Source organism: Leptosomus discolor, unplaced genomic scaffold (assembly GCF_034619465.1).
Source record: "Leptosomus discolor isolate bLepDis1 unplaced genomic scaffold, bLepDis1.hap2 HAP2_SCAFFOLD_198, whole genome shotgun sequence".
NCBI lineage: Eukaryota > Metazoa > Chordata > Aves > Leptosomiformes > Leptosomidae > Leptosomus > Leptosomus discolor.
The window spans coordinates 5,483-67,152 of record NW_028237859.1 but is presented as its reverse complement, the minus strand read 5'-3'; the positions used below and the strand labels follow the sequence as shown (position 1 = coordinate 67,152).

Sequence of the window (61,670 nt, the reverse complement as noted above, 5' to 3'; positions counted from 1 at the left end):
TTTTTCGTCCACGACAGAGACTTTGCGCTTCCCTCTGCCATCCAGTCGCTGCTGCTCGTGAGAAGACTTGCGCTCTTTGGTTCCACTCATGTTCCCTTTCTCACAGAGCTCACCCGGGTACCTCTCCCAGCCTGCAGCTCTCGTATCCCAGTCAAGCGTTAAGCGTTTGAAAGAAGAACTGAGGATGACAAACTGCCCTCCGTGGCTTCCACGCTTGCTCTGACAGGCTCCCTCCTCGTGCCTGGAATGTAGCGAGCCTCATCACAATGGCACCATGGACACCGAGAACCTCACCGCAGCGGCACCTCGGACACGGGCCTGCAGCACGTAGCCAATTCCATTGGAAGCTTGCGACTATTCAAGAGCTGAAGAGGGAACCCACATCTCGCCTGCAGACCCTCCACTCTTGTCAGTGCTGCCTACAGTCTCTCTCTCTCCTCTCAACTAGAGTCTGTGCTAAAAAGGCGACTGATCCCTTCCGCGACCACTGCCTCTCGACCCGCTCCTTTCCATTCCCCTCCCCATACCCAGTGAAAAAGGTTCTTTCTCTTCACGCACATGCTGCCAGGCGAGGCTCTGCCAGCTCGTGCAGCGGCTCCGCAGGCCAGGGAGGGAAGAGGCGCCCTCTCCGACTTGCAGCCCAGTGAGGGGCTGCAGGTGAAGGGAACGTACTTCTACCTCTGCCACCCAGGTGGTTTGGGACATCCCTTCACCGAGATGTCGACCAGCTTTTTAGTTACAGTGTTGTAGGGAGCCTCAGGCAGGAAGACGGTCGAGGACATCTTTGCCACCTAGACTGGCACGTCCTGGGCGTATGCAGAGAAACCAAGAGAAACCAAGGCAAGGAAACGGGAGAACGGGCAAACAGAGCGCTGAGACAACAGAAGCCCGTATAGGGAAGAAAGACTCCAGAGTTCACGGAAAGACACCTCTCCAGGGGCCACCAAAGACTAACACAGCCCCCCGGGCCAAAACTGCCCTCTGCTGCTCACTTCACAGTTAATAGCGACTGCCCCGTTGTGGCCGGCTCCCCGCTCTCTGCTGCGGCCTCAGCGAGGCCACCGGAAACCACAGGCCTCGTGCAGCACTCGGGCTCCCCAACCTGCCCAGAGGAGCTCTGCTCCAGGGCACCTCCTCACACTCCCACCAACCCCTGGGTCTGCAGGCTCACGTCGCACACCTGCTCCTTCCAGAGCTCCAGTTCCTCACACCCCAAGTACAACCGAGCGTTTTGAACGCCGGCTATGAAGTGTGCACGCACTAGAAACAAACCGCGTTCCGTTATTCGCTTCCCTCCAACCCCAGTCAAGCGGCTTCAGGTTCAAAGACTAAAATCCTTGCTTTTTTTTTTCCAAAGAGGGGGTCAGGGCAAAAGATACAGGGGAAACGGCTTCCAAACTGGAAAGAAATCCTTCCCAGTTCCACACAGAGAACACGACAAAATCATTCCTTCTTTCCACTACAAGAGACAAGCCGATGCCTCCATCGACATTTAAAAGCTGTCTGCAATTTGAGAGGCAAAGTCCCCTCTCTCTCTTCAAGGGGAAAGGAAAAAAAAAAAAAAGAAAAGTTAAAACCTGACTTGGTGCGCAGTAAAATTTCTCCCCAACCCCCTCCTAGTTTTATTCCCAGTAGCCAGCAGAAGACCACAGCAGCAGAGCACAAGTCCCCAAGGCCTCTTGGCACCCCTGCACAGCAACGTAAGCACCTGTGCAAGACGTATAGTAACAGCAGAGGAAAGGTCAAGAGCTAAGGTTTCATTAACATACATGGGTAGAGAGCAAAGCCTCGGGACTCGACGTGCTTGCCAAAGGACTGACGAGCAAATGGGCCGCCGGTCCTACCCGCCCCAGAGAGTCCGGGTGGGACTTGGAGCCCAGCAGGTACCAGATCATGGGGAGTGACTCCAGTGACACCCAGTGTCTCCCCTCAGACAGATGGGTTCCTGCCAGCTCGAGCCACAGAGAGGCCGGTCCTTGTACTGGACTGGGAGGAGGGAGACTACTGGGAGCGACGTAAATAATACAGGCGGGATAGAGGAGCAGTTTAATATCAATTAAAACAATTCTATCATTTATTAAGAGGTCAAATAGCAAATAGTCGCTCCATCTTCCAATGACAGCGCCCGAAACAGGATGTTAAGGGCGGGGGAAAAGAGGGGGGCTTGAACCTGAGAAAGGGACCAGAGTAAAGAGAAAACACTGTGCCGTCGTCTTGTGCAGATCGAATCCTCTCCCAGCAGCGGCAGCCTCCAAAGAGTTCAACGAGAAGGGCTGTTGAGGGGGGTGGGGTACTTTCTCCCTCTTCACTCCCAGTCGCCCATGAGAGAGAAAGTCCCAGATCTGCACTGCAAACTCATCTCCGAGAGAAGCTCTTCTGAAAATCTTTGTTCGTTTTTGCCGTCACGGGTGAAAGGTCTGCGACAGAGAAAGAGAAGGGAAAAAAAAACAAACCAACAAAACAAAGCAAACAAGAACCCCACGCGGTAAAGCAGCAGTCACAGACTAGGAGAGCAGAGAGCAATTCAAAGCCGCGGCCCTGGCAGAAGAGACGCAAGGCGGGCCTAAGCGTGTGCTCTCTGATCGTGGCTCGTCGTATTTTCAGGTCACAGACCAAGGAGAGCCCACTCTGCTTTCTGCACTGCAGGAACGCAGATCTCTGCTTAAACTCTCCCTGCTTCCCTCCCAGGGGAGCTGCACTACAATTTCCTTGTTCCAAACGGCTGGACAGGCACCAAAGGACAGCAGGAGGGAAAAGGCAGGGTTTCTGCCTCACTAGGACCGTTAGGACAGGCTGACACAGTCAGCGCCGAGCAGACAGGCGAATCGGCTGTTTCCCTATGCTTTTTCTTCTGCAAGAAGTTTGGGCAGTCTTTCTCACGCTCTCCTTAGGGAGAGGAGAGAAGAGAGGCCACCAACGTTAACCCTCCTGCATAGCCTGCATTTCTCTCACAGCAGAAGCAGCGGGTTCATGTGTTTGTAAAGGAGGAGCTCGAGGAGACCACAGGGACGTTCCGCAGTTGGTACTTACTCTTCCCTTGTCGTTTCCTGGCGCCACTAGAGGAGCGGGTTCTAGCTGAAGATGGGATAGAGACAGAATGGGCGCTGCTGGTGCTGGGCCCGTCGCACGAGTGCTCCTCGCTCACAGGAGCGCGGCTTTGGCTAGGTACGTACGGGACTGGTTTTGTACTGAAACAGAGGTGGGACAGACGCTGCAGTAAGGGAATCCCTGTGGTCTGGTGCGATTCTTCAGACACGAGCCACACCTGTTCGCAGCAGCACGGCTGATATCGCACGGAGCCAGCGGTGCCCAGGATCTCCATACGTCCCAGCAAGAAAGAGCCTATTACAGTTACAAGTTTCACCGCACAAACACCTCCCAGACGCACGGTATCCTTTCCTGCCAGATGCAGAGCTTCAGCGGGAAGCTGGCAGGGGCTCCCAGGAAAAGAGAGACGCTCACTTGGTCTTTGGAAGAGGAGGTCCTCCAGTTCCCAACCGCTCTCGTCTCCTGTGTACGTTCCAAGCGGGCTTCGCTGCACAGTCCATAAGTGCCACCTTGGTCACTCTGCCTGTAGTTGGCCAGAGGGAAACGTTGCTTGGACCCAACCTACTATATATAAAGGAGGCTCCTCAGTGCTTGCCTTATTACAGCAAGCTCCAGCCACCTCTCCCCAGTCCACCCATTCCCAGGCTCTGGTGATAGCCTCGTCCCTAAGCTCCGAACCTCTTGCAGTCACAACATGGGCCGTGAGAAACCAGACTGATCGGGTCGGTAGCTCTCATTAGGTTCACCAAAAGAGGAGGAATGCCCCCCCCCCCCGCCGCCTCCCTCCCCCCGGTTTTCTGCCCTGTCTAGTCCGCATCGACACCGCTATGGATGAAATCAAGAGCCTGCTAAGCCACTAAGCAAAGGCCGCCACAGAAAGAACAGAGAGCTAGGCATCTCCTAAATTGGACTAGATTTCAACCAGGCATTCAAAAGACCTTCCACCCCCCTCGCCCCAAAGATATCCCCTAGGCAGCATTCCCAGACCCCGCTCTGGTCATTCAGCCCTACTTTACCTCTGGGTTTGTTGGCATAAGCCGAGCTGATCTTCCCTACTAACACGAGCAGCCGCTGCTCGCGTGCATCGCGAAGCCGAAAGTACGCCTCCCGCCAGGACTCAGCCTCTTCTGGCTTCTCATTCTTGAAGTCTCGGAGACAGTGATTGCGCCACAGTTGGTCCGTATCCTCAGTGAGGAACTGAAGCAAAGGCACACGTAAGCTGGGATCCCTCCTGACACCTTCACTCCCCTCTCTCCCTCGGCACCAGCTAGTGCCAGTGCCACTGGAATAGCACAGAGGGCAAGACGGCTTAGGGGCCAACTTGCAGCAAGAGATCGGCCGATGGCAAATGCAGGAACTCGAGACTAGCAAAAGCCACCCCTTGCTATAAAGAGCGTTGGTCTTTACCATTCTGCTGTTGCAAGTGAGGACAGAACATCACTTCCACACCTCACCCTCCCTTCCCCAGGCCAAGGCACCCACATGATTACATTCCTCCATGCGACACAGCTGCTCTGGGGTGCATCTCTCCAATACTGGCCTCAGAGCTGAGAAAGGGACGCCACTCGCTTCGTGGATTGCTAGAGCAAAGCAAGATGCACACAGTATCGATCCTGCTTCTTGCTTGCCGAGGAAAGGGCTTGACGCCTTGAAACGCGGTGGAAAAACCTGCAGTGCTGCGTGACGCCACGCAATAGGAGGGCAAGGAGGAAGGAACCGTAGGTGCCGTAGCTCTAGGGAGCCGTCGGGCACCAGTACCTCCAAGTCAAGAGGTGCGTGCGCAAGACTCTGTCTCACACTATTTCCAGCGCTTTAGCACTCCCTGAAAGCATGCTGGGTGCTGAGTCCCGCAGCACCTGAGCTTTCAGTGGGATCTGTCCCCTACTAGCTAGCTTGCCTTGCAACAAGGGGCAACTCTTCACATGCTCCAAGCCAGATGCTGCGGAGAGGTATACAAACAAGCTACCAAGACGCCAGGCACGGCTCAGGACTTTAAGACAGATGAGGAAAGGTACTTGCAGTCCATGTTGTTACTGAGCACTCTGACGCATTGCTGATACAGAGACAGCATCTCGGGCAAGGAGGTAGCCTTGGAACCCGAATACACGGGCATCCTTGAATACACCCGGCAGCCTTTAAAACCTTCTTCACTCTCTTCAGCTGGTGACGACACTGCTGTAAAGTGAAAGACTTGGAGTAAGAAGAGAGCGGAGAAAAGAAGAGCCCACCCTGCTGAATGGCACAGCAGACACCAATTGGAGTCACCCAGAAGCGACCTAAAGGGCGAAGTCTTCTCTAAAAGACCTGCCACCTAGTTCAGAAAGGGCACGTCCAAAGCCCAAGCCTCAGGAAGGGTCAGCAAAGGATCTTCCTCATTTCTGCTAGAGCATGTGGGAGAGCAGCCCCCTTCCTCTGAAACCTAGGCTCTGGGCATCAGACGCAGGACACCAGACCCCAACAGAAGGGCTTGAACCCAGCCGGCATCTGCTCCCACTCTCTCCCACAAACAATGGCTGCAGCCCCGCTCAAACCTATTTTCCTGCCCAGCATACCTTTCCCTTTTGCCTGGGAGCGGGCAGTGGACTTGATGCAAGGAACAGGGCGGTAACGGGCCGGGAGCAGGGCCAGCGGGTTGTCTGGTAACGGTGGTGGCACATCTAAAAGTATCTGGAAGGAGAGGATGTCCGTGCACGTAAGCCAACAATACAGCAGAACGTTGCATCCTGCCAGCATACAAACAGCACTGAACTGCATTTTGTTTGCTATGTCGAATAAGCCCCTCAACGCTCCTCAGCTTGCGCCACAACGTAGCCTCACGGGGAGGCTGCCCTTCTGCCACGTTACTGTGGCTCTGTCCAGGCTGTGAATACAAAGAAGCCAAAATTTGGGATCGGAATCGCTCCGCTCCCTCCACTAAGAGCCATCCACAGTGGCAGAGGAGAGGGGAATCTCACGAGCTGAGGGAAACCTAAAACTTTGATAGGAGGCACTTGCTAGAACGAATGGCAAAGCAGGGTTTTAAAATGCTGCCGAGAGTGGAAAAACACTGTTTTGAAGAGCAAAGTGTTCCAGACTTGAGTAAAAAGATGAGGCACTAAAGGTTTTGCACATCAGTCCCTGTTTATATACAAAACCCTGGCACTCATGTGGCTATGAATTTGTACAGAAATAATGCTCATTTTTCAAGCTTTCACCCAAGAAGGTCTGTCCGACCCCTACCGTTCTGTCTTCTAGAATCAGCTGCACTGTTAACACCAGATCTCCCACTTGTCCCCCACTTCTGGAGGCCAACGGATTTCGTTAAGAAAATTGTAGTGCTGACAGAGATTTTTGAAAGGTCCATTTTAGAGACGCATCGATACTTGGGAGGAGGGACAGGGGAACCTCGCTGGCGGGTGGAGCTGCACTGCACATTAGGTTGGATTCGAAGCTGACCCACATCTCAAGGTATTCTGCATGCTTAAAAGTAGATCACGCCCAATATGCTCTCCTACGAGGACTGAGCTGAAGGTGTTCTCTTTTAAATACACACCACCCCCCCCCACCCCCCCCCCCCCATTTTTTAATAAAGAGGGGTTTGCCTATTGCATTTCTTTACTCCCCTCTCTCTCTTCACCCACTTTTCCAGCAGAGCTCCGCTCCAACAGCACAAAGCAATGCCTGCGGCATAGAGCATACGAAACACACGGTGGCTCCCGGCAGGAACCAAGAGTCACAGACCTAGTACCAATGAGACACCCCAAGCACACCCTGGTGCAGAACCAAGCCCAGCACTTCCAAGGGGAAAACTAACAAGCCCCAGGTGCCAGAGGCCCGAGAACAGCTGATGCCACCTCCTTTCTTCCTTTTCGGATCCTTCAAAACCTTACCCGCTTTGGTTCACGAGACTCTGGTAGTTCCTTCTCTGCCTCTGTCTCATTGGTTCGCTTGCGGCTTGGACTTTTCTGGCTTGGGCTTGAGCTGGTGGCACTGGCTCTGCAGCCGTCCGGTTTGCTGTGCCCTTGGTCTTTCTCCCCAGCTGACACAGAGGGCTTGAGCACTTTCCTTTTCTTTTTCTGGGGCTGGTCATAGTTGAGGTACCACTCAAAGGACATTGTGGGTTGTTCAAATTCATCCTTCTCTTCCCCCTCCCCAAAATTTGAAGAAAAGCCCTTTGATTTTTCGTCCACGACAGAGACTTTGCGCTTCCCTCTGCCATCCAGTCGCTGCTGCTCGTGAGAAGACTTGCGCTCTTTGGTTCCACTCATGTTCCCTTTCTCACAGAGCTCACCCGGGTACCTCTCCCAGCCTGCAGCTCTCGTATCCCAGTCAAGCGTTAAGCGTTTGAAAGAAGAACTGAGGATGACAAACTGCCCTCCGTGGCTTCCACGCTTGCTCTGACAGGCTCCCTCCTCGTGCCTGGAATGTAGCGAGCCTCATCACAATGGCACCATGGACACCGAGAACCTCACCGCAGCGGCACCTCGGACACGGGCCTGCAGCACGTAGCCAATTCCATTGGAAGCTTGCGACTATTCAAGAGCTGAAGAGGGAACCCACATCTCGCCTGCAGACCCTCCACTCTTGTCAGTGCTGCCTACAGTCTCTCTCTCTCCTCTCAACTAGAGTCTGTGCTAAAAAGGCGACTGATCCCTTCCGCGACCACTGCCTCTCGACCCGCTCCTTTCCATTCCCCTCCCCATACCCCAGTGAAAAAGGTTCTTTCTCTTCACGCACATGCTGCCAGGCGAGGCTCTGCCAGCTCGTGCAGCGGCTCCGCAGGCCAGGGAGGGAAGAGGCGCCCTCTCCGACTTGCAGCCCAGTGAGGGGGCTGCAGGTGAAGGGAACGTACTTCTACCTCTGCCACCCAGGTGGTTTGGGACATCCCTTCACCGAGATGTCGACCAGCTTTTTAGTTACAGTGTTGTAGGGAGCCTCAGGCAGGAAGACGGTCGAGGACATCTTTGCCACCTAGACTGGCACGTCCTGGGCGTATGCAGAGAAACCAAGAGAAACCAAGGCAAGGAAACGGGAGAACGGGCAAACAGAGCGCTGAGACAACAGAAGCCCGTATAGGGAAGAAAGACTCCAGAGTTCACGGAAAGACACCTCTCCAGGGGCCACCAAAGACTAACACAGCCCCCCGGGCCAAAACTGCCCTCTGCTGCTCACTTCACAGTTAATAGCGACTGCCCCGTTGTGGCCGGCTCCCCGCTCTCTGCTGCGGCCTCAGCGAGGCCACCGGAAACCACAGGCCTCGTGCAGCACTCGGGCTCCCCAACCTGCCCAGAGGAGCTCTGCTCCAGGGCACCTCCTCACACTCCCACCAACCCCTGGGTCTGCAGGCTCACGTCGCACACCTGCTCCTTCCAGAGCTCCAGTTCCTCACACCCCAAGTACAACCGAGCGTTTTGAACGCCGGCTATGAAGTGTGCACGCACTAGAAACAAACCGCGTTCCGTTATTCGCTTCCCTCCAACCCCAGTCAAGCGGCTTCAGGTTCAAAGACTAAAATCCTTGCTTTTTTTTTTCCAAAGAGGGGGTCAGGGCAAAAGATACAGGGGAAACGGCTTCCAAACTGGAAAGAAATCCTTCCCAGTTCCACACAGAGAACACGACAAAATCATTCCTTCTTTCCACTACAAGAGACAAGCCGATGCCTCCATCGACATTTAAAAGCTGTCTGCAATTTGAGAGGCAAAGTCCCCTCTCTCTCTTCAAGGGGAAAGGAAAAAAAAAAAAAAGAAAAGTTAAAACCTGACTTGGTGCGCAGTAAAATTTCTCCCCAACCCCCTCCTAGTTTTATTCCCAGTAGCCAGCAGAAGACCACAGCAGCAGAGCACAAGTCCCCAAGGCCTCTTGGCACCCCTGCACAGCAACGTAAGCACCTGTGCAAGACGTATAGTAACAGCAGAGGAAAGGTCAAGAGCTAAGGTTTCATTAACATACATGGGTAGAGAGCAAAGCCTCGGGACTCGACGTGCTTGCCAAAGGACTGACGAGCAAATGGGCCGCCGGTCCTACCCGCCCCAGAGAGTCCGGGTGGGACTTGGAGCCCAGCAGGTACCAGATCATGGGGAGTGACTCCAGTGACACCCAGTGTCTCCCCTCAGACAGATGGGTTCCTGCCAGCTCGAGCCACAGAGAGGCCGGTCCTTGTACTGGACTGGGAGGAGGGAGACTACTGGGAGCGACGTAAATAATACAGGCGGGATAGAGGAGCAGTTTAATATCAATTAAAACAATTCTATCATTTATTAAGAGGTCAAATAGCAAATAGTCGCTCCATCTTCCAATGACAGCGCCCGAAACAGGATGTTAAGGGCGGGGGAAAAGAGGGGGGCTTGAACCTGAGAAAGGGACCAGAGTAAAGAGAAAACACTGTGCCGTCGTCTTGTGCAGATCGAATCCTCTCCCAGCAGCGGCAGCCTCCAAAGAGTTCAACGAGAAGGGCTGTTGAGGGGGGTGGGGTACTTTCTCCCTCTTCACTCCCAGTCGCCCATGAGAGAGAAAGTCCCAGATCTGCACTGCAAACTCATCTCCGAGAGAAGCTCTTCTGAAAATCTTTGTTCGTTTTTGCCGTCACGGGTGAAAGGTCTGCGACAGAGAAAGAGAAGGGAAAAAAAAACAAACCAACAAAACAAAGCAAACAAGAACCCCACGCGGTAAAGCAGCAGTCACAGACTAGGAGAGCAGAGAGCAATTCAAAGCCGCGGCCCTGGCAGAAGAGACGCAAGGCGGGCCTAAGCGTGTGCTCTCTGATCGTGGCTCGTCGTATTTTCAGGTCACAGACCAAGGAGAGCCCACTCTGCTTTCTGCACTGCAGGAACGCAGATCTCTGCTTAAACTCTCCCTGCTTCCCTCCCAGGGGAGCTGCACTACAATTTCCTTGTTCCAAACGGCTGGACAGGCACCAAAGGACAGCAGGAGGGAAAAGGCAGGGTTTCTGCCTCACTAGGACCGTTAGGACAGGCTGACACAGTCAGCGCCGAGCAGACAGGCGAATCGGCTGTTTCCCTATGCTTTTTCTTCTGCAAGAAGTTTGGGCAGTCTTTCTCACGCTCTCCTTAGGGAGAGGAGAGAAGAGAGGCCACCAACGTTAACCCTCCTGCATAGCCTGCATTTCTCTCACAGCAGAAGCAGCGGGTTCATGTGTTTGTAAAGGAGGAGCTCGAGGAGACCACAGGGACGTTCCGCAGTTGGTACTTACTCTTCCCTTGTCGTTTCCTGGCGCCACTAGAGGAGCGGGTTCTAGCTGAAGATGGGATAGAGACAGAATGGGCGCTGCTGGTGCTGGGCCCGTCGCACGAGTGCTCCTCGCTCACAGGAGCGCGGCTTTGGCTAGGTACGTACGGGACTGGTTTTGTACTGAAACAGAGGTGGGACAGACGCTGCAGTAAGGGAATCCCTGTGGTCTGGTGCGATTCTTCAGACACGAGCCACACCTGTTCGCAGCAGCACGGCTGATATCGCACGGAGCCAGCGGTGCCCAGGATCTCCATACGTCCCAGCAAGAAAGAGCCTATTACAGTTACAAGTTTCACCGCACAAACACCTCCCAGACGCACGGTATCCTTTCCTGCCAGATGCAGAGCTTCAGCGGGAAGCTGGCAGGGGCTCCCAGGAAAAGAGAGACGCTCACTTGGTCTTTGGAAGAGGAGGTCCTCCAGTTCCCAACCGCTCTCGTCTCCTGTGTACGTTCCAAGCGGGCTTCGCTGCACAGTCCATAAGTGCCACCTTGGTCACTCTGCCTGTAGTTGGCCAGAGGGAAACGTTGCTTGGACCCAACCTACTATATATAAAGGAGGCTCCTCAGTGCTTGCCTTATTACAGCAAGCTCCAGCCACCTCTCCCCAGTCCACCCATTCCCAGGCTCTGGTGATAGCCTCGTCCCTAAGCTCCGAACCTCTTGCAGTCACAACATGGGCCGTGAGAAACCAGACTGATCGGGTCGGTAGCTCTCATTAGGTTCACCAAAAGAGGAGGAATGCCCCCCCCCCCCGCCGCCTCCCTCCCCCCGGTTTTCTGCCCTGTCTAGTCCGCATCGACACCGCTATGGATGAAATCAAGAGCCTGCTAAGCCACTAAGCAAAGGCCGCCACAGAAAGAACAGAGAGCTAGGCATCTCCTAAATTGGACTAGATTTCAACCAGGCATTCAAAAGACCTTCCACCCCCCTCGCCCCAAAGATATCCCCTAGGCAGCATTCCCAGACCCCGCTCTGGTCATTCAGCCCTACTTTACCTCTGGGTTTGTTGGCATAAGCCGAGCTGATCTTCCCTACTAACACGAGCAGCCGCTGCTCGCGTGCATCGCGAAGCCGAAAGTACGCCTCCCGCCAGGACTCAGCCTCTTCTGGCTTCTCATTCTTGAAGTCTCGGAGACAGTGATTGCGCCACAGTTGGTCCGTATCCTCAGTGAGGAACTGAAGCAAAGGCACACGTAAGCTGGGATCCCTCCTGACACCTTCACTCCCCTCTCTCCCTCGGCACCAGCTAGTGCCAGTGCCACTGGAATAGCACAGAGGGCAAGACGGCTTAGGGGCCAACTTGCAGCAAGAGATCGGCCGATGGCAAATGCAGGAACTCGAGACTAGCAAAAGCCACCCCTTGCTATAAAGAGCGTTGGTCTTTACCATTCTGCTGTTGCAAGTGAGGACAGAACATCACTTCCACACCTCACCCTCCCTTCCCCAGGCCAAGGCACCCACATGATTACATTCCTCCATGCGACACAGCTGCTCTGGGGTGCATCTCTCCAATACTGGCCTCAGAGCTGAGAAAGGGACGCCACTCGCTTCGTGGATTGCTAGAGCAAAGCAAGATGCACACAGTATCGATCCTGCTTCTTGCTTGCCGAGGAAAGGGCTTGACGCCTTGAAACGCGGTGGAAAAACCTGCAGTGCTGCGTGACGCCACGCAATAGGAGGGCAAGGAGGAAGGAACCGTAGGTGCCGTAGCTCTAGGGAGCCGTCGGGCACCAGTACCTCCAAGTCAAGAGGTGCGTGCGCAAGACTCTGTCTCACACTATTTCCAGCGCTTTAGCACTCCCTGAAAGCATGCTGGGTGCTGAGTCCCGCAGCACCTGAGCTTTCAGTGGGATCTGTCCCCTACTAGCTAGCTTGCCTTGCAACAAGGGGCAACTCTTCACATGCTCCAAGCCAGATGCTGCGGAGAGGTATACAAACAAGCTACCAAGACGCCAGGCACGGCTCAGGACTTTAAGACAGATGAGGAAAGGTACTTGCAGTCCATGTTGTTACTGAGCACTCTGACGCATTGCTGATACAGAGACAGCATCTCGGGCAAGGAGGTAGCCTTGGAACCCGAATACACGGGCATCCTTGAATACACCCGGCAGCCTTTAAAACCTTCTTCACTCTCTTCAGCTGGTGACGACACTGCTGTAAAGTGAAAGACTTGGAGTAAGAAGAGAGCGGAGAAAAGAAGAGCCCACCCTGCTGAATGGCACAGCAGACACCAATTGGAGTCACCCAGAAGCGACCTAAAGGGCGAAGTCTTCTCTAAAAGACCTGCCACCTAGTTCAGAAAGGGCACGTCCAAAGCCCAAGCCTCAGGAAGGGTCAGCAAAGGATCTTCCTCATTTCTGCTAGAGCATGTGGGAGAGCAGCCCCCTTCCTCTGAAACCTAGGCTCTGGGCATCAGACGCAGGACACCAGACCCCAACAGAAGGGCTTGAACCCAGCCGGCATCTGCTCCCACTCTCTCCCACAAACAATGGCTGCAGCCCCGCTCAAACCTATTTTCCTGCCCAGCATACCTTTCCCTTTTGCCTGGGAGCGGGCAGTGGACTTGATGCAAGGAACAGGGCGGTAACGGGCCGGGAGCAGGGCCAGCGGGTTGTCTGGTAACGGTGGTGGCACATCTAAAAGTATCTGGAAGGAGAGGATGTCCGTGCACGTAAGCCAACAATACAGCAGAACGTTGCATCCTGCCAGCATACAAACAGCACTGAACTGCATTTTGTTTGCTATGTCGAATAAGCCCCTCAACGCTCCTCAGCTTGCGCCACAACGTAGCCTCACGGGGAGGCTGCCCTTCTGCCACGTTACTGTGGCTCTGTCCAGGCTGTGAATACAAAGAAGCCAAAATTTGGGATCGGAATCGCTCCGCTCCCTCCACTAAGAGCCATCCACAGTGGCAGAGGAGAGGGGAATCTCACGAGCTGAGGGAAACCTAAAACTTTGATAGGAGGCACTTGCTAGAACGAATGGCAAAGCAGGGTTTTAAAATGCTGCCGAGAGTGGAAAAACACTGTTTTGAAGAGCAAAGTGTTCCAGACTTGAGTAAAAAGATGAGGCACTAAAGGTTTTGCACATCAGTCCCTGTTTATATACAAAACCCTGGCACTCATGTGGCTATGAATTTGTACAGAAATAATGCTCATTTTTCAAGCTTTCACCCAAGAAGGTCTGTCCGACCCCTACCGTTCTGTCTTCTAGAATCAGCTGCACTGTTAACACCAGATCTCCCACTTGTCCCCCACTTCTGGAGGCCAACGGATTTCGTTAAGAAAATTGTAGTGCTGACAGAGATTTTTGAAAGGTCCATTTTAGAGACGCATCGATACTTGGGAGGAGGGACAGGGGAACCTCGCTGGCGGGTGGAGCTGCACTGCACATTAGGCTGGATTCGAAGCTGACCCACATCTCAAGGTATTCTGCATGCTTAAAAGTAGATCACGCCCAATATGCTCTCCTACGAGGACTGAGCTGAAGGTGTTCTCTTTTAAATACACACCACCCCCCCACACCCCCCCCCCCATTTTTTAATAAAGAGGGGTTTGCCTATTGCATTTCTTTACTCCCCTCTCTCTCTTCACCCACTTTTCCAGCAGAGCTCCGCTCCAACAGCACAAAGCAATGCCTGCGGCATAGAGCATACGAAACACACGGTGGCTCCCGGCAGGAACCAAGAGTCACAGACCTAGTACCAATGAGACACCCCAAGCACACCCTGGTGCAGAACCAAGCCCAGCACTTCCAAGGGGAAAACTAACAAGCCCCAGGTGCCAGAGGCCCGAGAACAGCTGATGCCACCTCCTTTCTTCCTTTTCGGATCCTTCAAAACCTTACCCGCTTTGGTTCACGAGACTCTGGTAGTTCCTTCTCTGCCTCTGTCTCATTGGTTCGCTTGCGGCTTGGACTTTTCTGGCTTGGGCTTGAGCTGGTGGCACTGGCTCTGCAGCCGTCCGGTTTGCTGTGCCCTTGGTCTTTCTCCCCAGCTGACACAGAGGGCTTGAGCACTTTCCTTTTCTTTTTCTGGGGCTGGTCATAGTTGAGGTACCACTCAAAGGACATTGTGGGTTGTTCAAATTCATCCTTCTCTTCCCCCTCCCCAAAATTTGAAGAAAAGCCCTTTGATTTTTCGTCCACGACAGAGACTTTGCGCTTCCCTCTGCCATCCAGTCGCTGCTGCTCGTGAGAAGACTTGCGCTCTTTGGTTCCACTCATGTTCCCTTTCTCACAGAGCTCACCCGGGTACCTCTCCCAGCCTGCAGCTCTCGTATCCCAGTCAAGCGTTAAGCGTTTGAAAGAAGAACTGAGGATGACAAACTGCCCTCCGTGGCTTCCACGCTTGCTCTGACAGGCTCCCTCCTCGTGCCTGGAATGTAGCGAGCCTCATCACAATGGCACCATGGACACCGAGAACCTCACCGCAGCGGCACCTCGGACACGGGCCTGCAGCACGTAGCCAATTCCATTGGAAGCTTGCGACTATTCAAGAGCTGAAGAGGGAACCCACATCTCGCCTGCAGACCCTCCACTCTTGTCAGTGCTGCCTACAGTCTCTCTCTCTCCTCTCAACTAGAGTCTGTGCTAAAAAGGCGACTGATCCCTTCCGCGACCACTGCCTCTCGACCCGCTCCTTTCCATTCCCCTCCCCATACCCCAGTGAAAAAGGTTCTTTCTCTTCACGCACATGCTGCCAGGCGAGGCTCTGCCAGCTCGTGCAGCGGCTCCGCAGGCCAGGGAGGGAAGAGGCGCCCTCTCCGACTTGCAGCCCAGTGAGGGGGCTGCAGGTGAAGGGAACGTACTTCTACCTCTGCCACCCAGGTGGTTTGGGACATCCCTTCACCGAGATGTCGACCAGCTTTTTAGTTACAGTGTTGTAGGGAGCCTCAGGCAGGAAGACGGTCGAGGACATCTTTGCCACCTAGACTGGCACGTCCTGGGCGTATGCAGAGAAACCAAGAGAAACCAAGGCAAGGAAACGGGAGAACGGGCAAACAGAGCGCTGAGACAACAGAAGCCCGTATAGGGAAGAAAGACTCCAGAGTTCACGGAAAGACACCTCTCCAGGGGCCACCAAAGACTAACACAGCCCCCCGGGCCAAAACTGCCCTCTGCTGCTCACTTCACAGTTAATAGCGACTGCCCCGTTGTGGCCGGCTCCCCGCTCTCTGCTGCGGCCTCAGCGAGGCCACCGGAAACCACAGGCCTCGTGCAGCACTCGGGCTCCCCAACCTGCCCAGAGGAGCTCTGCTCCAGGGCACCTCCTCACACTCCCACCAACCCCTGGGTCTGCAGGCTCACGTCGCACACCTGCTCCTTCCAGAGCTCCAGTTCCTCACACCCCAAGTACAACCGAGCGTTTTGAACGCCGGCTATGAAGTGTGCACGCACTAGAAACAAACCGCGTTCCGTTATTCGCTTCCCTCCAACCCCAGTCAAGCGGCTTCAGGTTCAAAGACTAAAATCCTTGCTTTTTTTTTTCCAAAGAGGGGGTCAGGGCAAAAGATACAGGGGAAACGGCTTCCAAACTGGAAAGAAATCCTTCCCAGTTCCACACAGAGAACACGACAAAATCATTCCTTCTTTCCACTACAAGAGACAAGCCGATGCCTCCATCGACATTTAAAAGCTGTCTGCAATTTGAGAGGCAAAGTCCCCTCTCTCTCTTCAAGGGGAAAGGAAAAAAAAAAAAAAGAAAAGTTAAAACCTGACTTGGTGCGCAGTAAAATTTCTCCCCAACCCCCTCCTAGTTTTATTCCCAGTAGCCAGCAGAAGACCACAGCAGCAGAGCACAAGTCCCCAAGGCCTCTTGGCACCCCTGCACAGCAACGTAAGCACCTGTGCAAGACGTATAGTAACAGCAGAGGAAAGGTCAAGAGCTAAGGTTTCATTAACATACATGGGTAGAGAGCAAAGCCTCGGGACTCGACGTGCTTGCCAAAGGACTGACGAGCAAATGGGCCGCCGGTCCTACCCGCCCCAGAGAGTCCGGGTGGGACTTGGAGCCCAGCAGGTACCAGATCATGGGGAGTGACTCCAGTGACACCCAGTGTCTCCCCTCAGACAGATGGGTTCCTGCCAGCTCGAGCCACAGAGAGGCCGGTCCTTGTACTGGACTGGGAGGAGGGAGACTACTGGGAGCGACGTAAATAATACAGGCGGGATAGAGGAGCAGTTTAATATCAATTAAAACAATTCTATCATTTATTAAGAGGTCAAATAGCAAATAGTCGCTCCATCTTCCAATGACAGCGCCCGAAACAGGATGTTAAGGGCGGGGGAAAAGAGGGGGGCTTGAACCTGAGAAAGGGACCAGAGTAAAGAGAAAACACTGTGCCGTCGTCTTGTGCAGATCGAATCCTCTCCCAGCAGCGGCAGCCTCCAAAGAGTTCAACGAGAAGGGCTGTTGAGGGGGGTGGGGTACTTTCTCCCTCTTCACTCCCAGTCGCCCATGAGAGAGAAAGTCCCAGATCTGCACTGCAAACTCATCTCCGAGAGAAGCTCTTCTGAAAATCTTTGTTCGTTTTTGCCGTCACGGGTGAAAGGTCTGCGACAGAGAAAGAGAAGGGAAAAAAAAACAAACCAACAAAACAAAGCAAACAAGAACCCCACGCGGTAAAGCAGCAGTCACAGACTAGGAGAGCAGAGAGCAATTCAAAGCCGCGGCCCTGGCAGAAGAGACGCAAGGCGGGCCTAAGCGTGTGCTCTCTGATCGTGGCTCGTCGTATTTTCAGGTCACAGACCAAGGAGAGCCCACTCTGCTTTCTGCACTGCAGGAACGCAGATCTCTGCTTAAACTCTCCCTGCTTCCCTCCCAGGGGAGCTGCACTACAATTTCCTTGTTCCAAACGGCTGGACAGGCACCAAAGGACAGCAGGAGGGAAAAGGCAGGGTTTCTGCCTCACTAGGACCGTTAGGACAGGCTGACACAGTCAGCGCCGAGCAGACAGGCGAATCGGCTGTTTCCCTATGCTTTTTCTTCTGCAAGAAGTTTGGGCAGTCTTTCTCACGCTCTCCTTAGGGAGAGGAGAGAAGAGAGGCCACCAACGTTAACCCTCCTGCATAGCCTGCATTTCTCTCACAGCAGAAGCAGCGGGTTCATGTGTTTGTAAAGGAGGAGCTCGAGGAGACCACAGGGACGTTCCGCAGTTGGTACTTACTCTTCCCTTGTCGTTTCCTGGCGCCACTAGAGGAGCGGGTTCTAGCTGAAGATGGGATAGAGACAGAATGGGCGCTGCTGGTGCTGGGCCCGTCGCACGAGTGCTCCTCGCTCACAGGAGCGCGGCTTTGGCTAGGTACGTACGGGACTGGTTTTGTACTGAAACAGAGGTGGGACAGACGCTGCAGTAAGGGAATCCCTGTGGTCTGGTGCGATTCTTCAGACACGAGCCACACCTGTTCGCAGCAGCACGGCTGATATCGCACGGAGCCAGCGGTGCCCAGGATCTCCATACGTCCCAGCAAGAAAGAGCCTATTACAGTTACAAGTTTCACCGCACAAACACCTCCCAGACGCACGGTATCCTTTCCTGCCAGATGCAGAGCTTCAGCGGGAAGCTGGCAGGGGCTCCCAGGAAAAGAGAGACGCTCACTTGGTCTTTGGAAGAGGAGGTCCTCCAGTTCCCAACCGCTCTCGTCTCCTGTGTACGTTCCAAGCGGGCTTCGCTGCACAGTCCATAAGTGCCACCTTGGTCACTCTGCCTGTAGTTGGCCAGAGGGAAACGTTGCTTGGACCCAACCTACTATATATAAAGGAGGCTCCTCAGTGCTTGCCTTATTACAGCAAGCTCCAGCCACCTCTCCCCAGTCCACCCATTCCCAGGCTCTGGTGATAGCCTCGTCCCTAAGCTCCGAACCTCTTGCAGTCACAACATGGGCCGTGAGAAACCAGACTGATCGGGTCGGTAGCTCTCATTAGGTTCACCGAAAGAGGAGGAATGCTCCCCCCGCCCCCCCCTCCCCCCGGTTTTCTGCCCTGTCTAGTCCGCATCGACACCGCTATGGATGAAATCAAGAGCCTGCTAAGCCACTAAGCAAAGGCCGCCACAGAAAGAACAGAGAGCTAGGCATCTCCTAAATTGGACTAGATTTCAACCAGGCATTCAAAAGACCTTCCACCCCCCTCGCCCCAAAGATATCCCCTAGGCAGCATTCCCAGACCCCGCTCTGGTCATTCAGCCCTACTTTACCTCTGGGTTTGTTGGCATAAGCCGAGCTGATCTTCCCTACTAACACGAGCAGCCGCTGCTCGCGTGCATCGCGAAGCCGAAAGTACGCCTCCCGCCAGGACTCAGCCTCTTCTGGCTTCTCATTCTTGAAGTCTCGGAGACAGTGATTGCGCCACAGTTGGTCCGTATCCTCAGTGAGGAACTGAAGCAAAGGCACACGTAAGCTGGGATCCCTCCTGACACCTTCACTCCCCTCTCTCCCTCGGCACCAGCTAGTGCCAGTGCCACTGGAATAGCACAGAGGGCAAGACGGCTTAGGGGCCAACTTGCAGCAAGAGATCGGCCGATGGCAAATGCAGGAACTCGAGACTAGCAAAAGCCACCGCTTGCTATAAAGAGCGTTGGTCTTTACCATTCTGCTGTTGCAAGTGAGGACAGAACATCACTTCCACACCTCACCCTCCCTTCCCCAGGCCAAGGCACCCACATGATTACATTCCTCCATGCGACACAGCTGCTCTGGGGTGCATCTCTCCAATACTGGCCTCAGAGCTGAGAAAGGGACGCCACTCGCTTCGTGGATTGCTAGAGCAAAGCAAGATGCACACAGTATCGATCCTGCTTCTTGCTTGCCGAGGAAAGGGCTTGACGCCTTGAAACGCGGTGGAAAAACCTGCAGTGCTGCGTGACGCCACGCAATAGGAGGGCAAGGAGGAAGGAACCGTAGGTGCCGTAGCTCTAGGGAGCCGTCGGGCACCAGTACCTCCAAGTCAAGAGGTGCGTGCGCAAGACTCTGTCTCACACTATTTCCAGCGCTTTAGCACTCCCTGAAAGCATGCTGGGTGCTGAGTCCCGCAGCACCTGAGCTTTCAGTGGGATCTGTCCCCTACTAGCTAGCTTGCCTTGCAACAAGGGGCAACTCTTCACATGCTCCAAGCCAGATGCTGCGGAGAGGTATACAAACAAGCTACCAAGACGCCAGGCACGGCTCAGGACTTTAAGACAGATGAGGAAAGGTACTTGCAGTCCATGTTGTTACTGAGCACTCTGACGCATTGCTGATACAGAGACAGCATCTCGGGCAAGGAGGTAGCCTTGGAACCCGAATACACGGGCATCCTTGAATACACCCGGCAGCCTTTAAAACCTTCTTCACTCTCTTCAGCTGGTGACGACACTGCTGTAAAGTGAAAGACTTGGAGTAAGAAGAGAGCGGAGAAAAGAAGAGCCCACCCTGCTGAATGGCACAGCAGACACCAATTGGAGTCACCCAGAAGCGACCTAAAGGGCGAAGTCTTCTCTAAAAGACCTGCCACCTAGTTCAGAAAGGGCACGTCCAAAGCCCAAGCCTCAGGAAGGGTCAGCAAAGGATCTTCCTCATTTCTGCTAGAGCATGTGGGAGAGCAGCCCCCTTCCTCTGAAACCTAGGCTCTGGGCATCAGACGCAGGACACCAGACCCCAACAGAAGGGCTTGAACCCAGCCGGCATCTGCTCCCACTCTCTCCCACAAACAATGGCTGCAGCCCCGCTCAAACCTATTTTCCTGCCCAGCATACCTTTCCCTTTTGCCTGGGAGCGGGCAGTGGACTTGATGCAAGGAACAGGGCGGTAACGGGCCGGGAGCAGGGCCAGCGGGTTGTCTGGTAACGGTGGTGGCACATCTAAAAGTATCTGGAAGGAGAGGATGTCCGTGCACGTAAGCCGACAATACAGCAGAACGTTGCATCCTGCCAGCATACAAACAGCACTGAACTGCATTTTGTTTGCTATGTCGAATAAGCCCCTCAACGCTCCTCAGCTTGCGCCACAACGTAGCCTCACGGGGAGGCTGCCCTTCTGCCACGTTACTGTGGCTCTGTCCAGGCTGTGAATACAAAGAAGCCAAAATTTGGGATCGGAATCGCTCCGCTCCCTCCACTAAGAGCCATCCACAGTGGCAGAGGAGAGGGGAATCTCACGAGCTGAGGGAAACCTAAAACTTTGATAGGAGGCACTTGCTAGAACGAATGGCAAAGCAGGGTTTTAAAATGCTGCCGAGAGTGGAAAAACACTGTTTTGAAGAGCAAAGTGTTCCAGACTTGAGTAAAAAGATGAGGCACTAAAGGTTTTGCACATCAGTCCCTGTTTATATACAAAACCCTGGCACTCATGTGGCTATGAATTTGTACAGAAATAATGCTCATTTTTCAAGCTTTCACCCAAGAAGGTCTGTCCGACCCCTACCGTTCTGTCTTCTAGAATCAGCTGCACTGTTAACACCAGATCTCCCACTTGTCCCCCACTTCTGGAGGCCAACGGATTTCGTTAAGAAAATTGTAGTGCTGACAGAGATTTTTGAAAGGTCCATTTTAGAGACGCATCGATACTTGGGAGGAGGGACAGGGGAACCTCGCTGGCGGGTGGAGCTGCACTGCACATTAGGTTGGATTCGAAGCTGACCCACATCTCAAGGTATTCTGCATGCTTAAAAGTAGATCACGCCCAATATGCTCTCCTACGAGGACTGAGCTGAAGGTGTTCTCTTTTAAATACACACCACCCCCCCACACCCCCCCCCCCATTTTTTAATAAAGAGGGGTTTGCCTATTGCATTTCTTTACTCCCCTCTCTCTCTTCACCCACTTTTCCAGCAGAGCTCCGCTCCAACAGCACAAAGCAATGCCTGCGGCATAGAGCATACGAAACACACGGTGGCTCCCGGCAGGAACCAAGAGTCACAGACCTAGTACCAATGAGACACCCCAAGCACACCCTGGTGCAGAACCAAGCCCAGCACTTCCAAGGGGAAAACTAACAAGCCCCAGGTGCCAGAGGCCCGAGAACAGCTGATGCCACCTCCTTTCTTCCTTTTCGGATCCTTCAAAACCTTACCCGCTTTGGTTCACGAGACTCTGGTAGTTCCTTCTCTGCCTCTGTCTCATTGGTTCGCTTGCGGCTTGGACTTTTCTGGCTTGGGCTTGAGCTGGTGGCACTGGCTCTGCAGCCGTCCGGTTTGCTGTGCCCTTGGTCTTTCTCCCCAGCTGACACAGAGGGCTTGAGCACTTTCCTTTTCTTTTTCTGGGGCTGGTCATAGTTGAGGTACCACTCAAAGGACATTGTGGGTTGTTCAAATTCATCCTTCTCTTCCCCCTCCCCAAAATTTGAAGAAAAGCCCTTTGATTTTTCGTCCACGACAGAGACTTTGCGCTTCCCTCTGCCATCCAGTCGCTGCTGCTCGTGAGAAGACTTGCGCTCTTTGGTTCCACTCATGTTCCCTTTCTCACAGAGCTCACCCGGGTACCTCTCCCAGCCTGCAGCTCTCGTATCCCAGTCAAGCGTTAAGCGTTTGAAAGAAGAACTGAGGATGACAAACTGCCCTCCGTGGCTTCCACGCTTGCTCTGACAGGCTCCCTCCTCGTGCCTGGAATGTAGCGAGCCTCATCACAATGGCACCATGGACACCGAGAACCTCACCGCAGCGGCACCTCGGACACGGGCCTGCAGCACGTAGCCAATTCCATTGGAAGCTTGCGACTATTCAAGAGCTGAAGAGGGAACCCACATCTCGCCTGCAGACCCTCCACTCTTGTCAGTGCTGCCTACAGTCTCTCTCTCTCCTCTCAACTAGAGTCTGTGCTAAAAAGGCGACTGATCCCTTCCGCGACCACTGCCTCTCGACCCGCTCCTTTCCATTCCCCTCCCCATACCCCAGTGAAAAAGGTTCTTTCTCTTCACGCACATGCTGCCAGGCGAGGCTCTGCCAGCTCGTGCAGCGGCTCCGCAGGCCAGGGAGGGAAGAGGCGCCCTCTCCGACTTGCAGCCCAGTGAGGGGGCTGCAGGTGAAGGGAACGTACTTCTACCTCTGCCACCCAGGTGGTTTGGGACATCCCTTCACCGAGATGTCGACCAGCTTTTTAGTTACAGTGTTGTAGGGAGCCTCAGGCAGGAAGACGGTCGAGGACATCTTTGCCACCTAGACTGGCACGTCCTGGGCGTATGCAGAGAAACCAAGAGAAACCAAGGCAAGGAAACGGGAGAACGGGCAAACAGAGCGCTGAGACAACAGAAGCCCGTATAGGGAAGAAAGACTCCAGAGTTCACGGAAAGACACCTCTCCAGGGGCCACCAAAGACTAACACAGCCCCCCGGGCCAAAACTGCCCTCTGCTGCTCACTTCACAGTTAATAGCGACTGCCCCGTTGTGGCCGGCTCCCCGCTCTCTGCTGCGGCCTCAGCGAGGCCACCGGAAACCACAGGCCTCGTGCAGCACTCGGGCTCCCCAACCTGCCCAGAGGAGCTCTGCTCCAGGGCACCTCCTCACACTCCCACCAACCCCTGGGTCTGCAGGCTCACGTCGCACACCTGCTCCTTCCAGAGCTCCAGTTCCTCACACCCCAAGTACAACCGAGCGTTTTGAACGCCGGCTATGAAGTGTGCACGCACTAGAAACAAACCGCGTTCCGTTATTCGCTTCCCTCCAACCCCAGTCAAGCGGCTTCAGGTTCAAAGACTAAAATCCTTGCTTTTTTTTTTCCAAAGAGGGGGTCAGGGCAAAAGATACAGGGGAAACGGCTTCCAAACTGGAAAGAAATCCTTCCCAGTTCCACACAGAGAACACGACAAAATCATTCCTTCTTTCCACTACAAGAGACAAGCCGATGCCTCCATCGACATTTAAAAGCTGTCTGCAATTTGAGAGGCAAAGTCCCCTCTCTCTCTTCAAGGGGAAAGGAAAAAAAAAAAAAAGAAAAGTTAAAACCTGACTTGGTGCGCAGTAAAATTTCTCCCCAACCCCCTCCTAGTTTTATTCCCAGTAGCCAGCAGAAGACCACAGCAGCAGAGCACAAGTCCCCAAGGCCTCTTGGCACCCCTGCACAGCAACGTAAGCACCTGTGCAAGACCTATAGTAACAGCAGAGGAAAGGTCAAGAGCTAAGGTTTCATTAACATACATGGGTAGAGAGCAAAGCCTCGGGACTCGACGTGCTTGCCAAAGGACTGACGAGCAAATGGGCCGCCGGTCCTACCCGCCCCAGAGAGTCCGGGTGGGACTTGGAGCCCAGCAGGTACCAGATCATGGGGAGTGACTCCAGTGACACCCAGTGTCTCCCCTCAGACAGATGGGTTCCTGCCAGCTCGAGCCACAGAGAGGCCGGTCCTTGTACTGGACTGGGAGGAGGGAGACTACTGGGAGCGACGTAAATAATACAGGCGGGATAGAGGAGCAGTTTAATATCAATTAAAACAATTCTATCATTTATTAAGAGGTCAAATAGCAAATAGTCGCTCCATCTTCCAATGACAGCGCCCGAAACAGGATGTTAAGGGCAGGGGGAAAAGAGGGGGGCTTGAACCTGAGAAAGGGACCAGAGTAAAGAGAAAACACTGTGCCGTCGTCTTGTGCAGATCGAATCCTCTCCCAGCAGCGGCAGCCTCCAAAGAGTTCAACGAGAAGGGCTGTTGAGGGGGGTGGGGTACTTTCTCCCTCTTCACTCCCAGTCGCCCATGAGAGAGAAAGTCCCAGATCTGCACTGCAAACTCATCTCCGAGAGAAGCTCTTCTGAAAATCTTTGTTCGTTTTTGCCGTCACGGGTGAAAGGTCTGCGACAGAGAAAGAGAAGGGAAAAAAAAACAAACCAACAAAACAAAGCAAACAAGAACCCCACGCGGTAAAGCAGCAGTCACAGACTAGGAGAGCAGAGAGCAATTCAAAGCCGCGGCCCTGGCAGAAGAGACGCAAGGCGGGCCTAAGCGTGTGCTCTCTGATCGTGGCTCGTCGTATTTTCAGGTCACAGACCAAGGAGAGCCCACTCTGCTTTCTGCACTGCAGGAACGCAGATCTCTGCTTAAACTCTCCCTGCTTCCCTCCCAGGGGAGCTGCACTACAATTTCCTTGTTCCAAACGGCTGGACAGGCACCAAAGGACAGCAGGAGGGAAAAGGCAGGGTTTCTGCCTCACTAGGACCGTTAGGACAGGCTGACACAGTCAGCGCCGAGCAGACAGGCGAATCGGCTGTTTCCCTATGCTTTTTCTTCTGCAAGAAGTTTGGGCAGTCTTTCTCACGCTCTCCTTAGGGAGAGGAGAGAAGAGAGGCCACCAACGTTAACCCTCCTGCATAGCCTGCATTTCTCTCACAGCAGAAGCAGCGGGTTCATGTGTTTGTAAAGGAGGAGCTCGAGGAGACCACAGGGACGTTCCGCAGTTGGTACTTACTCTTCCCTTGTCGTTTCCTGGCGCCACTAGAGGAGCGGGTTCTAGCTGAAGATGGGATAGAGACAGAATGGGCGCTGCTGGTGCTGGGCCCGTCGCACGAGTGCTCCTCGCTCACAGGAGCGCGGCTTTGGCTAGGTACGTACGGGACTGGTTTTGTACTGAAACAGAGGTGGGACAGACGCTGCAGTAAGGGAATCCCTGTGGTCTGGTGCGATTCTTCAGACACGAGCCACACCTGTTCGCAGCAGCACGGCTGATATCGCACGGAGCCAGCGGTGCCCAGGATCTCCATACGTCCCAGCAAGAAAGAGCCTATTACAGTTACAAGTTTCACCGCACAAACACCTCCCAGACGCACGGTATCCTTTCCTGCCAGATGCAGAGCTTCAGCGGGAAGCTGGCAGGGGCTCCCAGGAAAAGAGAGACGCTCACTTGGTCTTTGGAAGAGGAGGTCCTCCAGTTCCCAACCGCTCTCGTCTCCTGTGTACGTTCCAAGCGGGCTTCGCTGCACAGTCCATAAGTGCCACCTTGGTCACTCTGCCTGTAGTTGGCCAGAGGGAAACGTTGCTTGGACCCAACCTACTATATATAAAGGAGGCTCCTCAGTGCTTGCCTTATTACAGCAAGCTCCAGCCACCTCTCCCCAGTCCACCCATTCCCAGGCTCTGGTGATAGCCTCGTCCCTAAGCTCCGAACCTCTTGCAGTCACAACATGGGCCGTGAGAAACCAGACTGATCGGGTCGGTAGCTCTCATTAGGTTCACCAAAAGAGGAGGAATGCCCCCCCCCCCCGCCGCCTCCCTCCCCCCGGTTTTCTGCCCTGTCTAGTCCGCATCGACACCGCTATGGATGAAATCAAGAGCCTGCTAAGCCACTAAGCAAAGGCCGCCACAGAAAGAACAGAGAGCTAGGCATCTCCTAAATTGGACTAGATTTCAACCAGGCATTCAAAAGACCTTCCACCCCCCTCGCCCCAAAGATATCCCCTAGGCAGCATTCCCAGACCCCGCTCTGGTCATTCAGCCCTACTTTACCTCTGGGTTTGTTGGCATAAGCCGAGCTGATCTTCCCTACTAACACGAGCAGCCGCTGCTCGCGTGCATCGCGAAGCCGAAAGTACGCCTCCCGCCAGGACTCAGCCTCTTCTGGCTTCTCATTCTTGAAGTCTCGGAGACAGTGATTGCGCCACAGTTGGTCCGTATCCTCAGTGAGGAACTGAAGCAAAGGCACACGTAAGCTGGGATCCCTCCTGACACCTTCACTCCCCTCTCTCCCTCGGCACCAGCTAGTGCCAGTGCCACTGGAATAGCACAGAGGGCAAGACGGCTTAGGGGCCAACTTGCAGCAAGAGATCGGCCGATGGCAAATGCAGGAACTCGAGACTAGCAAAAGCCACCCCTTGCTATAAAGAGCGTTGGTCTTTACCATTCTGCTGTTGCAAGTGAGGACAGAACATCACTTCCACACCTCACCCTCCCTTCCCCAGGCCAAGGCACCCACATGATTACATTCCTCCATGCGACACAGCTGCTCTGGGGTGCATCTCTCCAATACTGGCCTCAGAGCTGAGAAAGGGACGCCACTCGCTTCGTGGATTGCTAGAGCAAAGCAAGATGCACACAGTATCGATCCTGCTTCTTGCTTGCCGAGGAAAGGGCTTGACGCCTTGAAACGCGGTGGAAAAACCTGCAGTGCTGCGTGACGCCACGCAATAGGAGGGCAAGGAGGAAGGAACCGTAGGTGCCGTAGCTCTAGGGAGCCGTCGGGCACCAGTACCTCCAAGTCAAGAGGTGCGTGCGCAAGACTCTGTCTCACACTATTTCCAGCGCTTTAGCACTCCCTGAAAGCATGCTGGGTGCTGAGTCCCGCAGCACCTGAGCTTTCAGTGGGATCTGTCCCCTACTAGCTAGCTTGCCTTGCAACAAGGGGCAACTCTTCACATGCTCCAAGCCAGATGCTGCGGAGAGGTATACAAACAAGCTACCAAGACGCCAGGCACGGCTCAGGACTTTAAGACAGATGAGGAAAGGTACTTGCAGTCCATGTTGTTACTGAGCACTCTGACGCATTGCTGATACAGAGACAGCATCTCGGGCAAGGAGGTAGCCTTGGAACCCGAATACACGGGCATCCTTGAATACACCCGGCAGCCTTTAAAACCTTCTTCACTCTCTTCAGCTGGTGACGACACTGCTGTAAAGTGAAAGACTTGGAGTAAGAAGAGAGCGGAGAAAAGAAGAGCCCACCCTGCTGAATGGCACAGCAGACACCAATTGGAGTCACCCAGAAGCGACCTAAAGGGCGAAGTCTTCTCTAAAAGACCTGCCACCTAGTTCAGAAAGGGCACGTCCAAAGCCCAAGCCTCAGGAAGGGTCAGCAAAGGATCTTCCTCATTTCTGCTAGAGCATGTGGGAGAGCAGCCCCCTTCCTCTGAAACCTAGGCTCTGGGCATCAGACGCAGGACACCAGACCCCAACAGAAGGGCTTGAACCCAGCCGGCATCTGCTCCCACTCTCTCCCACAAACAATGGCTGCAGCCCCGCTCAAACCTATTTTCCTGCCCAGCATACCTTTCCCTTTTGCCTGGGAGCGGGCAGTGGACTTGATGCAAGGAACAGGGCGGTAACGGGCCGGGAGCAGGGCCAGCGGGTTGTCTGGTAACGGTGGTGGCACATCTAAAAGTATCTGGAAGGAGAGGATGTCCGTGCACGTAAGCCAACAATACAGCAGAACGTTGCATCCTGCCAGCATACAAACAGCACTGAACTGCATTTTGTTTGCTATGTCGAATAAGCCCCTCAACGCTCCTCAGCTTGCGCCACAACGTAGCCTCACGGGGAGGCTGCCCTTCTGCCACGTTACTGTGGCTCTGTCCAGGCTGTGAATACAAAGAAGCCAAAATTTGGGATCGGAATCGCTCCGCTCCCTCCACTAAGAGCCATCCACAGTGGCAGAGGAGAGGGGAATCTCACGAGCTGAGGGAAACCTAAAACTTTGATAGGAGGCACTTGCTAGAACGAATGGCAAAGCAGGGTTTTAAAATGCTGCCGAGAGTGGAAAAACACTGTTTTGAAGAGCAAAGTGTTCCAGACTTGAGTAAAAAGATGAGGCACTAAAGGTTTTGCACATCAGTCCCTGTTTATATACAAAACCCTGGCACTCATGTGGCTATGAATTTGTACAGAAATAATGCTCATTTTTCAAGCTTTCACCCAAGAAGGTCTGTCCGACCCCTACCGTTCTGTCTTCTAGAATCAGCTGCACTGTTAACACCAGATCTCCCACTTGTCCCCCACTTCTGGAGGCCAACGGATTTCGTTAAGAAAATTGTAGTGCTGACAGAGATTTTTGAAAGGTCCATTTTAGAGACGCATCGATACTTGGGAGGAGGGACAGGGGAACCTCGCTGGCGGGTGGAGCTGCACTGCACATTAGGTTGGATTCGAAGCTGACCCACATCTCAAGGTATTCTGCATGCTTAAAAGTAGATCACGCCCAATATGCTCTCCTACGAGGACTGAGCTGAAGGTGTTCTCTTTTAAATACACACCACCCCCCCACACCCCCCCCCCCATTTTTTAATAAAGAGGGGTTTGCCTATTGCATTTCTTTACTCCCCTCTCTCTCTTCACCCACTTTTCCAGCAGAGCTCCGCTCCAACAGCACAAAGCAATGCCTGCGGCATAGAGCATACGAAACACACGGTGGCTCCCGGCAGGAACCAAGAGTCACAGACCTAGTACCAATGAGACACCCCAAGCACACCCTGGTGCAGAACCAAGCCCAGCACTTCCAAGGGGAAAACTAACAAGCCCCAGGTGCCAGAGGCCCGAGAACAGCTGATGCCACCTCCTTTCTTCCTTTTCGGATCCTTCAAAACCTTACCCGCTTTGGTTCACGAGACTCTGGTAGTTCCTTCTCTGCCTCTGTCTCATTGGTTCGCTTGCGGCTTGGACTTTTCTGGCTTGGGCTTGAGCTGGTGGCACTGGCTCTGCAGCCGTCCGGTTTGCTGTGCCCTTGGTCTTTCTCCCCAGCTGACACAGAGGGCTTGAGCACTTTCCTTTTCTTTTTCTGGGGCTGGTCATAGTTGAGGTACCACTCAAAGGACATTGTGGGTTGTTCAAATTCATCCTTCTCTTCCCCCTCCCCAAAATTTGAAGAAAAGCCCTTTGATTTTTCGTCCACGACAGAGACTTTGCGCTTCCCTCTGCCATCCAGTCGCTGCTGCTCGTGAGAAGACTTGCGCTCTTTGGTTCCACTCATGTTCCCTTTCTCACAGAGCTCACCCGGGTACCTCTCCCAGCCTGCAGCTCTCGTATCCCAGTCAAGCGTTAAGCGTTTGAAAGAAGAACTGAGGATGACAAACTGCCCTCCGTGGCTTCCACGCTTGCTCTGACAGGCTCCCTCCTCGTGCCTGGAATGTAGCGAGCCTCATCACAATGGCACCATGGACACCGAGAACCTCACCGCAGCGGCACCTCGGACACGGGCCTGCAGCACGTAGCCAATTCCATTGGAAGCTTGCGACTATTCAAGAGCTGAAGAGGGAACCCACATCTCGCCTGCAGACCCTCCACTCTTGTCAGTGCTGCCTACAGTCTCTCTCTCTCCTCTCAACTAGAGTCTGTGCTAAAAAGGCGACTGATCCCTTCCGCGACCACTGCCTCTCGACCCGCTCCTTTCCATTCCCCTCCCCATACCCCAGTGAAAAAGGTTCTTTCTCTTCACGCACATGCTGCCAGGCGAGGCTCTGCCAGCTCGTGCAGCGGCTCCGCAGGCCAGGGAGGGAAGAGGCGCCCTCTCCGACTTGCAGCCCAGTGAGGGGGCTGCAGGTGAAGGGAACGTACTTCTACCTCTGCCACCCAGGTGGTTTGGGACATCCCTTCACCGAGATGTCGACCAGCTTTTTAGTTACAGTGTTGTAGGGAGCCTCAGGCAGGAAGACGGTCGAGGACATCTTTGCCACCTAGACTGGCACGTCCTGGGCGTATGCAGAGAAACCAAGAGAAACCAAGGCAAGGAAACGGGAGAACGGGCAAACAGAGCGCTGAGACAACAGAAGCCCGTATAGGGAAGAAAGACTCCAGAGTTCACGGAAAGACACCTCTCCAGGGGCCACCAAAGACTAACACAGCCCCCCGGGCCAAAACTGCCCTCTGCTGCTCACTTCACAGTTAATAGCGACTGCCCCGTTGTGGCCGGCTCCCCGCTCTCTGCTGCGGCCTCAGCGAGGCCACCGGAAACCACAGGCCTCGTGCAGCACTCGGGCTCCCCAACCTGCCCAGAGGAGCTCTGCTCCAGGGCACCTCCTCACACTCCCACCAACCCCTGGGTCTGCAGGCTCACGTCGCACACCTGCTCCTTCCAGAGCTCCAGTTCCTCACACCCCAAGTACAACCGAGCGTTTTGAACGCCGGCTATGAAGTGTGCACGCACTAGAAACAAACCGCGTTCCGTTATTCGCTTCCCTCCAACCCCAGTCAAGCGGCTTCAGGTTCAAAGACTAAAATCCTTGCTTTTTTTTTTCCAAAGAGGGGGTCAGGGCAAAAGATACAGGGGAAACGGCTTCCAAACTGGAAAGAAATCCTTCCCAGTTCCACACAGAGAACACGACAAAATCATTCCTTCTTTCCACTACAAGAGACAAGCCGATGCCTCCATCGACATTTAAAAGCTGTCTGCAATTTGAGAGGCAAAGTCCCCTCTCTCTCTTCAAGGGGAAAGGAAAAAAAAAAAAAAGAAAAGTTAAAACCTGACTTGGTGCGCAGTAAAATTTCTCCCCAACCCCCTCCTAGTTTTATTCCCAGTAGCCAGCAGAAGACCACAGCAGCAGAGCACAAGTCCCCAAGGCCTCTTGGCACCCCTGCACAGCAACGTAAGCACCTGTGCAAGACCTATAGTAACAGCAGAGGAAAGGTCAAGAGCTAAGGTTTCATTAACATACATGGGTAGAGAGCAAAGCCTCGGGACTCGACGTGCTTGCCAAAGGACTGACGAGCAAATGGGCCGCCGGTCCTACCCGCCCCAGAGAGTCCGGGTGGGACTTGGAGCCCAGCAGGTACCAGATCATGGGGAGTGACTCCAGTGACACCCAGTGTCTCCCCTCAGACAGATGGGTTCCTGCCAGCTCGAGCCACAGAGAGGCCGGTCCTTGTACTGGACTGGGAGGAGGGAGACTACTGGGAGCGACGTAAATAATACAGGCGGGATAGAGGAGCAGTTTAATATCAATTAAAACAATTCTATCATTTATTAAGAGGTCAAATAGCAAATAGTCGCTCCATCTTCCAATGACAGCGCCCGAAACAGGATGTTAAGGGCAGGGGGAAAAGAGGGGGGCTTGAACCTGAGAAAGGGACCAGAGTAAAGAGAAAACACTGTGCCGTCGTCTTGTGCAGATCGAATCCTCTCCCAGCAGCGGCAGCCTCCAAAGAGTTCAACGAGAAGGGCTGTTGAGGGGGGTGGGGTACTTTCTCCCTCTTCACTCCCAGTCGCCCATGAGAGAGAAAGTCCCAGATCTGCACTGCAAACTCATCTCCGAGAGAAGCTCTTCTGAAAATCTTTGTTCGTTTTTGCCGTCACGGGTGAAAGGTCTGCGACAGAGAAAGAGAAGGGAAAAAAAAACAAACCAACAAAACAAAGCAAACAAGAACCCCACGCGGTAAAGCAGCAGTCACAGACTAGGAGAGCAGAGAGCAATTCAAAGCCGCGGCCCTGGCAGAAGAGACGCAAGGCGGGCCTAAGCGTGTGCTCTCTGATCGTGGCTCGTCGTATTTTCAGGTCACAGACCAAGGAGAGCCCACTCTGCTTTCTGCACTGCAGGAACGCAGATCTCTGCTTAAACTCTCCCTGCTTCCCTCCCAGGGGAGCTGCACTACAATTTCCTTGTTCCAAACGGCTGGACAGGCACCAAAGGACAGCAGGAGGGAAAAGGCAGGGTTTCTGCCTCACTAGGACCGTTAGGACAGGCTGACACAGTCAGCGCCGAGCAGACAGGCGAATCGGCTGTTTCCCTATGCTTTTTCTTCTGCAAGAAGTTTGGGCAGTCTTTCTCACGCTCTCCTTAGGGAGAGGAGAGAAGAGAGGCCACCAACGTTAACCCTCCTGCATAGCCTGCATTTCTCTCACAGCAGAAGCAGCGGGTTCATGTGTTTGTAAAGGAGGAGCTCGAGGAGACCACAGGGACGTTCCGCAGTTGGTACTTACTCTTCCCTTGTCGTTTCCTGGCGCCACTAGAGGAGCGGGTTCTAGCTGAAGATGGGATAGAGACAGAATGGGCGCTGCTGGTGCTGGGCCCGTCGCACGAGTGCTCCTCGCTCACAGGAGCGCGGCTTTGGCTAGGTACGTACGGGACTGGTTTTGTACTGAAACAGAGGTGGGACAGACGCTGCAGTAAGGGAATCCCTGTGGTCTGGTGCGATTCTTCAGACACGAGCCACACCTGTTCGCAGCAGCACGGCTGATATCGCACGGAGCCAGCGGTGCCCAGGATCTCCATACGTCCCAGCAAGAAAGAGCCTATTACAGTTACAAGTTTCACCGCACAAAGACCTCCCAGACGCACGGTATCCTTTCCTGCCAGATGCAGAGCTTCAGCGGGAAGCTGGCAGGGGCTCCCAGGAAAAGAGAGACGCTCACTTGGTCTTTGGAAGAGGAGGTCCTCCAGTTCCCAACCGCTCTCGTCTCCTGTGTACGTTCCAAGCGGGCTTCGCTGCACAGTCCATAAGTGCCACCTTGGTCACTCTGCCTGTAGGAGGCCAGAGGGAAACGTTGCTTGGACCCAACCTACTATATATAAAGGAGGCTCCTCAGTGCTTGCCTTATTACAGCAAGCTCCAGCCACCTCTCCCCAGTCCACCCATTCCCAGGCTCTGGTGATAGCCTCGTCCCTAAGCTCCGAACCTCTTGCAGTCACAACATGGGCCGTGAGAAACCAGACTGATCGGGTCGGTAGCTCTCATTAGGTTCACCAAAAGAGGAGGAATGCCCCCCCCCCCCCCGCCGCCTCCCTCCCCCCGGTTTTCTGCCCTGTCTAGTCCGCATCGACACCGCTATGGATGAAATCAAGAGCCTGCTAAGCCACTAAGCAAAGGCCGCCACAGAAAGAACAGAGAGCTAGGCATCTCCTAAATTGGACTAGATTTCAACCAGGCATTCAAAAGACCTTCCACCCCCCTCGCCCCAAAGATATCCCCTAGGCAGCATTCCCAGACCCCGCTCTGGTCATTCAGCCCTACTTTACCTCTGGGTTTGTTGGCATAAGCCGAGCTGATCTTCCCTACTAACACGAGCAGCCGCTGCTCGCGTGCATCGCGAAGCCGAAAGTACGCCTCCCGCCAGGACTCAGCCTCTTCTGGCTTCTCATTCTTGAAGTCTCGGAGACAGTGATTGCGCCACAGTTGGTCCGTATCCTCAGTGAGGAACTGAAGCAAAGGCACACGTAAGCTGGGATCCCTCCTGACACCTTCACTCCCCTCTCTCCCTCGGCACCAGCTAGTGCCAGTGCCACTGGAATAGCACAGAGGGCAAGACGGCTTAGGGGCCAACTTGCAGCAAGAGATCGGCCGATGGCAAATGCAGGAACTCGAGACTAGCAAAAGCCACCCCTTGCTATAAAGAGCGTTGGTCTTTACCATTCTGCTGTTGCAAGTGAGGACAGAACATCACTTCCACACCTCACCCTCCCTTCCCCAGGCCAAGGCACCCACATGATTACATTCCTCCATGCGACACAGCTGCTCTGGGGTGCATCTCTCCAATACTGGCCTCAGAGCTGAGAAAGGGACGCCACTCGCTTCGTGGATTGCTAGAGCAAAGCAAGATGCACACAGTATCGATCCTGCTTCTTGCTTGCCGAGGAAAGGGCTTGACGCCTTGAAACGCGGTGGAAAAACCTGCAGTGCTGCGTGACGCCACGCAATAGGAGGGCAAGGAGGAAGGAACCGTAGGTGCCGTAGCTCTAGGGAGCCGTCGGGCACCAGTACCTCCAAGTCAAGAGGTGCGTGCGCAAGACTCTGTCTCACACTATTTCCAGCGCTTTAGCACTCCCTGAAAGCATGCTGGGTGCTGAGTCCCGCAGCACCTGAGCTTTCAGTGGGATCTGTCCCCTACTAGCTAGCTTGCCTTGCAACAAGGGGCAACTCTTCACATGCTCCAAGCCAGATGCTGCGGAGAGGTATACAAACAAGCTACCAAGACGCCAGGCACGGCTCAGGACTTTAAGACAGATGAGGAAAGGTACTTGCAGTCCATGTTGTTACTGAGCACTCTGACGCATTGCTGATACAGAGACAGCATCTCGGGCAAGGAGGTAGCCTTGGAACCCGAATACACGGGCATCCTTGAATACACCCGGCAGCCTTTAAAACCTTCTTCACTCTCTTCAGCTGGTGACGACACTGCTGTAAAGTGAAAGACTTGGAGTAAGAAGAGAGCGGAGAAAAGAAGAGCCCACCCTGCTGAATGGCACAGCAGACACCAATTGGAGTCACCCAGAAGCGACCTAAAGGGCGAAGTCTTCTCTAAAAGACCTGCCACCTAGTTCAGAAAGGGCACGTCCAAAGCCCAAGCCTCAGGAAGGGTCAGCAAAGGATCTTCCTCATTTCTGCTAGAGCATGTGGGAGAGCAGCCCCCTTCCTCTGAAACCTAGGCTCTGGGCATCAGACGCAGGACACCAGACCCCAACAGAAGGGCTTGAACCCAGCCGGCATCTGCTCCCACTCTCTCCCACAAACAATGGCTGCAGCCCCGCTCAAACCTATTTTCCTGCCCAGCATACCTTTCCCTTTTGCCTGGGAGCGGGCAGTGGACTTGATGCAAGGAACAGGGCGGTAACGGGCCGGGAGCAGGGCCAGCGGGTTGTCTGGTAACGGTGGTGGCACATCTAAAAGTATCTGGAAGGAGAGGATGTCCGTGCACGTAAGCCAACAATACAGCAGAACGTTGCATCCTGCCAGCATACAAACAGCACTGAACTGCATTTTGTTTGCTATGTCGAATAAGCCCCTCAACGCTCCTCAGCTTGCGCCACAACGTAGCCTCACGGGGAGGCTGCCCTTCTGCCACGTTACTGTGGCTCTGTCCAGGCTGTGAATACAAAGAAGCCAAAATTTGGGATCGGAATCGCTCCGCTCCCTCCACTAAGAGCCATCCACAGTGGCAGAGGAGAGGGGAATCTCACGAGCTGAGGGAAACCTAAAACTTTGATAGGAGGCACTTGCTAGAACGAATGGCAAAGCAGGGTTTTAAAATGCTGCCGAGAGTGGAAAAACACTGTTTTGAAGAGCAAAGTGTTCCAGACTTGAGTAAAAAGATGAGGCACTAAAGGTTTTGCACATCAGTCCCTGTTTATATACAAAACCCTGGCACTCATGTGGCTATGAATTTGTACAGAAATAATGCTCATTTTTCAAGCTTTCACCCAAGAAGGTCTGTCCGACCCCTACCGTTCTGTCTTCTAGAATCAGCTGCACTGTTAACACCAGATCTCCCACTTGTCCCCCACTTCTGGAGGCCAACGGATTTCGTTAAGAAAATTGTAGTGCTGACAGAGATTTTTGAAAGGTCCATTTTAGAGACGCATCGATACTTGGGAGGAGGGACAGGGGAACCTCGCTGGCGGGTGGAGCTGCACTGCACATTAGGTTGGATTCGAAGCTGACCCACATCTCAAGGTATTCTGCATGCTTAAAAGTAGATCACGCCCAATATGCTCTCCTACGAGGACTGAGCTGAAGGTGTTCTCTTTTAAATACACACCACCCCCCCACACCCCCCCCCCCATTTTTTAATAAAGAGGGGTTTGCCTATTGCATTTCTTTACTCCCCTCTCTCTCTTCACCCACTTTTCCAGCAGAGCTCCGCTCCAACAGCACAAAGCAATGCCTGCGGCATAGAGCATACGAAACACACGGTGGCTCCCGGCAGGAACCAAGAGTCACAGACCTAGTACCAATGAGACACCCCAAGCACACCCTGGTGCAGAACCAAGCCCAGCACTTCCAAGGGGAAAACTAACAAGCCCCAGGTGCCAGAGGCCCGAGAACAGCTGATGCCACCTCCTTTCTTCCTTTTCGGATCCTTCAAAACCTTACCCGCTTTGGTTCACGAGACTCTGGTAGTTCCTTCTCTGCCTCTGTCTCATTGGTTCGCTTGCGGCTTGGACTTTTCTGGCTTGGGCTTGAGCTGGTGGCACTGGCTCTGCAGCCGTCCGGTTTGCTGTGCCCTTGGTCTTTCTCCCCAGCTGACACAGAGGGCTTGAGCACTTTCCTTTTCTTTTTCTGGGGCTGGTCATAGTTGAGGTACCACTCAAAGGACATTGTGGGTTGTTCAAATTCATCCTTCTCTTCCCCCTCCCCAAAATTTGAAGAAAAGCCCTTTGATTTTTCGTCCACGACAGAGACTTTGCGCTTCCCTCTGCCATCCAGTCGCTGCTGCTCGTGAGAAGACTTGCGCTCTTTGGTTCCACTCATGTTCCCTTTCTCACAGAGCTCACCCGGGTACCTCTCCCAGCCTGCAGCTCTCGTATCCCAGTCAAGCGTTAAGCGTTTGAAAGAAGAACTGAGGATGACAAACTGCCCTCCGTGGCTTCCACGCTTGCTCTGACAGGCTCCCTCCTCGTGCCTGGAATGTAGCGAGCCTCATCACAATGGCACCATGGACACCGAGAACCTCACCGCAGCGGCACCTCGGACACGGGCCTGCAGCACGTAGCCAATTCCATTGGAAGCTTGCGACTATTCAAGAGCTGAAGAGGGAACCCACATCTCGCCTGCAGACCCTCCACTCTTGTCAGTGCTGCCTACAGTCTCTCTCTCTCCTCTCAACTAGAGTCTGTGCTAAAAAGGCGACTGATCCCTTCCGCGACCACTGCCTCTCGACCCGCTCCTTTCCATTCCCCTCCCCATACCCCAGTGAAAAAGGTTCTTTCTCTTCACGCACATGCTGCCAGGCGAGGCTCTGCCAGCTCGTGCAGCGGCTCCGCAGGCCAGGGAGGGAAGAGGCGCCCTCTCCGACTTGCAGCCCAGTGAGGGGGCTGCAGGTGAAGGGAACGTACTTCTACCTCTGCCACCCAGGTGGTTTGGGACATCCCTTCACCGAGATGTCGACCAGCTTTTTAGTTACAGTGTTGTAGGGAGCCTCAGGCAGGAAGACGGTCGAGGACATCTTTGCCACCTAGACTGGCACGTCCTGGGCGTATGCAGAGAAACCAAGAGAAACCAAGGCAAGGAAACGGGAGAACGGGCAAACAGAGCGCTGAGACAACAGAAGCCCGTATAGGGAAGAAAGACTCCAGAGTTCACGGAAAGACACCTCTCCAGGGGCCACCAAAGACTAACACAGCCCCCCGGGCCAAAACTGCCCTCTGCTGCTCACTTCACAGTTAATAGCGACTGCCCCGTTGTGGCCGGCTCCCCGCTCTCTGCTGCGGCCTCAGCGAGGCCACCGGAAACCACAGGCCTCGTGCAGCACTCGGGCTCCCCAACCTGCCCAGAGGAGCTCTGCTCCAGGGCACCTCCTCACACTCCCACCAACCCCTGGGTCTGCAGGCTCACGTCGCACACCTGCTCCTTCCAGAGCTCCAGTTCCTCACACCCCAAGTACAACCGAGCGTTTTGAACGCCGGCTATGAAGTGTGCACGCACTAGAAACAAACCGCGTTCCGTTATTCGCTTCCCTCCAACCCCAGTCAAGCGGCTTCAGGTTCAAAGACTAAAATCCTTGCTTTTTTTTTTCCAAAGAGGGGGTCAGGGCAAAAGATACAGGGGAAACGGCTTCCAAACTGGAAAGAAATCCTTCCCAGTTCCACACAGAGAACACGACAAAATCATTCCTTCTTTCCACTACAAGAGACAAGCCGATGCCTCCATCGACATTTAAAAGCTGTCTGCAATTTGAGAGGCAAAGTCCCCTCTCTCTCTTCAAGGGGAAAGGAAAAAAAAAAAAAAGAAAAGTTAAAACCTGACTTGGTGCGCAGTAAAATTTCTCCCCAACCCCCTCCTAGTTTTATTCCCAGTAGCCAGCAGAAGACCACAGCAGCAGAGCACAAGTCCCCAAGGCCTCTTGGCACCCCTGCACAGCAACGTAAGCACCTGTGCAAGACGTATAGTAACAGCAGAGGAAAGGTCAAGAGCTAAGGTTTCATTAACATACATGGGTAGAGAGCAAAGCCTCGGGACTCGACGTGCTTGCCAAAGGACTGACGAGCAAATGGGCCGCCGGTCCTACCCGCCCCAGAGAGTCCGGGTGGGACTTGGAGCCCAGCAGGTACCAGATCATGGGGAGTGACTCCAGTGACACCCAGTGTCTCCCCTCAGACAGATGGGTTCCTGCCAGCTCGAGCCACAGAGAGGCCGGTCCTTGTACTGGACTGGGAGGAGGGAGACTACTGGGAGCGACGTAAATAATACAGGCGGGATAGAGGAGCAGTTTAATATCAATTAAAACAATTCTATCATTTATTAAGAGGTCAAATAGCAAATAGTCGCTCCATCTTCCAATGACAGCGCCCGAAACAGGATGTTAAGGGCGGGGGAAAAGAGGGGGGCTTGAACCTGAGAAAGGGACCAGAGTAAAGAGAAAACACTGTGCCGTCGTCTTGTGCAGATCGAATCCTCTCCCAGCAGCGGCAGCCTCCAAAGAGTTCAACGAGAAGGGCTGTTGAGGGGGGTGGGGTACTTTCTCCCTCTTCACTCCCAGTCGCCCATGAGAGAGAAAGTCCCAGATCTGCACTGCAAACTCATCTCCGAGAGAAGCTCTTCTGAAAATCTTTGTTCGTTTTTGCCGTCACGGGTGAAAGGTCTGCGACAGAGAAAGAGAAGGGAAAAAAAAACAAACCAACAAAACAAAGCAAACAAGAACCCCACGCGGTAAAGCAGCAGTCACAGACTAGGAGAGCAGAGAGCAATTCAAAGCCGCGGCCCTGGCAGAAGAGACGCAAGGCGGGCCTAAGCGTGTGCTCTCTGATCGTGGCTCGTCGTATTTTCAGGTCACAGACCAAGGAGAGCCCACTCTGCTTTCTGCACTGCAGGAACGCAGATCTCTGCTTAAACTCTCCCTGCTTCCCTCCCAGGGGAGCTGCACTACAATTTCCTTGTTCCAAACGGCTGGACAGGCACCAAAGGACAGCAGGAGGGAAAAGGCAGGGTTTCTGCCTCACTAGGACCGTTAGGACAGGCTGACACAGTCAGCGCCGAGCAGACAGGCGAATCGGCTGTTTCCCTATGCTTTTTCTTCTGCAAGAAGTTTGGGCAGTCTTTCTCACGCTCTCCTTAGGGAGAGGAGAGAAGAGAGGCCACCAACGTTAACCCTCCTGCATAGCCTGCATTTCTCTCACAGCAGAAGCAGCGGGTTCATGTGTTTGTAAAGGAGGAGCTCGAGGAGACCACAGGGACGTTCCGCAGTTGGTACTTACTCTTCCCTTGTCGTTTCCTGGCGCCACTAGAGGAGCGGGTTCTAGCTGAAGATGGGATAGAGACAGAATGGGCGCTGCTGGTGCTGGGCCCGTCGCACGAGTGCTCCTCGCTCACAGGAGCGCGGCTTTGGCTAGGTACGTACGGGACTGGTTTTGTACTGAAACAGAGGTGGGACAGACGCTGCAGTAAGGGAATCCCTGTGGTCTGGTGCGATTCTTCAGACACGAGCCACACCTGTTCGCAGCAGCACGGCTGATATCGCACGGAGCCAGCGGTGCCCAGGATCTCCATACGTCCCAGCAAGAAAGAGCCTATTACAGTTACAAGTTTCACCGCACAAACACCTCCCAGATGCACGGTATCCTTTCCTGCCAGATGCAGAGCTTCAGCGGGAAGCTGGCAGGGGCTCCCAGGAAAAGAGAGACGCTCACTTGGTCTTTGGAAGAGGAGGTCCTCCAGTTCCCAACCGCTCTCGTCTCCTGTGTACGTTCCAAGCGGGCTTCGCTGCACAGTCCATAAGTGCCACCTTGGTCACTCTGCCTGTAGTTGGCCAGAGGGAAACGTTGCTTGGACCCAACCTACTATATATAAAGGAGGCTCCTCAGTGCTTGCCTTATTACAGCAAGCTCCAGCCACCTCTCCCCAGTCCACCCATTCCCAGGCTCTGGTGATAGCCTCGTCCCTAAGCTCCGAACCTCTTGCAGTCACAACATGGGCCGTGAGAAACCAGACTGATCGGGTCGGTAGCTCTCATTAGGTTCACCAAAAGAGGAGGAATGCCCCCCCCCCCCCGCCGCCTCCCTCCCCCCGGTTTTCTGCCCTGTCTAGTCCGCATCGACACCGCTATGGATGAAATCAAGAGCCTGCTAAGCCACTAAGCAAAGGCCGCCACAGAAAGAACAGAGAGCTAGGCATCTCCTAAATTGGACTAGATTTCAACCAGGCATTCAAAAGACCTTCCACCCCCCTCGCCCCAAAGATATCCCCTAGGCAGCATTCCCAGACCCCGCTCTGGTCATTCAGCCCTACTTTACCTCTGGGTTTGTTGGCATAAGCCGAGCTGATCTTCCCTACTAACACGAGCAGCCGCTGCTCGCGTGCATCGCGAAGCCGAAAGTACGCCTCCCGCCAGGACTCAGCCTCTTCTGGCTTCTCATTCTTGAAGTCTCGGAGACAGTGATTGCGCCACAGTTGGTCCGTATCCTCAGTGAGGAACTGAAGCAAAGGCACACGTAAGCTGGGATCCCTCCTGACACCTTCACTCCCCTCTCTCCCTCGGCACCAGCTAGTGCCAGTGCCACTGGAATAGCACAGAGGGCAAGACGGCTTAGGGGCCAACTTGCAGCAAGAGATCGGCCGATGGCAAATGCAGGAACTCGAGACTAGCAAAAGCCACCGCTTGCTATAAAGAGCGTTGGTCTTTACCATTCTGCTGTTGCAAGTGAGGACAGAACATCACTTCCACACCTCACCCTCCCTTCCCCAGGCCAAGGCACCCACATGATTACATTCCTCCATGCGACACAGCTGCTCTGGGGTGCATCTCTCCAATACTGGCCTCAGAGCTGAGAAAGGGACGCCACTCGCTTCGTGGATTGCTAGAGCAAAGCAAGATGCACACAGTATCGATCCTGCTTCTTGCTTGCCGAGGAAAGGGCTTGACGCCTTGAAACGCGGTGGAAAAACCTGCAGTGCTGCGTGACGCCACGCAATAGGAGGGCAAGGAGGAAGGAACCGTAGGTGCCGTAGCTCTAGGGAGCCGTCGGGCACCAGTACCTCCAAGTCAAGAGGTGCGTGCGCAAGACTCTGTCTCACACTATTTCCAGCGCTTTAGCACTCCCTGAAAGCATGCTGGGTGCTGAGTCCCGCAGCACCTGAGCTTTCAGTGGGATCTGTCCCCTACTAGCTAGCTTGCCTTGCAACAAGGGGCAACTCTTCACATGCTCCAAGCCAGATGCTGCGGAGAGGTATACAAACAAGCTACCAAGACGCCAGGCACGGCTCAGGACTTTAAGACAGATGAGGAAAGGTACTTGCAGTCCATGTTGTTACTGAGCACTCTGACGCATTGCTGATACAGAGACAGCATCTCGGGCAAGGAGGTAGCCTTGGAACCCGAATACACGGGCATCCTTGAATACACCCGGCAGCCTTTAAAACCTTCTTCACTCTCTTCAGCTGGTGACGACACTGCTGTAAAGTGAAAGACTTGGAGTAAGAAGAGAGCGGAGAAAAGAAGAGCCCACCCTGCTGAATGGCACAGCAGACACCAATTGGAGTCACCCAGAAGCGACCTAAAGGGCGAAGTCTTCTCTAAAAGACCTGCCACCTAGTTCAGAAAGGGCACGTCCAAAGCCCAAGCCTCAGGAAGGGTCAGCAAAGGATCTTCCTCATTTCTGCTAGAGCATGTGGGAGAGCAGCCCCCTTCCTCTGAAACCTAGGCTCTGGGCATCAGACGCAGGACACCAGACCCCAACAGAAGGGCTTGAACCCAGCCGGCATCTGCTCCCACTCTCTCCCACAAACAATGGCTGCAGCCCCGCTCAAACCTATTTTCCTGCCCAGCATACCTTTCCCTTTTGCCTGGGAGCGGGCAGTGGACTTGATGCAAGGAACAGGGCGGTAACGGGCCGGGAGCAGGGCCAGCGGGTTGTCTGGTAACGGTGGTGGCACATCTAAAAGTATCTGGAAGGAGAGGATGTCCGTGCACGTAAGCCAACAATACAGCAGAACGTTGCATCCTGCCAGCATACAAACAGCACTGAACTGCATTTTGTTTGCTATGTCGAATAAGCCCCTCAACGCTCCTCAGCTTGCGCCACAACGTAGCCTCACGGGGAGGCTGCCCTTCTGCCACGTTACTGTGGCTCTGTCCAGGCTGTGAATACAAAGAAGCCAAAATTTGGGATCGGAATCGCTCCGCTCCCTCCACTAAGAGCCATCCACAGTGGCAGAGGAGAGGGGAATCTCACGAGCTGAGGGAAACCTAAAACTTTGATAGGAGGCACTTGCTAGAACGAATGGCAAAGCAGGGTTTTAAAATGCTGCCGAGAGTGGAAAAACACTGTTTTGAAGAGCAAAGTGTTCCAGACTTGAGTAAAAAGATGAGGCACTAAAGGTTTTGCACATCAGTCCCTGTTTATATACAAAACCCTGGCACTCATGTGGCTATGAATTTGTACAGAAATAATGCTCATTTTTCAAGCTTTCACCCAAGAAGGTCTGTCCGACCCCTACCGTTCTGTCTTCTAGAATCAGCTGCACTGTTAACACCAGATCTCCCACTTGTCCCCCACTTCTGGAGGCCAACGGATTTCGTTAAGAAAATTGTAGTGCTGACAGAGATTTTTGAAAGGTCCATTTTAGAGACGCATCGATACTTGGGAGGAGGGACAGGGGAACCTCGCTGGCGGGTGGAGCTGCACTGCACATTAGGTTGGATTCGAAGCTGACCCACATCTCAAGGTATTCTGCATGCTTAAAAGTAGATCACGCCCAATATGCTCTCCTACGAGGACTGAGCTGAAGGTGTTCTCTTTTAAATACACACCACCCCCCCACACCCCCCCCCCCCATTTTTTAATAAAGAGGGGTTTGCCTATTGCATTTCTTTACTCCCCTCTCTCTCTTCACCCACTTTTCCAGCAGAGCTCCGCTCCAACAGCACAAAGCAATGCCTGCGGCATAGAGCATACGAAACACACGGTGGCTCCCGGCAGGAACCAAGAGTCACAGACCTAGTACCAATGAGACACCCCAAGCACACCCTGGTGCAGAACCAAGCCCAGCACTTCCAAGGGGAAAACTAACAAGCCCCAGGTGCCAGAGGCCCGAGAACAGCTGATGCCACCTCCTTTCTTCCTTTTCGGATCCTTCAAAACCTTACCCGCTTTGGTTCACGAGACTCTGGTAGTTCCTTCTCTGCCTCTGTCTCATTGGTTCGCTTGCGGCTTGGACTTTTCTGGCTTGGGCTTGAGCTGGTGGCACTGGCTCTGCAGCCGTCCGGTTTGCTGTGCCCTTGGTCTTTCTCCCCAGCTGACACAGAGGGCTTGAGCACTTTCCTTTTCTTTTTCTGGGGCTGGTCATAGTTGAGGTACCACTCAAAGGACATTGTGGGTTGTTCAAATTCATCCTTCTCTTCCCCCTCCCCAAAATTTGAAGAAAAGCCCTTTGATTTTTCGTCCACGACAGAGACTTTGCGCTTCCCTCTGCCATCCAGTCGCTGCTGCTCGTGAGAAGACTTGCGCTCTTTGGTTCCACTCATGTTCCCTTTCTCACAGAGCTCACCCGGGTACCTCTCCCAGCCTGCAGCTCTCGTATCCCAGTCAAGCGTTAAGCGTTTGAAAGAAGAACTGAGGATGACAAACTGCCCTCCGTGGCTTCCACGCTTGCTCTGACAGGCTCCCTCCTCGTGCCTGGAATGTAGCGAGCCTCATCACAATGGCACCATGGACACCGAGAACCTCACCGCAGCGGCACCTCGGACACGGGCCTGCAGCACGTAGCCAATTCCATTGGAAGCTTGCGACTATTCAAGAGCTGAAGAGGGAACCCACATCTCGCCTGCAGACCCTCCACTCTTGTCAGTGCTGCCTACAGTCTCTCTCTCTCCTCTCAACTAGAGTCTGTGCTAAAAAGGCGACTGATCCCTTCCGCGACCACTGCCTCTCGACCCGCTCCTTTCCATTCCCCTCCCCATACCCCAGTGAAAAAGGTTCTTTCTCTTCACGCACATGCTGCCAGGCGAGGCTCTGCCAGCTCGTGCAGCGGCTCCGCAGGCCAGGGAGGGAAGAGGCGCCCTCTCCGACTTGCAGCCCAGTGAGGGGGCTGCAGGTGAAGGGAACGTACTTCTACCTCTGCCACCCAGGTGGTTTGGGACATCCCTTCACCGAGATGTCGACCAGCTTTTTAGTTACAGTGTTGTAGGGAGCCTCAGGCAGGAAGACGGTCGAGGACATCTTTGCCACCTAGACTGGCACGTCCTGGGCGTATGCAGAGAAACCAAGAGAAACCAAGGCAAGGAAACGGGAGAACGGGCAAACAGAGCGCTGAGACAACAGAAGCCCGTATAGGGAAGAAAGACTCCAGAGTTCACGGAAAGACACCTCTCCAGGGGCCACCAAAGACTAACACAGCCCCCCGGGCCAAAACTGCCCTCTGCTGCTCACTTCACAGTTAATAGCGACTGCCCCGTTGTGGCCGGCTCCCCGCTCTCTGCTGCGGCCTCAGCGAGGCCACCGGAAACCACAGGCCTCGTGCAGCACTCGGGCTCCCCAACCTGCCCAGAGGAGCTCTGCTCCAGGGCACCTCCTCACACTCCCACCAACCCCTGGGTCTGCAGGCTCACGTCGCACACCTGCTCCTTCCAGAGCTCCAGTTCCTCACACCCCAAGTACAACCGAGCGTTTTGAACGCCGGCTATGAAGTGTGCACGCACTAGAAACAAACCGCGTTCCGTTATTCGCTTCCCTCCAACCCCAGTCAAGCGGCTTCAGGTTCAAAGACTAAAATCCTTGCTTTTTTTTTTCCAAAGAGGGGGTCAGGGCAAAAGATACAGGGGAAACGGCTTCCAAACTGGAAAGAAATCCTTCCCAGTTCCACACAGAGAACACGACAAAATCATTCCTTCTTTCCACTACAAGAGACAAGCCGATGCCTCCATCGACATTTAAAAGCTGTCTGCAATTTGAGAGGCAAAGTCCCCTCTCTCTCTTCAAGGGGAAAGGAAAAAAAAAAAAAGAAAAGTTAAAACCTGACTTGGTGCGCAGTAAAATTTCTCCCCAACCCCCTCCTAGTTTTATTCCCAGTAGCCAGCAGAAGACCACAGCAGCAGAGCACAAGTCCCCAAGGCCTCTTGGCACCCCTGCACAGCAACGTAAGCACCTGTGCAAGACGTATAGTAACAGCAGAGGAAAGGTCAAGAGCTAAGGTTTCATTAACATACATGGGTAGAGAGCAAAGCCTCGGGACTCGACGTGCTTGCCAAAGGACTGACGAGCAAATGGGCCGCCGGTCCTACCCGCCCCAGAGAGTCCGGGTGGGACTTGGAGCCCAGCAGGTACCAGATCATGGGGAGTGACTCCAGTGACACCCAGTGTCTCCCCTCAGACAGATGGGTTCCTGCCAGCTCGAGCCACAGAGAGGCCGGTCCTTGTACTGGACTGGGAGGAGGGAGACTACTGGGAGCGACGTAAATAATACAGGCGGGATAGAGGAGCAGTTTAATATCAATTAAAACAATTCTATCATTTATTAAGAGGTCAAATAGCAAATAGTCGCTCCATCTTCCAATGACAGCGCCCGAAACAGGATGTTAAGGGCGGGGGAAAAGAGGGGGGCTTGAACCTGAGAAAGGGACCAGAGTAAAGAGAAAACACTGTGCCGTCGTCTTGTGCAGATCGAATCCTCTCCCAGCAGCGGCAGCCTCCAAAGAGTTCAACGAGAAGGGCTGTTGAGGGGGGTGGGGTACTTTCTCCCTCTTCACTCCCAGTCGCCCATGAGAGAGAAAGTCCCAGATCTGCACTGCAAACTCATCTCCGAGAGAAGCTCTTCTGAAAATCTTTGTTCGTTTTTGCCGTCACGGGTGAAAGGTCTGCGACAGAGAAAGAGAAGGGAAAAAAAAACAAACCAACAAAACAAAGCAAACAAGAACCCCACGCGGTAAAGCAGCAGTCACAGACTAGGAGAGCAGAGAGCAATTCAAAGCCGCGGCCCTGGCAGAAGAGACGCAAGGCGGGCCTAAGCGTGTGCTCTCTGATCGTGGCTCGTCGTATTTTCAGGTCACAGACCAAGGAGAGCCCACTCTGCTTTCTGCACTGCAGGAACGCAGATCTCTGCTTAAACTCTCCCTGCTTCCCTCCCAGGGGAGCTGCACTACAATTTCCTTGTTCCAAACGGCTGGACAGGCACCAAAGGACAGCAGGAGGGAAAAGGCAGGGTTTCTGCCTCACTAGGACCGTTAGGACAGGCTGACACAGTCAGCGCCGAGCAGACAGGCGAATCGGCTGTTTCCCTATGCTTTTTCTTCTGCAAGAAGTTTGGGCAGTCTTTCTCACGCTCTCCTTAGGGAGAGGAGAGAAGAGAGGCCACCAACGTTAACCCTCCTGCATAGCCTGCATTTCTCTCACAGCAGAAGCAGCGGGTTCATGTGTTTGTAAAGGAGGAGCTCGAGGAGACCACAGGGACGTTCCGCAGTTGGTACTTACTCTTCCCTTGTCGTTTCCTGGCGCCACTAGAGGAGCGGGTTCTAGCTGAAGATGGGATAGAGACAGAATGGGCGCTGCTGGTGCTGGGCCCGTCGCACGAGTGCTCCTCGCTCACAGGAGCGCGGCTTTGGCTAGGTACGTACGGGACTGGTTTTGTACTGAAACAGAGGTGGGACAGACGCTGCAGTAAGGGAATCCCTGTGGTCTGGTGCGATTCTTCAGACACGAGCCACACCTGTTCGCAGCAGCACGGCTGATATCGCACGGAGCCAGCGGTGCCCAGGATCTCCATACGTCCCAGCAAGAAAGAGCCTATTACAGTTACAAGTTTCACCGCACAAACACCTCCCAGATGCACGGTATCCTTTCCTGCCAGATGCAGAGCTTCAGCGGGAAGCTGGCAGGGGCTCCCAGGAAAAGAGAGACGCTCACTTGGTCTTTGGAAGAGGAGGTCCTCCAGTTCCCAACCGCTCTCGTCTCCTGTGTACGTTCCAAGCGGGCTTCGCTGCACAGTCCATAAGTGCCACCTTGGTCACTCTGCCTGTAGTTGGCCAGAGGGAAACGTTGCTTGGACCCAACCTACTATATATAAAGGAGGCTCCTCAGTGCTTGCCTTATTACAGCAAGCTCCAGCCACCTCTCCCCAGTCCACCCATTCCCAGGCTCTGGTGATAGCCTCGTCCCTAAGCTCCGAACCTCTTGCAGTCACAACATGGGCCGTGAGAAACCAGACTGATCGGGTCGGTAGCTCTCATTAGGTTCACCAAAAGAGGAGGAATGCCCCCCCCCCCCGCCGCCTCCCTCCCCCCGGTTTTCTGCCCTGTCTAGTCCGCATCGACACCGCTATGGATGAAATCAAGAGCCTGCTAAGCCACTAAGCAAAGGCCGCCACAGAAAGAACAGAGAGCTAGGCATCTCCTAAATTGGACTAGATTTCAACCAGGCATTCAAAAGACCTTCCACCCCCCTCGCCCCAAAGATATCCCCTAGGCAGCATTCCCAGACCCCGCTCTGGTCATTCAGCCCTACTTTACCTCTGGGTTTGTTGGCATAAGCCGAGCTGATCTTCCCTACTAACACGAGCAGCCGCTGCTCGCGTGCATCGCGAAGCCGAAAGTACGCCTCCCGCCAGGACTCAGCCTCTTCTGGCTTCTCATTCTTGAAGTCTCGGAGACAGTGATTGCGCCACAGTTGGTCCGTATCCTCAGTGAGGAACTGAAGCAAAGGCACACGTAAGCTGGGATCCCTCCTGACACCTTCACTCCCCTCTCTCCCTCGGCACCAGCTAGTGCCAGTGCCACTGGAATAGCACAGAGGGCAAGACGGCTTAGGGGCCAACTTGCAGCAAGAGATCGGCCGATGGCAAATGCAGGAACTCGAGACTAGCAAAAGCCACCGCTTGCTATAAAGAGCGTTGGTCTTTACCATTCTGCTGTTGCAAGTGAGGACAGAACATCACTTCCACACCTCACCCTCCCTTCCCCAGGCCAAGGCACCCACATGATTACATTCCTCCATGCGACACAGCTGCTCTGGGGTGCATCTCTCCAATACTGGCCTCAGAGCTGAGAAAGGGACGCCACTCGCTTCGTGGATTGCTAGAGCAAAGCAAGATGCACACAGTATCGATCCTGCTTCTTGCTTGCCGAGGAAAGGGCTTGACGCCTTGAAACGCGGTGGAAAAACCTGCAGTGCTGCGTGACGCCACGCAATAGGAGGGCAAGGAGGAAGGAACCGTAGGTGCCGTAGCTCTAGGGAGCCGTCGGGCACCAGTACCTCCAAGTCAAGAGGTGCGTGCGCAAGACTCTGTCTCACACTATTTCCAGCGCTTTAGCACTCCCTGAAAGCATGCTGGGTGCTGAGTCCCGCAGCACCTGAGCTTTCAGTGGGATCTGTCCCCTACTAGCTAGCTTGCCTTGCAACAAGGGGCAACTCTTCACATGCTCCAAGCCAGATGCTGCGGAGAGGTATACAAACAAGCTACCAAGACGCCAGGCACGGCTCAGGACTTTAAGACAGATGAGGAAAGGTACTTGCAGTCCATGTTGTTACTGAGCACTCTGACGCATTGCTGATACAGAGACAGCATCTCGGGCAAGGAGGTAGCCTTGGAACCCGAATACACGGGCATCCTTGAATACACCCGGCAGCCTTTAAAACCTTCTTCACTCTCTTCAGCTGGTGACGACACTGCTGTAAAGTGAAAGACTTGGAGTAAGAAGAGAGCGGAGAAAAGAAGAGCCCACCCTGCTGAATGGCACAGCAGACACCAATTGGAGTCACCCAGAAGCGACCTAAAGGGCGAAGTCTTCTCTAAAAGACCTGCCACCTAGTTCAGAAAGGGCACGTCCAAAGCCCAAGCCTCAGGAAGGGTCAGCAAAGGATCTTCCTCATTTCTGCTAGAGCATGTGGGAGAGCAGCCCCCTTCCTCTGAAACCTAGGCTCTGGGCATCAGACGCAGGACACCAGACCCCAACAGAAGGGCTTGAACCCAGCCGGCATCTGCTCCCACTCTCTCCCACAAACAATGGCTGCAGCCCCGCTCAAACCTATTTTCCTGCCCAGCATACCTTTCCCTTTTGCCTGGGAGCGGGCAGTGGACTTGATGCAAGGAACAGGGCGGTAACGGGCCGGGAGCAGGGCCAGCGGGTTGTCTGGTAACGGTGGTGGCACATCTAAAAGTATCTGGAAGGAGAGGATGTCCGTGCACGTAAGCCAACAATACAGCAGAACGTTGCATCCTGCCAGCATACAAACAGCACTGAACTGCATTTTGTTTGCTATGTCGAATAAGCCCCTCAACGCTCCTCAGCTTGCGCCACAACGTAGCCTCACGGGGAGGCTGCCCTTCTGCCACGTTACTGTGGCTCTGTCCAGGCTGTGAATACAAAGAAGCCAAAATTGGGGATCGGAATCGCTCCGCTCCCTCCACTAAGAGCCATCCACAGTGGCAGAGGAGAGGGGAATCTCACGAGCTGAGGGAAACCTAAAACTTTGATAGGAGGCACTTGCTAGAACGAATGGCAAAGCAGGGTTTTAAAATGCTGCCGAGAGTGGAAAAACACTGTTTTGAAGAGCAAAGTGTTCCAGACTTGAGTAAAAAGATGAGGCACTAAAGGTTTTGCACATCAGTCCCTGTTTATATACAAAACCCTGGCACTCATGTGGCTATGAATTTGTACAGAAATAATGCTCATTTTTCAAGCTTTCACCCAAGAAGGTCTGTCCGACCCCTACCGTTCTGTCTTCTAGAATCAGCTGCACTGTTAACACCAGATCTCCCACTTGTCCCCCACTTCTGGAGGCCAACGGATTTCGTTAAGAAAATTGTAGTGCTGACAGAGATTTTTGAAAGGTCCATTTTAGAGACGCATCGATACTTGGGAGGAGGGACAGGGGAACCTCGCTGGCGGGTGGAGCTGCACTGCACATTAGGTTGGATTCGAAGCTGACCCACATCTCAAGGTATTCTGCATGCTTAAAAGTAGATCACGCCCAATATGCTCTCCTACGAGGACTGAGCTGAAGGTGTTCTCTTTTAAATACACACCACCCCCCCACACCCCCCCCCCCATTTTTTAATAAAGAGGGGTTTGCCTATTGCATTTCTTTACTCCCCTCTCTCTCTTCACCCACTTTTCCAGCAGAGCTCCGCTCCAACAGCACAAAGCAATGCCTGCGGCATAGAGCATACGAAACACACGGTGGCTCCCGGCAGGAACCAAGAGTCACAGACCTAGTACCAATGAGACACCCCAAGCACACCCTGGTGCAGAACCAAGCCCAGCACTTCCAAGGGGAAAACTAACAAGCCCCAGGTGCCAGAGGCCCGAGAACAGCTGATGCCACCTCCTTTCTTCCTTTTCGGATCCTTCAAAACCTTACCCGCTTTGGTTCACGAGACTCTGGTAGTTCCTTCTCTGCCTCTGTCTCATTGGTTCGCTTGCGGCTTGGACTTTTCTGGCTTGGGCTTGAGCTGGTGGCACTGGCTCTGCAGCCGTCCGGTTTGCTGTGCCCTTGGTCTTTCTCCCCAGCTGACACAGAGGGCTTGAGCACTTTCCTTTTCTTTTTCTGGGGCTGGTCATAGTTGAGGTACCACTCAAAGGACATTGTGGGTTGTTCAAATTCATCCTTCTCTTCCCCCTCCCCAAAATTTGAAGAAAAGCCCTTTGATTTTTCGTCCACGACAGAGACTTTGCGCTTCCCTCTGCCATCCAGTCGCTGCTGCTCGTGAGAAGACTTGCGCTCTTTGGTTCCACTCATGTTCCCTTTCTCACAGAGCTCACCCGGGTACCTCTCCCAGCCTGCAGCTCTCGTATCCCAGTCAAGCGTTAAGCGTTTGAAAGAAGAACTGAGGATGACAAACTGCCCTCCGTGGCTTCCACGCTTGCTCTGACAGGCTCCCTCCTCGTGCCTGGAATGTAGCGAGCCTCATCACAATGGCACCATGGACACCGAGAACCTCACCGCAGCGGCACCTCGGACACGGGCCTGCAGCACGTAGCCAATTCCATTGGAAGCTTGCGACTATTCAAGAGCTGAAGAGGGAACCCACATCTCGCCTGCAGACCCTCCACTCTTGTCAGTGCTGCCTACAGTCTCTCTCTCTCCTCTCAACTAGAGTCTGTGCTAAAAAGGCGACTGATCCCTTCCGCGACCACTGCCTCTCGACCCGCTCCTTTCCATTCCCCTCCCCATACCCCAGTGAAAAAGGTTCTTTCTCTTCACGCACATGCTGCCAGGCGAGGCTCTGCCAGCTCGTGCAGCGGCTCCGCAGGCCAGGGAGGGAAGAGGCGCCCTCTCCGACTTGCAGCCCAGTGAGGGGGCTGCAGGTGAAGGGAACGTACTTCTACCTCTGCCACCCAGGTGGTTTGGGACATCCCTTCACCGAGATGTCGACCAGCTTTTTAGTTACAGTGTTGTAGGGAGCCTCAGGCAGGAAGACGGTCGAGGACATCTTTGCCACCTAGACTGGCACGTCCTGGGCGTATGCAGAGAAACCAAGAGAAACCAAGGCAAGGAAACGGGAGAACGGGCAAACAGAGCGCTGAGACAACAGAAGCCCGTATAGGGAAGAAAGACTCCAGAGTTCACGGAAAGACACCTCTCCAGGGGCCACCAAAGACTAACACAGCCCCCCGGGCCAAAACTGCCCTCTGCTGCTCACTTCACAGTTAATAGCGACTGCCCCGTTGTGGCCGGCTCCCCGCTCTCTGCTGCGGCCTCAGCGAGGCCACCGGAAACCACAGGCCTCGTGCAGCACTCGGGCTCCCCAACCTGCCCAGAGGAGCTCTGCTCCAGGGCACCTCCTCACACTCCCACCAACCCCTGGGTCTGCAGGCTCACGTCGCACACCTGCTCCTTCCAGAGCTCCAGTTCCTCACACCCCAAGTACAACCGAGCGTTTTGAACGCCGGCTATGAAGTGTGCACGCACTAGAAACAAACCGCGTTCCGTTATTCGCTTCCCTCCAACCCCAGTCAAGCGGCTTCAGGTTCAAAGACTAAAATCCTTGCTTTTTTTTTTCCAAAGAGGGGGTCAGGGCAAAAGATACAGGGGAAACGGCTTCCAAACTGGAAAGAAATCCTTCCCAGTTCCACACAGAGAACACGACAAAATCATTCCTTCTTTCCACTACAAGAGACAAGCCGATGCCTCCATCGACATTTAAAAGCTGTCTGCAATTTGAGAGGCAAAGTCCCCTCTCTCTCTTCAAGGGGAAAGGAAAAAAAAAAAAAAAGAAAAGTTAAAACCTGACTTGGTGCGCAGTAAAATTTCTCCCCAACCCCCTCCTAGTTTTATTCCCAGTAGCCAGCAGAAGACCACAGCAGCAGAGCACAAGTCCCCAAGGCCTCTTGGCACCCCTGCACAGCAACGTAAGCACCTGTGCAAGACGTATAGTAACAGCAGAGGAAAGGTCAAGAGCTAAGGTTTCATTAACATACATGGGTAGAGAGCAAAGCCTCGGGACTCGACGTGCTTGCCAAAGGACTGACGAGCAAATGGGCCGCCGGTCCTACCCGCCCCAGAGAGTCCGGGTGGGACTTGGAGCCCAGCAGGTACCAGATCATGGGGAGTGACTCCAGTGACACCCAGTGTCTCCCCTCAGACAGATGGGTTCCTGCCAGCTCGAGCCACAGAGAGGCCGGTCCTTGTACTGGACTGGGAGGAGGGAGACTACTGGGAGCGACGTAAATAATACAGGCGGGATAGAGGAGCAGTTTAATATCAATTAAAACAATTCTATCATTTATTAAGAGGTCAAATAGCAAATAGTCGCTCCATCTTCCAATGACAGCGCCCGAAACAGGATGTTAAGGGCGGGGGAAAAGAGGGGGGCTTGAACCTGAGAAAGGGACCAGAGTAAAGAGAAAACACTGTGCCGTCGTCTTGTGCAGATCGAATCCTCTCCCAGCAGCGGCAGCCTCCAAAGAGTTCAACGAGAAGGGCTGTTGAGGGGGGTGGGGTACTTTCTCCCTCTTCACTCCCAGTCGCCCATGAGAGAGAAAGTCCCAGATCTGCACTGCAAACTCATCTCCGAGAGAAGCTCTTCTGAAAATCTTTGTTCGTTTTTGCCGTCACGGGTGAAAGGTCTGCGACAGAGAAAGAGAAGGGAAAAAAAAACAAACCAACAAAACAAAGCAAACAAGAACCCCACGCGGTAAAGCAGCAGTCACAGACTAGGAGAGCAGAGAGCAATTCAAAGCCGCGGCCCTGGCAGAAGAGACGCAAGGCGGGCCTAAGCGTGTGCTCTCTGATCGTGGCTCGTCGTATTTTCAGGTCACAGACCAAGGAGAGCCCACTCTGCTTTCTGCACTGCAGGAACGCAGATCTCTGCTTAAACTCTCCCTGCTTCCCTCCCAGGGGAGCTGCACTACAATTTCCTTGTTCCAAACGGCTGGACAGGCACCAAAGGACAGCAGGAGGGAAAAGGCAGGGTTTCTGCCTCACTAGGACCGTTAGGACAGGCTGACACAGTCAGCGCCGAGCAGACAGGCGAATCGGCTGTTTCCCTATGCTTTTTCTTCTGCAAGAAGTTTGGGCAGTCTTTCTCACGCTCTCCTTAGGGAGAGGAGAGAAGAGAGGCCACCAACGTTAACCCTCCTGCATAGCCTGCATTTCTCTCACAGCAGAAGCAGCGGGTTCATGTGTTTGTAAAGGAGGAGCTCGAGGAGACCACAGGGACGTTCCGCAGTTGGTACTTACTCTTCCCTTGTCGTTTCCTGGCGCCACTAGAGGAGCGGGTTCTAGCTGAAGATGGGATAGAGACAGAATGGGCGCTGCTGGTGCTGGGCCCGTCGCACGAGTGCTCCTCGCTCACAGGAGCGCGGCTTTGGCTAGGTACGTACGGGACTGGTTTTGTACTGAAACAGAGGTGGGACAGACGCTGCAGTAAGGGAATCCCTGTGGTCTGGTGCGATTCTTCAGACACGAGCCACACCTGTTCGCAGCAGCACGGCTGATATCGCACGGAGCCAGCGGTGCCCAGGATCTCCATACGTCCCAGCAAGAAAGAGCCTATTACAGTTACAAGTTTCACCGCACAAACACCTCCCAGATGCACGGTATCCTTTCCTGCCAGATGCAGAGCTTCAGCGGGAAGCTGGCAGGGGCTCCCAGGAAAAGAGAGACGCTCACTTGGTCTTTGGAAGAGGAGGTCCTCCAGTTCCCAACCGCTCTCGTCTCCTGTGTACGTTCCAAGCGGGCTTCGCTGCACAGTCCATAAGTGCCACCTTGGTCACTCTGCCTGTAGTTGGCCAGAGGGAAACGTTGCTTGGACCCAACCTACTATATATAAAGGAGGCTCCTCAGTGCTTGCCTTATTACAGCAAGCTCCAGCCACCTCTCCCCAGTCCACCCATTCCCAGGCTCTGGTGATAGCCTCGTCCCTAAGCTCCGAACCTCTTGCAGTCACAACATGGGCCGTGAGAAACCAGACTGATCGGGTCGGTAGCTCTCATTAGGTTCACCAAAAGAGGAGGAATGCCCCCCCCCCCCGCCGCCTCCCTCCCCCCGGTTTTCTGCCCTGTCTAGTCCGCATCGACACCGCTATGGATGAAATCAAGAGCCTGCTAAGCCACTAAGCAAAGGCCGCCACAGAAAGAACAGAGAGCTAGGCATCTCCTAAATTGGACTAGATTTCAACCAGGCATTCAAAAGACCTTCCACCCCCCTCGCCCCAAAGATATCCCCTAGGCAGCATTCCCAGACCCCGCTCTGGTCATTCAGCCCTACTTTACCTCTGGGTTTGTTGGCATAAGCCGAGCTGATCTTCCCTACTAACACGAGCAGCCGCTGCTCGCGTGCATCGCGAAGCCGAAAGTACGCCTCCCGCCAGGACTCAGCCTCTTCTGGCTTCTCATTCTTGAAGTCTCGGAGACAGTGATTGCGCCACAGTTGGTCCGTATCCTCAGTGAGGAACTGAAGCAAAGGCACACGTAAGCTGGGATCCCTCCTGACACCTTCACTCCCCTCTCTCCCTCGGCACCAGCTAGTGCCAGTGCCACTGGAATAGCACAGAGGGCAAGACGGCTTAGGGGCCAACTTGCAGCAAGAGATCGGCCGATGGCAAATGCAGGAACTCGAGACTAGCAAAAGCCACCGCTTGCTATAAAGAGCGTTGGTCTTTACCATTCTGCTGTTGCAAGTGAGGACAGAACATCACTTCCACACCTCACCCTCCCTTCCCCAGGCCAAGGCACCCACATGATTACATTCCTCCATGCGACACAGCTGCTCTGGGGTGCATCTCTCCAATACTGGCCTCAGAGCTGAGAAAGGGACGCCACTCGCTTCGTGGATTGCTAGAGCAAAGCAAGATGCACACAGTATCGATCCTGCTTCTTGCTTGCCGAGGAAAGGGCTTGACGCCTTGAAACGCGGTGGAAAAACCTGCAGTGCTGCGTGACGCCACGCAATAGGAGGGCAAGGAGGAAGGAACCGTAGGTGCCGTAGCTCTAGGGAGCCGTCGGGCACCAGTACCTCCAAGTCAAGAGGTGCGTGCGCAAGACTCTGTCTCACACTATTTCCAGCGCTTTAGCACTCCCTGAAAGCATGCTGGGTGCTGAGTCCCGCAGCACCTGAGCTTTCAGTGGGATCTGTCCCCTACTAGCTAGCTTGCCTTGCAACAAGGGGCAACTCTTCACATGCTCCAAGCCAGATGCTGCGGAGAGGTATACAAACAAGCTACCAAGACGCCAGGCACGGCTCAGGACTTTAAGACAGATGAGGAAAGGTACTTGCAGTCCATGTTGTTACTGAGCACTCTGACGCATTGCTGATACAGAGACAGCATCTCGGGCAAGGAGGTAGCCTTGGAACCCGAATACACGGGCATCCTTGAATACACCCGGCAGCCTTTAAAACCTTCTTCACTCTCTTCAGCTGGTGACGACACTGCTGTAAAGTGAAAGACTTGGAGTAAGAAGAGAGCGGAGAAAAGAAGAGCCCACCCTGCTGAATGGCACAGCAGACACCAATTGGAGTCACCCAGAAGCGACCTAAAGGGCGAAGTCTTCTCTAAAAGACCTGCCACCTAGTTCAGAAAGGGCACGTCCAAAGCCCAAGCCTCAGGAAGGGTCAGCAAAGGATCTTCCTCATTTCTGCTAGAGCATGTGGGAGAGCAGCCCCCTTCCTCTGAAACCTAGGCTCTGGGCATCAGACGCAGGACACCAGACCCCAACAGAAGGGCTTGAACCCAGCCGGCATCTGCTCCCACTCTCTCCCACAAACAATGGCTGCAGCCCCGCTCAAACCTATTTTCCTGCCCAGCATACCTTTCCCTTTTGCCTGGGAGCGGGCAGTGGACTTGATGCAAGGAACAGGGCGGTAACGGGCCGGGAGCAGGGCCAGCGGGTTGTCTGGTAACGGTGGTGGCACATCTAAAAGTATCTGGAAGGAGAGGATGTCCGTGCACGTAAGCCAACAATACAGCAGAACGTTGCATCCTGCCAGCATACAAACAGCACTGAACTGCATTTTGTTTGCTATGTCGAATAAGCCCCTCAACGCTCCTCAGCTTGCGCCACAACGTAGCCTCACGGGGAGGCTGCCCTTCTGCCACGTTACTGTGGCTCTGTCCAGGCTGTGAATACAAAGAAGCCAAAATTTGGGATCGGAATCGCTCCGCTCCCTCCACTAAGAGCCATCCACAGTGGCAGAGGAGAGGGGAATCTCACGAGCTGAGGGAAACCTAAAACTTTGATAGGAGGCACTTGCTAGAACGAATGGCAAAGCAGGGTTTTAAAATGCTGCCGAGAGTGGAAAAACACTGTTTTGAAGAGCAAAGTGTTCCAGACTTGAGTAAAAAGATGAGGCACTAAAGGTTTTGCACATCAGTCCCTGTTTATATACAAAACCCTGGCACTCATGTGGCTATGAATTTGTACAGAAATAATGCTCATTTTTCAAGCTTTCACCCAAGAAGGTCTGTCCGACCCCTACCGTTCTGTCTTCTAGAATCAGCTGCACTGTTAACACCAGATCTCCCACTTGTCCCCCACTTCTGGAGGCCAACGGATTTCGTTAAGAAAATTGTAGTGCTGACAGAGATTTTTGAAAGGTCCATTTTAGAGACGCATCGATACTTGGGAGGAGGGACAGGGGAACCTCGCTGGCGGGTGGAGCTGCACTGCACATTAGGTTGGATTCGAAGCTGACCCACATCTCAAGGTATTCTGCATGCTTAAAAGTAGATCACGCCCAATATGCTCTCCTACGAGGACTGAGCTGAAGGTGTTCTCTTTTAAATACACACCACCCCCCCACACCCCCCCCCCCATTTTTTAATAAAGAGGGGTTTGCCTATTGCATTTCTTTACTCCCCTCTCTCTCTTCACCCACTTTTCCAGCAGAGCTCCGCTCCAACAGCACAAAGCAATGCCTGCGGCATAGAGCATACGAAACACACGGTGGCTCCCGGCAGGAACCAAGAGTCACAGACCTAGTACCAATGAGACACCCCAAGCACACCCTGGTGCAGAACCAAGCCCAGCACTTCCAAGGGGAAAACTAACAAGCCCCAGGTGCCAGAGGCCCGAGAACAGCTGATGCCACCTCCTTTCTTCCTTTTCGGATCCTTCAAAACCTTACCCGCTTTGGTTCACGAGACTCTGGTAGTTCCTTCTCTGCCTCTGTCTCATTGGTTCGCTTGCGGCTTGGACTTTTCTGGCTTGGGCTTGAGCTGGTGGCACTGGCTCTGCAGCCGTCCGGTTTGCTGTGCCCTTGGTCTTTCTCCCCAGCTGACACAGAGGGCTTGAGCACTTTCCTTTTCTTTTTCTGGGGCTGGTCATAGTTGAGGTACCACTCAAAGGACATTGTGGGTTGTTCAAATTCATCCTTCTCTTCCCCCTCCCCAAAATTTGAAGAAAAGCCCTTTGATTTTTCGTCCACGACAGAGACTTTGCGCTTCCCTCTGCCATCCAGTCGCTGCTGCTCGTGAGAAGACTTGCGCTCTTTGGTTCCACTCATGTTCCCTTTCTCACAGAGCTCACCCGGGTACCTCTCCCAGCCTGCAGCTCTCGTATCCCAGTCAAGCGTTAAGCGTTTGAAAGAAGAACTGAGGATGACAAACTGCCCTCCGTGGCTTCCACGCTTGCTCTGACAGGCTCCCTCCTCGTGCCTGGAATGTAGCGAGCCTCATCACAATGGCACCATGGACACCGAGAACCTCACCGCAGCGGCACCTCGGACACGGGCCTGCAGCACGTAGCCAATTCCATTGGAAGCTTGCGACTATTCAAGAGCTGAAGAGGGAACCCACATCTCGCCTGCAGACCCTCCACTCTTGTCAGTGCTGCCTACAGTCTCTCTCTCTCCTCTCAACTAGAGTCTGTGCTAAAAAGGCGACTGATCCCTTCCGCGACCACTGCCTCTCGACCCGCTCCTTTCCATTCCCCTCCCCATACCCCAGTGAAAAAGGTTCTTTCTCTTCACGCACATGCTGCCAGGCGAGGCTCTGCCAGCTCGTGCAGCGGCTCCGCAGGCCAGGGAGGGAAGAGGCGCCCTCTCCGACTTGCAGCCCAGTGAGGGGGCTGCAGGTGAAGGGAACGTACTTCTACCTCTGCCACCCAGGTGGTTTGGGACATCCCTTCACCGAGATGTCGACCAGCTTTTTAGTTACAGTGTTGTAGGGAGCCTCAGGCAGGAAGACGGTCGAGGACATCTTTGCCACCTAGACTGGCACGTCCTGGGCGTATGCAGAGAAACCAAGAGAAACCAAGGCAAGGAAACGGGAGAACGGGCAAACAGAGCGCTGAGACAACAGAAGCCCGTATAGGGAAGAAAGACTCCAGAGTTCACGGAAAGACACCTCTCCAGGGGCCACCAAAGACTAACACAGCCCCCCGGGCCAAAACTGCCCTCTGCTGCTCACTTCACAGTTAATAGCGACTGCCCCGTTGTGGCCGGCTCCCCGCTCTCTGCTGCGGCCTCAGCGAGGCCACCGGAAACCACAGGCCTCGTGCAGCACTCGGGCTCCCCAACCTGCCCAGAGGAGCTCTGCTCCAGGGCACCTCCTCACACTCCCACCAACCCCTGGGTCTGCAGGCTCACGTCGCACACCTGCTCCTTCCAGAGCTCCAGTTCCTCACACCCCAAGTACAACCGAGCGTTTTGAACGCCGGCTATGAAGTGTGCACGCACTAGAAACAAACCGCGTTCCGTTATTCGCTTCCCTCCAACCCCAGTCAAGCGGCTTCAGGTTCAAAGACTAAAATCCTTGCTTTTTTTTTTCCAAAGAGGGGGTCAGGGCAAAAGATACAGGGGAAACGGCTTCCAAACTGGAAAGAAATCCTTCCCAGTTCCACACAGAGAACACGACAAAATCATTCCTTCTTTCCACTACAAGAGACAAGCCGATGCCTCCATCGACATTTAAAAGCTGTCTGCAATTTGAGAGGCAAAGTCCCCTCTCTCTCTTCAAGGGGAAAGGAAAAAAAAAAAAAAGAAAAGTTAAAACCTGACTTGGTGCGCAGTAAAATTTCTCCCCAACCCCCTCCTAGTTTTATTCCCAGTAGCCAGCAGAAGACCACAGCAGCAGAGCACAAGTCCCCAAGGCCTCTTGGCACCCCTGCACAGCAACGTAAGCACCTGTGCAAGACGTATAGTAACAGCAGAGGAAAGGTCAAGAGCTAAGGTTTCATTAACATACATGGGTAGAGAGCAAAGCCTCGGGACTCGACGTGCTTGCCAAAGGACTGACGAGCAAATGGGCCGCCGGTCCTACCCGCCCCAGAGAGTCCGGGTGGGACTTGGAGCCCAGCAGGTACCAGATCATGGGGAGTGACTCCAGTGACACCCAGTGTCTCCCCTCAGACAGATGGGTTCCTGCCAGCTCGAGCCACAGAGAGGCCGGTCCTTGTACTGGACTGGGAGGAGGGAGACTACTGGGAGCGACGTAAATAATACAGGCGGGATAGAGGAGCAGTTTAATATCAATTAAAACAATTCTATCATTTATTAAGAGGTCAAATAGCAAATAGTCGCTCCATCTTCCAATGACAGCGCCCGAAACAGGATGTTAAGGGCAGGGGGAAAAGAGGGGGGCTTGAACCTGAGAAAGGGACCAGAGTAAAGAGAAAACACTGTGCCGTCGTCTTGTGCAGATCGAATCCTCTCCCAGCAGCGGCAGCCTCCAAAGAGTTCAACGAGAAGGGCTGTTGAGGGGGGTGGGGTACTTTCTCCCTCTTCACTCCCAGTCGCCCATGAGAGAGAAAGTCCCAGATCTGCACTGCAAACTCATCTCCGAGAGAAGCTCTTCTGAAAATCTTTGTTCGTTTTTGCCGTCACGGGTGAAAGGTCTGCGACAGAGAAAGAGAAGGGAAAAAAAAACAAACCAACAAAACAAAGCAAACAAGAACCCCACGCGGTAAAGCAGCAGTCACAGACTAGGAGAGCAGAGAGCAATTCAAAGCCGCGGCCCTGGCAGAAGAGACGCAAGGCGGGCCTAAGCGTGTGCTCTCTGATCGTGGCTCGTCGTATTTTCAGGTCACAGACCAAGGAGAGCCCACTCTGCTTTCTGCACTGCAGGAACGCAGATCTCTGCTTAAACTCTCCCTGCTTCCCTCCCAGGGGAGCTGCACTACAATTTCCTTGTTCCAAACGGCTGGACAGGCACCAAAGGACAGCAGGAGGGAAAAGGCAGGGTTTCTGCCTCACTAGGACCGTTAGGACAGGCTGACACAGTCAGCGCCGAGCAGACAGGCGAATCGGCTGTTTCCCTATGCTTTTTCTTCTGCAAGAAGTTTGGGCAGTCTTTCTCACGCTCTCCTTAGGGAGAGGAGAGAAGAGAGGCCACCAACGTTAACCCTCCTGCATAGCCTGCATTTCTCTCACAGCAGAAGCAGCGGGTTCATGTGTTTGTAAAGGAGGAGCTCGAGGAGACCACAGGGACGTTCCGCAGTTGGTACTTACTCTTCCCTTGTCGTTTCCTGGCGCCACTAGAGGAGCGGGTTCTAGCTGAAGATGGGATAGAGACAGAATGGGCGCTGCTGGTGCTGGGCCCGTCGCACGAGTGCTCCTCGCTCACAGGAGCGCGGCTTTGGCTAGGTACGTACGGGACTGGTTTTGTACTGAAACAGAGGTGGGACAGACGCTGCAGTAAGGGAATCCCTGTGGTCTGGTGCGATTCTTCAGACACGAGCCACACCTGTTCGCAGCAGCACGGCTGATATCGCACGGAGCCAGCGGTGCCCAGGATCTCCATACGTCCCAGCAAGAAAGAGCCTATTACAGTTACAAGTTTCACCGCACAAACACCTCCCAGACGCACGGTATCCTTTCCTGCCAGATGCAGAGCTTCAGCGGGAAGCTGGCAGGGGCTCCCAGGAAAAGAGAGACGCTCACTTGGTCTTTGGAAGAGGAGGTCCTCCAGTTCCCAACCGCTCTCGTCTCCTGTGTACGTTCCAAGCGGGCTTCGCTGCACAGTCCATAAGTGCCACCTTGGTCACTCTGCCTGTAGTTGGCCAGAGGGAAACGTTGCTTGGACCCAACCTACTATATATAAAGGAGGCTCCTCAGTGCTTGCCTTATTACAGCAAGCTCCAGCCACCTCTCCCCAGTCCACCCATTCCCAGGCTCTGGTGATAGCCTCGTCCCTAAGCTCCGAACCTCTTGCAGTCACAACATGGGCCGTGAGAAACCAGACTGATCGGGTCGGTAGCTCTCATTAGGTTCACCAAAAGAGGAGGAATGCCCCCCCCCCCCGCCGCCTCCCTCCCCCCGGTTTTCTGCCCTGTCTAGTCCGCATCGACACCGCTATGGATGAAATCAAGAGCCTGCTAAGCCACTAAGCAAAGGCCGCCACAGAAAGAACAGAGAGCTAGGCATCTCCTAAATTGGACTAGATTTCAACCAGGCATTCAAAAGACCTTCCACCCCCCTCGCCCCAAAGATATCCCCTAGGCAGCA

The 61,670-nt window shown here is 54.0% G+C and overlaps 4 protein-coding genes across 4 annotated transcripts; all 4 read right to left on the bottom strand.

The window, feature by feature from the left end:
* Nucleotides 1-3,030: 3,030 nt before the first annotated feature.
* On the bottom strand, nucleotides 3,031-7,295 carry LOC147412589 (elongin-A-like; the record flags this gene model as incomplete). The annotated part of the gene is made up of 7 exons (XM_086481205.1): nucleotides 6,918-7,295; nucleotides 5,601-5,715; nucleotides 5,068-5,223; nucleotides 4,531-4,628; nucleotides 4,065-4,245; nucleotides 3,463-3,571; nucleotides 3,031-3,188 (listed from the first exon to the last, which is right to left on the bottom strand). Coding segments are annotated over exons 1-7 (1,195 nt in total), but the record flags the coding sequence as incomplete, so codon positions are not given.
* Nucleotides 7,296-10,175: 2,880 nt separating this feature from the next.
* Nucleotides 10,176-21,700, bottom strand: LOC147412588 (elongin-A-like). Its single transcript, XM_086481204.1, has 9 exons — nucleotides 21,323-21,700; nucleotides 20,008-20,122; nucleotides 19,475-19,630; nucleotides 18,938-19,035; nucleotides 18,472-18,652; nucleotides 17,875-17,983; nucleotides 17,443-17,600; nucleotides 11,272-11,403; nucleotides 10,176-10,282 (listed from the first exon to the last, which is right to left on the bottom strand). Exons 1-9 carry the CDS (start codon nucleotides 21,698-21,700, stop codon nucleotides 10,176-10,178), a joined length of 1,434 nt encoding a protein of 477 aa, XP_086337330.1.
* A 2,881-nt stretch (nucleotides 21,701-24,581) lies between these two features.
* Nucleotides 24,582-36,114, bottom strand: LOC147412587 (elongin-A-like). Its single transcript, XM_086481203.1, has 9 exons — nucleotides 35,737-36,114; nucleotides 34,422-34,536; nucleotides 33,889-34,044; nucleotides 33,352-33,449; nucleotides 32,886-33,066; nucleotides 32,282-32,390; nucleotides 31,850-32,007; nucleotides 25,678-25,809; nucleotides 24,582-24,688 (listed from the first exon to the last, which is right to left on the bottom strand). The coding sequence occupies exons 1-9, from the start codon at nucleotides 36,112-36,114 to the stop codon at nucleotides 24,582-24,584; spliced, it is 1,434 nt and encodes a 477-aa protein (XP_086337329.1).
* Nucleotides 36,115-38,994: 2,880 nt separating this feature from the next.
* On the bottom strand, nucleotides 38,995-50,525 carry LOC147412586 (elongin-A-like). Its single transcript, XM_086481202.1, has 9 exons — nucleotides 50,148-50,525; nucleotides 48,833-48,947; nucleotides 48,300-48,455; nucleotides 47,763-47,860; nucleotides 47,297-47,477; nucleotides 46,695-46,803; nucleotides 46,263-46,420; nucleotides 40,092-40,223; nucleotides 38,995-39,101 (listed from the first exon to the last, which is right to left on the bottom strand). The coding sequence occupies exons 1-9, from the start codon at nucleotides 50,523-50,525 to the stop codon at nucleotides 38,995-38,997; spliced, it is 1,434 nt and encodes a 477-aa protein (XP_086337328.1).
* Between the last annotated feature and the right edge of the window lie 11,145 nt (nucleotides 50,526-61,670).

Excerpts from the sequence above, each read along its gene's own strand:
- LOC147412588 (XM_086481204.1), bottom strand. The coding sequence starts at position 21,700 with ATGAGTGGAACCAAAGAGCGCAAGTCTTCTCACGAGCAGCAGCGACTG. Across the intron at positions 20,123-21,322 it reads AGTCTCGTGAACCAAAGCGG|ATACTTTTAGATGTGCCACC; the intron begins GTAAGGTTTTGA and ends CTCTCCTTCCAG. Across the intron at positions 10,283-11,271 it reads TTATGCCAACAAACCCAGAG|CTAGAACCCGCTCCTCTAGT; the intron begins GTAAAGTAGGGC and ends TCCCATCTTCAG.
- LOC147412586 (XM_086481202.1), bottom strand. The coding sequence starts at position 50,525 with ATGAGTGGAACCAAAGAGCGCAAGTCTTCTCACGAGCAGCAGCGACTG. Across the intron at positions 47,861-48,299 it reads GCTCAGTAACAACATGGACT|CAATCCACGAAGCGAGTGGC; the intron begins GCAAGTACCTTT and ends GCTTTGCTCTAG. Across the intron at positions 39,102-40,091 it reads TTATGCCAACAAACCCAGAG|CTAGAACCCGCTCCTCTAGT; the intron begins GTAAAGTAGGGC and ends TCCCATCTTCAG.
- LOC147412587 (XM_086481203.1), bottom strand. The coding sequence starts at position 36,114 with ATGAGTGGAACCAAAGAGCGCAAGTCTTCTCACGAGCAGCAGCGACTG. Across the intron at positions 25,810-31,849 it reads CAGGAAACGACAAGGGAAGA|ACTTCAAGAATGAGAAGCCA; the intron begins GTAAGTACCAAC and ends ACTGTCTCCGAG. Across the intron at positions 24,689-25,677 it reads TTATGCCAACAAACCCAGAG|CTAGAACCCGCTCCTCTAGT; the intron begins GTAAAGTAGGGC and ends TCCCATCTTCAG.